Here is a 65621-nt window from a genome sequence, read left to right on the forward strand (position 1 = left end):
GGTCCATGTTATCCCAATCTCCAAGGACTTCCTAATACTAACAGAAGAAAAAAAGGTATATTCGAAAACTATTGACTTCTTTTACGCCTGTGAAGAAGATTAGCCCTGAGCTAACATCCGTTGCCAATCCTCCTCTTTTTGCTGAGGAAGACTGACCCTGGGCTATCCGTGCCCATCTTCCTCTACTTTATATGGGACGCCGCCACAGCATGGCTTGATAAGCGGTGCACAGGTCCGCACCCGGGATCCGAACCTGCGAACCCCGGAGTGCTGAAGCAGAGCACGTGAACTTAACCACTACACCACCAGGCTGGCCCCAGACAACTATTGACTTTTATGCTTTTGTTTATATTTTACTACTTCTCTTAAATAAACCTGGGTATCTAACAAGAGTGTAATCCAAGTGTCATAGGTCTGCAGTCACCTCAAGGTTTGACCAGGAGAGGATCTGTCCCATGTGCTCTCACATGTCTGTTGGAAGAATACAGTTCCTTGTGGACTGTTGGTGAGAGGCCTTCGTCAGTTCTCTGCCACATGGGTCTCTCATAGTGAAACTCACACATGGCAGTTGGCTTCCATCAGAACAAGCAGACAGATGATAGAGAAACAAGAACCAGGAAGATGAAAGTCAGAATCTTTCTGTATCCTAACCTCAAAAGTGACATCTCATCAGTTCTGTCATGTTGTGCTAGCTAGAACCAGTTACTAGGCCCAGGACACACTCAAGGGGATTATGCTAAGTAAAATAAGTCAAATAGAGAAAGATAAATACTGCATGATATCTCTTATATGTGAAAAATAGAAAAGCCAAACTCACAGAAACAGAGAGTAGAATGGTGGTTACCAGAAGGTAGGGAGTGGGGGAGATGGGGAGATGTTGGTCAAAGGGTTCAATCTTCCAGATGTAAGCTGAATATGTTCTGGGAATCTAATATACAGCATGGTGACTGTAGTTAACAATAATGTATTATATACTTGAAAGTTGCTAAGAGAGTATATCTTAAATGTTCTCACCACAAAAAAGAAATGGTAATTATGTGACATGATGGAGGTGTTAGCTAACACTATGGTGGTGATCACTTTGCAATGTATAAGTGTATCAAATCAACACATTGTACATCTTAAACTTACACAGTGTTATATGTCAATAATATCTCAGTAAAGTTTAAAAAAGAAATACATCAACCTTAGGGTAGATGATGATGATAATGATATCTATATTTACTTAGTTCTTACCATGTGCATATTGTTTATTTAATCCCAGAGTTCTTTCGGCTAAAAATCATTAAAACTGAAGTATTAGAATCCATGAGAGGTATAAAAATATATCACAGTGTATGCAAATAATAAGTGAGAGGAGCTGATGTTGCAAATCAAATTTCAGCCTACAAAGCCCATATGTTGAAACTATACACTGGCCTATTAATTCTTGATTATGATAGTTTGACCTTATTGATCCACTACTATATATTAAATACTATTCAGTCCATTTGATTATAGCTTCTCAATCAGCTTCAACTACCATTTGACTGGTCCACGACACAATTATATATAATTATTGCATGGCCTTGGAAGATAAGCACTATTGCTCTTAATTTGCTGTTGAGGATTTTGAGGCTCAGAAAGGAACTTTGAGTTGCCAAAGGTTTCAAATTTTTGAGTCAATATCTGGGCAGTGGAGTGTCTTCATATCCCACATCCTAAACAGGCTGTTACTAGTGAAAGGAAGCAGTTCACCTTTGCTGATGACATGAACCTTTGCTGCATAGCGTAGGGTAAAGGAAGACAAAGTTCAACTTATTTACGATGAAATTTGTGATTTAATAATCCTCTGACACCATTAGAGCCACACGTCAACTAGAAATATGATTCCAGTACTGAAATCTCAGTTGTACACTCTAAACAAAGACATATATTTAAGACCATTTCTTTATGAGCTCACTTTGCAATATTCCAATTGCACACAACTGATATACCTTTTTCCTTATCTTGTGATTTATCATTCAGGCTTCAGTCAATAAAAAAGAAACCAAGCTAATTATTTCAATGAAGAGAAATGAGTACAGGGATTTGGTTAAATAGCTACTGAAAGACAAAGGCAAAAATGGAACAATGTGTTGCCAGATGGAAGCCATAAATATCAAGGGCTTAGGGGTGTAAAGGGAGTAGTGAACTTAACTTTAGAGTGTAGTGAAATTTACTGACCATTACTAAAAGTATGTAACAAGAAAGCCAGATGGAAAATAGAGCAGTGATTTCAAGAGACCCACTCTGGTACCACAAGATAAGTATAGCAGGGTGAGTTTGGAGCAGAGATACAATAGCTTAATAAACAGCACAAACGAAAATTTTATGGCATTGAAGGACAATTTATTTGAAGAAAACCACATTGCCTGGAGCTACGATAAGCCCTTTTGTATATTAAATTTTATGAGCTCGATCTCTTTAGGAGCTCACAACTGAACCATCTCAGATGATTTGAAAAATCCTCATACCTAGACAGAAACCAGTCCAACTAAATCAGACTCTCTGGTGTTGAGACCCAGTCATCAGTATTTATACAACTCCACCAAGGGATGCCAATAAAATCCATGGTTAGAGACCAGTGAACTGCATCCTCAGACATTACCTGAATAAACAGATTTGACAGATGCAAAATTCATATGGAAAATACACAGAAACCATGGCAAACGATGCAAATTTTAAGTATATGACAAGAGAGTGTGCATTTCACCTGGATACCAGAGGCAGTGAGGAGAACCTCTCATGAGTTCATTATGCTGCACAAAGGATTCCAGAATACTCCTTCAGTCCAATTAAAGACAAATCAAAAGAATATTCGTATATGAAATACGGAGGGGAATGAAAACCATGAGACTGAAAAAATAATGTGATCGAGGAAGCAGTATTCGCTGGTCTACATGTTTGGTTTTGCTGATTTTTCCAACACACACTTCGAAAAGGATTGCACACACACTGAGGTTAGATTTGTCTGCTGTGGAGTCTCCATAGGGTGTTCTTAATGTCCCTGTTCCTCAGGCTGTAAATGAAGGGATTCAGCATGGGGGTGACTACGGTGTACACAATCAAGGCCACGACATCTTTCCTGGGGGAAAGTGACAATGCTGATCCAAGGTAAACTCCAATAGCTGTTCCATAAAATAAGCAAACAACAGACAGATGAGAGCAACAGGTGGAGAAGGCTTTGTACTTCCCATCTGATGAGGAGATTCTCACAATGGAGGAAACAATTTTATAGTAAGAGAAAAAGATCCCTGAGATAGGAAGAAAACCAGAGATGGCACCAACCAAATACATGACTATGTTATTGGTGAAAGTGTCAGAACAGGCAAGGGTGAGGAGTTGAGAAGGGTCACAGAAAAAATTAGAAATATCCACATCCTTGAAGCAGGTAACTTGTAGCACAATCAAATTGTGCAGCAGGGAGTCCAAAAGGCTAATTAAAAAAGATGCCAAAACTGAGAAGCCACAGACGCATGGGTTCATGATGACCGGGTAGTGCAGGGGGTGACAGATGGCCACAAACCGGTCATATGCCATCACAGTCAGAAGCATACTATCCATACATCCAAAAATGATCAAAAAAGACATCTGTGTCAGGCATCCCACATAGGAGATGACTCTGCTGTGAGTTTGGATGTCCACAATCATCTTGGGGATGGTGGTGGAGGTGATACCAATGTCAACCAAAGACAGGTTGGAGAGGAAGAAGTACATGGGGGTGTGGAGGTGGGAGTCAGAGCTGACAGCCAGGATGATGAGCAGGTTCCCCAACGTGGTGACCAGGTACATGGACAGGAACAGCCCAAATAGCAAAGCCTGCTGCTCTGGATCATCTGAGAGTCCCATGAGAAAGAATTCTGAAACATGTGTTAGATTCTGTGGTTCTGTGGAGCTTGGACACCTTTTCAACAAGAAAAGAGGGTTGGAAAAAAGGAAACAAGTAAGTGGACACCCAGCACTGTGATCATATTTTGGACACATATTCAAGAATTCACTTGTGACGTCGTACACTCCAGTACCTTTGGTAATATTTCTCAGTGTCTCAAATCCAATTTTCCTAGAACTGTTTTCTCACTGGTTTCTGTGTTATTCATCTCTATACACACTTTAGAGACACTCAACTGAAGAGTATCAGAGGAGCATGAATATTTGAGAGAACAAATCCATGATCACAGTAAAATACAGCCTGCTTCTTTAAGAAAGAATATACTATAAGAAAGGCCCTTGTCCCTTGTAGAAAAAAGATCATTTGAATTTAAAGAAATTCAGAAGTAGTTAAATATACCTTATTTTATTCAAATACAATGCTAGATATTCCCTTCATTTAGAATATTTATAAAAACACTCTATAAAAGGCAATCTGGATTATAAAATAAAGTTGAATACCTATTCAGAAAATATTTTTATTTGACAGTTATCTTCATGAGTTTCATCATTCTTGGTTTTCTGTCCTCCCTCATTCATGGAAATAAGTGATTGCTCAAATATGAGGGTTGTGTTTTAGAAATCCTTCAGTGTATAATTCCTATATTTGACTTTGGGGGACTTCAAATTTTGGCAAATATGGTTCAGTTAAGTGCACATAGTCATACAGCATTGATGACTATGAAGATGTTGGTGTACAGAGCATCCGTCAATGACCAAACATAACGAAATTTGAGAAACACTCTTGGAATTTTTTATTTTATATAGTTTTATTTGTGTCAACCACATACAATCTCAGTAAAAGGTCCTGTGTATAAAACCACTTTTTGCTTTTTTTGGACTCGATTCTGTAGTGGCCTGATAATCCTGTTTCATTGTTTATTTTTTTCCAGCTTTATTGAGGTATGATTGACAAATAAAAATTGTGTATATTTAGGTTGTACAACATAAATGTTTTTTAAGGTATACAATGTGATGATTTAATATACATATTAAATGATTACCACAACCAAGTTAATTAACACATCTGTCACCTCACATACTTACCAGTTTTTGTGTGTGTGGTGAGGACATTTAAGATTTCCTCTTAGTAGATTTCAAGTATTCAATACAGTATAATTAATTATAGTCACTATGCTGTACTTTAGATCCCCAGAACTCATTCGTCTTCTAACTAGAAGTTTGTATCCCTTGACCAATATCTCCCCATTTCCCCCACCATCCAGCCCCTGACAAGCACAGTTCTACTCCTTGGTTCTATGAATTTGATTTTCTTAGATTCCACATATACATGAGATCATACAGTATTTGTCTTTCTATTTGTGGCGTAATTCAATAAGCATAATGTTCTCAGGTCCATCCATCTTATCATAAGTGGCAGGATTTCCTTCTTTTTATGGCAGAATAATATTCCAGTGTGTTTACATGTATGTGAATATATTAGATCACATTTTCTTTATCCATTCCTCTGTCAACTAGACACTTTGATTATTTTTATATCTTGTCTATTGTGAATAATACTGCAATGAACATGGAAGTACAGATATTTCTTTGAGATACTGATTTTATTTCCTTCAGATATATACCCAGAAGTGAGATGTTGTATCATATGATAGTTCCATTTTAATTAGCAGTAGTTTTTAACTTTTTGAGGAACCTCCATATTGTTTTCCGTAATGGCTGTACCAATATTCATTCCCACCTCCAGTGCGCCACTGTTCCCTTTTCTCCACATCCTCACCAACACTTGTCTTCTGTTTTTTTGATCATAGCCATTCTAACAGGGGTGAGGTGATATCTGATCGTGATTTTGGTTTGCATTTCCCTGATGGTTAGTGATGCTGAGCACCTTTTCAGATACTTGTTGGTCTTGTTTTTCTGATAATAAACCCTCTTATTTACAGTTGAGTTCAGCACCAGGGGAGGTCCCACGATCAGGTTTAAGACCCAGTCTTCTTATGTCTAGTTATCAGATTTTCATTTAATCCTTCCTGATGCAGGGATTGCAATTTTCTTACTTCGCTTACCTGTAGGTAGTTATGGTTTATCAATTTGACAGGTCACATTATGATTTAATTCAGAAAAAATGCAAAAATAGAATAATATAAATGCTTCTGGGCAGTTTCCTCATCTGTAAAATTGGGATAATAATTGAACCTACCTTATAGAAATATTGTAAGAAAGTTTTAAAAAAACATTTAAACTGCTTAGACCAGTGGTTCTCAGTTCCAGTTGATCAAATATATTTACCTGTGGTTATTTTAAAATATACAGATACCCTGCCCTTAGCCTAGAACCAATTTACTCAGGATCTCTACACATAAGGTTCTTGGTCATCCTAATGTGCAGCTGGGGGTGAGAAACACTGCCTTAAATTGTTGCCCAATACTTAGAAAATACTTAACAAATTTAAAATGTATATTTATAATCTAGTAAAATATTTATAATTTATTTTATTTATATTAAATAAATATTTAGTGTACATTATATATTTTCTATTATATTATTATTTATATAAATTTCTTCTTACAACAGTCCTATGAAAATTCTTGCCCCTCTCTCCATATCACACAAGTGAGAATTTGTATATAACAGGTGAGTGGGGATTAGTTGTTCAACTTCTTGCATGTTCAATTTTAATAATAATTGCCTACATTTGTTGTTCCATTACAAAAAGCATTTTATATCAGCTACATCCTCTTATTCTTAAGGTGTACATTTGAAAATATCCTTGAAGTCTGACTTGAGATAATCATTCCATGATCCACATTAAATATTCATCTTGTGTAGAAAATATTTTCAATCTTAGATTTCATAACTGACTGTAGACTGCACAACTATTCATAGAAAGCCCTATAATCCACCACATTAATGCCATTATTGCCTCTATAAACCACTGGCTCATTCCTATAATTCATAGCTAGTCTTACTGAACCAAAAGAGGATGAATCATTTCTTCTACCTTCATTTGCTCATCTGGGACTAAAGAAGGTTTACAAAGAACTAGTCATTAGCTACAATAGAGGTGAAGAGAATGGGTGGAGGGAAAATGAAATCAATGTTTGAGTCTTATATCTTTCACGCCCTATATGTAGAGTGTGTGTAAATCTCTCAACCTCTCTGTACTTCTGTTCCTTCTTGGAAATGGAGAGTCTAACTCTCATCTCTGGAAGATGTGTGGCACCTAAGGGAAGTTTGGAACTTAATAAATATTTGGTCAATTTTTTAATAAAAAATTTCAATCATTATTGGAATAGCGTATTTAGTAATGAAATGCAATCCCCAAATTTAATGACATTTTACAGATTATGTGGCAGAGAAGTCAAAGCCTTTCCTGTCTCACTGCACTGGGGCATGGAATGACATGAAATCCTAAACATATCTCAGCCCATTTATTTACTGCCTCCTTCGTTTCGGCCTCTTTTTTTCATATTTATTAAAACCTCTGCATGAGTTTTCCAATAATGGATGCTGTAGATATTATTAAATGGAAAATAATAGGTACCATAGAAAGTCAATGACATAGACACAAACAAGCACTATTTTATCCTGTCTCTAGTCCTATGGGACATTCCTGAAAAGGCATAAACAGTCAAATGTGTGGAAGCCATATTGCCCACATGTTGTGTTTATGAACAATGGAAGGGTCTATTCAATATTTAACCAAGACTTTTTTGTTTTTGATGCCTTCCTCTGTGCAAAAAGGTATAGGCTCTGCACATGAGAAATAAATGAGATTTAGTCATTTCTCTTCATACACTGAGGACGTACTTGTATAAACAAAAATAAAATGTCCTGTCAGGGATATAGGGAAACCATAACTTCAGGTCACCAGATATTTAAGTCAAATGACATGAGAATTAGCTTTATAATTATTAGTAATAAAATATCTAAAATTTACTTTGCCCTTGCTTTATGCATTCATCACATTTACTGCAGAAAGGGCATCCATTATTTGTTTAATTCTTCTTTAGTGGAGTTGTATCAACCAGGAACCAACTCAGATAACAATCTTAAGTCTCAGAGATACTAAGAACTTTCCCCATAACACACCAATAGTAAATAAAGCAGACAGGATAAAAAATTAAATTGTTAGTCTCTGAGTTCCATGCACTGAACTTCATTATTTCCAGTCTTTCTGAAAGTTTGAGCAGAGGTACAGAGGTATTAACCACAGGTACATCTGAGACACATTTTTAACTGTTTTCAGTTTCATGAGTAGGAATGGACCCCAAGACTCCAACTTTATGTCTCCTCCTGTGATTGAGTAGGCTGATTATAAGAATGGAGGAGGGCATAGCAGTTAAGTGCGCGTGCTCCGCTTTGGCTGCCTGGGGTTCACAGGTTCAGATGCCGGGCGCGCACCAATGCACTGCTTGTCAAGCCATGCTGTGGCAGCGTCCTATATTAAATAAAGGAAGATGAGCATGGATGTTAGCTCAGGCCTAAACTTCCTCACACACACAAAAAAAAGAATTGAGGCGGAAGTGGACAGTTGAAGTGAAATCCAGGAGCAGGGGCAAGAGGGAGAGATCTGCCCTGAATTATCATGAGCCAACTCTCTATGATCACTGCCTGTGATCTCAGTCATCCTTTCTATAGTTGATGCAGCAAGTGCTGCCTACTGCTCTCCACTGTGGTCTAATAGAAACCCGTAAAGGGAAGAGCATAGTGAGCAGGGAGTCACTGCTAGGACTGACAGGGAAGTGAAATGACTGTTTGAGTTGGCAGGAGAGAAGACTTGCCAGATGCCTGAGTCTGGAGTCAGGCTGCCCAGATCCCTTCAACTCTTCCTAACTCATGATCTAGTACAAGTTACATAAAATGCTGTGCTCCTTTCCTCTTACTTAAAATAATGATATATGTGTGTTTATAATTTGGAGATATTATGCAGATGAAATCAAACTAGATACATAAAACACATACCTCCAAGCCCAGCAATTAGGAAGCCCTCAATAAACATGATGCTATGGTTAATGTCATCCCCCTCCTCATCATCCTCATCATCACCTTCATGATCATTTTGAAGTGCTTAGGGGAAAGTTTAAAGAGATCCATTTGCTGCTATATTGGGGGAGATGCCAACCAGAGCCAGAACAAGTGAGGCTAGAGACATAACTCTGAATTAGAGTTCTCACACCCCCACCAGAACCAAGAACATAAATTTTTCAGGTCTCAGTTGAAATTTTGTACATTGGTGCCCTCCCATCTGTCTATGGCAATGGTCATGTTTGTCTTCTTGAAGAAGAAATAATGCTCCTGACAGTCTCTCCTCCAATCATGGTCTCCCACAGCACTTACTGGGCTGGGCTGCATCTCTGCTGGAGCATGACCAAGGAGTGTGGATTCACTGACCCTATGCTGCCTGGTGTGTGATGAAGGCTCAGGGTCCCTCCTCAGGACTGGCAGGAAGACAGACTCAGGCTAGGAACTTCTGTTGCAGATGCCCGCAAAGGAAGGAGACACAGGCACAGAGGCATGATACTAGAACTGGCAAAGTAAAGGGTGGGAAGCACTAGCCAATTATTCATAATCGTATAACCTTGGAGGCTCAATGCACAAAGCTCATAATCAGCCAGTTGGTCCATGTCATCCCAATCTCTGAGGACTTGCTAATATTAATTGAAGAGGAAAAGGAGACAAGTGAATGTCCTTAGAAGGGTCTGGATCCTTCCTCTACTCAGGAGGCGGTTCAACCATACTCCTTGCTTCTTACTTCCCAGTTACAGGACCTTAACATAAAATTCAGACTTCTTTTCAATTTAACAACTCGGTGCGTGATTTTGACATCTATAAATCCATTGTATTAATCATGAAGTCTATGCAGAATTAGGTCTTCTATATCAAGTACATGATACTGTTTTCATTTTCTCAGTTAATATTTGTCTCTAAAGTTAAATTATAATTTTCATTTCCTTAGACCTTGGTTGCATTGACATTTTATATGTTGGAGATTTACAGGATTTTTTTTTTTGGCTAATTTGAATGAGTCTTAAGTTCTAAATTTTAAAGCTAATTGAACTACATTTTCATATTACAAAACTATTGATTCTTACATATTTATTTGGTCACTGATACTTGACTTAAATACTTCAGAGGGCCTCTCAGAAAGTTGCAATCATGGTGTCAGCCAGGGCTACAGTCATCTCATGGCTTGACTGGCACAGGCCCACTTCCAGTCTCACTCATAAGATTCATGGTAGGATTCACATATTTGCAGGCTATTGGCCAGAGAATTCCCTCAGTTCCTTGACACAAGGCTCTCTTGATGGGACAGCTCACAACACGGCAGTTGGGTTCCAGCAACATGAGCAACTGAAAGAGAAGAGAGAAGCCACAAGAAGAAAGCCAGTATTTTTTTTCTTTCACTCTATTCCCAGAAGTGACTTCTCAACAGTTTTTCCACATTCTCATTGTCGGAAGTGAGTCACTATATCCGTCTCACATTCACTGAAAGGGAAATACATAAGGGCATGAAAACCAAGAGTTGGAGATCATTGGAAGCATCTTAGATACTGCCCACCACACAGGCTTCATCTTCTATAAGTACTTTGTGCTCCAAGCCTCAGGTCATCTACACACACACACACACACACACACACACACACACACACAGCAATATTATTCAGCCATGAAAAAGGAAGAAATCCTGCTATTTGCTACAACATGGATGGACCTTGAAATCATTATGCTAAGTGAAATAAGTCAGACGGAGAATGACAAATACTGTACAATCTTGCTCATATATGGAATCTAAGAATATTGAACTCATAGACGCAGAGTAGATTGGCAGTTTCCAGGGGCTGAGGGGTGGTGGAAATGGGGAGATGTTGGTCAAAGGGTATAAACTTTCTGTTATAAGAATAAGTTCCAGGGATCTAATGTACATCATGGTGACTATAATTAACAATACTGTGTTGTGTACTTGAAAGTTGCTATGAGAGAAGAGTTAATGTTCTCACCATAACAACAGCAATAAAAAAAATGATAACTATGTGAGGTAAAGCGTGTGTTAACTAACCTTATTTTGGTAAACATTTTGCAATATACATGTGTATCAAAACATCATATTGTACACCTTAAAATACAAAATGTTTATGTCAATTATGTCTCAATAATGCAAAAAAAAAAAAAAAAACCTGAAAGCCTAAAAAAGAACAATGCCCTAGTTTTGTTTGCCAACAAGGTGCGTCTACCTCCAGAATAATGTCTGTTGTCCTGTTTACCAGTATTTCAGAAGTATTAATGGAGTGATATACTAGCCAGAAAAGAGGACATAAAAGATTTGGTCAGAAAAGGCTGCCTTATAAGACAAGTTGAAATGTAAGTCTAACATCCCATTTTTCTAGTCATCTGAGAACATTTAAAATTAAATAATTTTGTCATTGTTTTTATCATATAAATTCAACCCAATCTTGTGATGCAAGTCTATTTACTCCCATTTTACCAATTGTGAACCTAATGGAAAGGTATTGTACGCATGCTGTAGAAAACCTAGGATTAGTACTCATGTGTGTACTTTCTATTTCAATATTTTCAGATTTAAAATTTCTTATGTTCATTTGTCTTTGTGAATTTTAAGGTGATGTAAAATGAAAACAGGATGTAGTAAAGTTATCAGAACATAAACTGGAAATTAAACCACACACACAAAAAAGCAACATTACTTTGACACTTTCCAAGGTTCTTTGGCTATCACTCAGGTTTGCATATGTGAATATGCACATATAATATTTTAGTAATTTTTATTGCATGAAATCTCTTCCCACTAACTGATGTGAATTGAATTTATCCCCTGCAAGTGCATTCCATTCTCTAATATTAAATTTTCTCATCCATATATTGGTAGGTGATTTTCCTTAAAGGCAATGCAAATTAAGCTAGTTATGGATAGCTTTTCAGAGAGCCAAGATAACCACTATAAAAATGATGTGTGATGTCTCCAAGGAGAGATGGATACCAATCTTGTAGAATTCAAAAGAAACCCAAAAACTGAGTTATCATTACAGAAAGTATGATAATAAAGTCAAGTCCTAACCAGGCTGTTACTGGAAAGAGCTCCGCTTTGCTGACAACATGGTCCTTTCAAATCCTAGAGTAAAAGAAAAGAAGATAAATTCCAACAACTGGAAATATGATATCACCACCTATTTTCCAGATGTATACCCATGACCAAGATATAGATAGCGTTTACAGCCACCTTTCTTACCTTAGCACATTTTGCAATCTTCCAATTGCAGACACCTCACAACATACTTTTATACCCCAGGTTACAATATCAGTGATGGTTCAGTCAAGAAAAGAGAAACCACTTAGTCATTTTAATGAAGAGAATTTAATTAGGGAATTGGATATTGAACGACTGAAATGCATAAAAGAACAATGAGATAATATAGCCATCATAAGTGAAGGAAGAAGCTACCACACCAGAGGCTTGAGAGGTGTAAAGGGAAAAGTTGAGCTTTTAGGGCAAGGTGACATTTACTTACTACTATTGAAAGTACTTAAAGTGAACACAAGATGGAAAATAAAGCAGTGATTTCAAGAGCCCCACCTCAGCACCACAAAGCAAAATATCGAAGTGTGAGTTTGGAGCAGAGGGACCATAGTTTCATAACCAGCACATGTGCCCAGCTGTATAGTGTACAGAGAGAAGATATGTGAAGAAACGTGATCAGGAATAATGCGGAAAACACATTGCCTATTGCTACAGTGGGCTTTTTGTATCTTCCCTTTTGGAGCTCTAATCTCTTTAAGATCATTGGCATTTTCCCATTAGCTGTTAGGATCCAAGACACACAGATCATCTTAAATGAAAGATCTCACTTAGATCAGTATTTCTCATTGTTGGTTTCACAATAGAAACAGCTGGGGGCTTTTAAAAATCCTCATGCTCAGGCCACACATTAGTCCAATTAAATCAGAATCTCTGGTGGCGAGACACAGTTTTCAGTATTTTTAAACTTCCCAGATGATTCCAATAAAAGCCAAGGTTGAGAACCAGTGACATGCACCCTCACACATAACCTGCATAAACAGATTTGATAAATGAGAAATTTGTATGGAAAATACACAAGAGCTGTGGGAAAGATGTAACTTTTAAATACACAAAAAGAGAGTTGTTCATCTTTCTGGGATGCCTGGGTCATCAATGATAAACTATAGACGTCTCCATGGATATAATAGAATTTAGTCATGCAGTGATTATGTTATACAAAGGATCCCATACTACGCCCCCAGTCCCACTAAAGACATACCAAAAGAAGCAATATTCAGGTATTACAAAAGGAGAGAAAGCCATAAGAGCTACAAAATGATGTGATGAGAGGGGTAGGATTTACAGGTCTAGATGTTTAGTTTTGCTGCATTTTCCAACCTACACTCCAAATGAATGGCACAGGTACTGATATTAGATTGTTTTGCTGAGGAGCCTCTGCATGGCTCTTTTGATGTCTCTATTCCTCAGACTGTAGATGAAGGGGTTCAGCATAGGGGTGACCACAGTGTACACCACCGAGGCCACCGCATCATTCTTGGGAGACAGTGAGACAGCAGAACTGAGGTAAACCCCAAGGCCTGTTCCATAAAATAAGCAAACAATGGACAGGTGAGAGCCACAGGTGGAGAAGGCTTTATACTTCCCACCTGAGGAGGGGACCCTAAGAATGGAGGAAACAATTTTATAGTAAGAGAAAAGGATCCCTGTGATAGGGAGAAAACCAGAGATGGCACCAACCAAATACATGACTACATTATTAGTGGATGTGTCAGAACAGGCAAGATTGAGGAGTTGAGAAGGGTCACAAAAGAAATGAGAAATTTCCACATCTTTGAAGTAGTTAAGTTGTAAGACAATCGCATTGTGCATCTGGGAGACCAAAAGGCTGATGAAAAGTGACATCAAAACCAACAAGCTACAAAAGCGTGGGTTCATGATGACGGAGTAGTGCAGGGGGTGACAGATGGCCTCAAACCGGTCATAGGCCATCACTGTCAGGAGGAGACTATCCAAACATCCAAAAAGCATAAAAAAAGACATCTGAGTCAGGCATCCCACATAGGAGATGACTCTGCTGTGAGTTTGGATGTCCACAATCATCTTGGGGATGGTGGTGGAGGTGAAACCCATGTCAGCCAAGGACAGGTTAGAGAGGAAGAAGTACATGGGGCTGTGGAGGTGGGAGTCAGAGCTGACTACCAAGATGATGAGCAGGTTCCCCAACATGGTGACCAAGTACATGGACAGGAACAGCCCAAAGAGCACAGGATGTAGTTCTGGATCATCTGAGAGTCCCAGGAGGAAGAATTCTGAGACACGTGTTAGATTTTTTAGTTCTGTGTAGCTTGCACACCTTTTGAAAAAGAGAAGAGGGTCGGAAAAAAGGAAACAGGTAAATGGAAACCCAGCACTATGTCCATATTTTGGATTCAAGCAATTCACTTGTGAGGTTATACACCGCAGTACCTTCAGCAACATTTCTAAGTGTCTCAAATCCAATTTTTTTAGAACTGCTTCCTCACTGGTTTCTGTGTTATTCATCTCTTTCTATACACACTTACTCTAGAGACACTCACCTGAAAAATGTAATAAGAAGATCAGGGACATTTAGAGATAACAAATCCACGAACATCGTAAAATACAGCCCACTCTTTTAAATAAATATATTGAATAAGAAATATCCTTCTTCCTTTAAGTAAAAAAAAAAATTATGCTAATTAAATGACACTTACAAGCAGTCTTATTTTATTCAGATACAATGCAAGAAATTCCCTTTATTTGGAGTATTGATAAACTGTATAATTTCTAGAACTACGTTATTTGGATTCTAAGTGGAAGTCAAATGTTCATAATCAGAAAGACTTTTTTATGTGTCAGTTATCTTCCTGGTTTTTCATCATTCTTTTGTTTTCTGATTTCTCTCCTCCATGGGAATACGTGCTTACTCAAATATGTCGGCAGTCTTGTCTTTCCCAGGGAACCCTTGAGCACTGTTTGTGGGATTGCAAATTGGTACATCCACAATGGAAAACAGTACAAAGGTTACTCAAAAAATTCAACTGATTTTTGTATGTTGATTTTGTATCCTGCAACTTGACCATATTCGCTTATTACTTCTAAAAGTTTTTTGGTGGATTCTTTAGTTTTCTATATACAAAATCATGTCATCTGCAAATAGTGACAGTTTCACTTCTTCCTTTCCAGTTTGGATCACTTTTATTCCTTTTCTTGCCTGATTGCTCTGGCTAGGACTTCCAATACTATATTAAATAGGAGTGGTGAGAGTGGGCATCCTTGTCTGGTTCCTATTCTTAGAGGGATAGCTTTCAGTTTTTCACCATTGAGGACGATATGAGCTGTGGGTTTGTCATCTATGCCCTTTATTATGTTGAGGTACTTTCCTTCTATACACATTTTATTCAGAGTTTTTATCATAAATGGATGCTGTATCTTGTCAAATGCTTTCTCTGCATCTATGAAGATGATCATGTGATTTTTATTCTTCATTTTATTAATGTGATGTATCACATTGATCAATTTGTGAATGTTGAACCATCCCTGCATCCCTGGAATAAATCCCACATGATCATGGTGTATAATCTTTTTAATGTATTGTTGTATGCGATTTGTTAGTATTTTGTTGAGGATTTTTGCATTGATGTTCGTCAGTGATATTGGCCTGCAATTCTATTCTTTTGTGTTGTCCTTGTCTGGTTTTGGTATCCAGGTAATGTTGGCTTCATAGAATGAGTTAGGGAGCTTCCCCTCTCCTCAATTTTTTGGTAGAGTTTGAGAAGAATAAGTATTAATTCTTCTTTGAATGTTTGGCAGAATTCACCAGGGAAGCCGTCTGGTCCTGGACACTTATTTTGCTGGAGGTTTTTTTTTTTGTTTTTTTTTTTTTGTTTTTTTTTTTTAATTTTTTGTTTATTGCAGTAACATTGGTTTATAACATTGTAAAATACCGTATGATTTCCTTCATTAAGTAGTAGATAATAACAACAATAAACAAACACATAGGGACAGAGATTGGAGGTTTTTGATTACTGTTTCGAGTTCCTTACTGGTGATTAGTCTATTCAAATTCTCTATTCATGATCCACTTTTGGAAGGTTGTATGAGTCTAAGAATTTATCCATTTCTTCTAGATTGTCTAATTTGTTGGCATATAGCTTTTCATAGTATTCTCTTATAATTTTGTATTTCTTAGGTGTCTGTTGTAATTTCTGCTCTTACATTTCTGATTTTACTTATTTGAGCCTTCTCTCTTTTGTTCTTGGTGAGTCTAGCTAAAAGTTTGTCAATTTTGTTTATCTTTTCAAAGAAAAAGCTCTTGGTTTTATTAATTTTTTTCTCCTGTTTTTTTTTAGTCTCTATTTCATTTATTTCTGCTCTGATTTTTATCATCTCCCTTCTTCTACTGATTTTGGGCATTGTTTGTTCTTTTTCCAGTCTTACTGTAGTTAATATCCAATACCTATATTAAAAACATAAACATTTAATAATACCTTCTTCAAAACTCATATTTTATAGTTTTGTAATACTACAGATAAAATTTGTGTTTTCTTTAAATTCCTGCATGAATCTATTGCCCTGAACACCTGTCCCCCAAAACAACCATTGTCATTAATTTTGTGGGTATATCTTCTGTCATTGTTTCCATAATGTTAATATTTATTTATGTATTTGTAAAGGGTTTTCTTGAAAATTTATCTGAGTAGTATATTACTACACATATTACATCTAAACGTTCTTATTTACCACAACATTGTGTTTAATACTAGATATAATACTTTTACTGACACACAGTATTACCGAGGAAGGGACTTCATTTTATTTACTGATTCCTTATTCAACAATCCTATGAAAATTCTTTTGCCTTGTCCACGTCATACAAGTGAGAATTTATGTATGGTATGTGCATGGAAGACAGTTGTTTGTGTTGTAAAAATCAATACCAGCTGAATTTTACTATTTATTGCCTACATTCGTTTTCCCAATAGAAAAATCAGTTGCTATCAACTACATGCTATTATTAAGGTATAGAATCAGAAATATTCTCAAGTATCTAATAATAGTCATTCCATGATAGATCCACATGAAAATTCACATCTTATATGGGGAATAAAATTTCCACATTTCAGATTTTCAAACTAGGCTGTAAAGTACATTACTATTAATAGAAAATCCTATGATCCACCATATTAGTGCCATAAGCGCCCCTAAAACCACTGTTTCATTACCCTAATTCACAGAAGTGTGTGTAAATCCCTCAACCTCCCTGTGTTGGTGTTCCTGATCTGGAAATGAAGAGAACAGCCATCTCCAGAGATGTGGCATCTAAAGAAGGGGGAAGTTAGTAAATATTTGGTTATTGTTTTATAACAGGAATTTGAATCATTATTGGAACAGTGGGTTTATTGATGAAATGCAACCCTAAGAAAGCTTTAATAACCTTTTATTTGATTATATGGCAGAGAATCTGAAGGCTCTCTTGTCTCGTGGCACTAGAAATCCTAAAGTGTGTCTCAGCCCACAAAATAAAATTTACCTTCCCTTTATCATTCTGCCTCTTCTTTTTCATATTTATGAAAAACACTGTGATGGTTTTTGAATAATTGAGTGTTGTAAATGTTATGGAAAATAATAGATCTTATTGAATGTCTATGACATACGTACAAACAAGTGCTATTTTATCTTGTCTCTTGTCCTCTGGGACATCCATGAACTGGATGAAGGCACAGGCAAGAAAGCTTCAGTTGCACAAGCTATAATATCTATGCTCTGTTTCTCAAACCAAAAAAGAGTCTATTCAATATCTAACATATTTTGGGGTTTTGTTGTTGTTGTTGTTGCTGCCTACTCTGTGCCAAAGATGATGTAAGATGTGGGGAATCAGAGGTGAATGTGACTCAGTTGTTTCTTTGCAAGTACTCAATATCTATTTGTATAGGGACAAAAATAAAATATTCTGTCAGGTATCCTTTGAAAACCAATCCATCAGATTACTGAATATTTTGGTTGAATGGTATGAATGAAGCTCGGTGTTATCAATATTAATAATAATAATATCTAAATTTTTGCCCTTGTGTGTATCCATCACATATTTAATTGCATAGGTAGTATTCATTGTCTATTTAGTTCTTACTCAATGGAGTGCTATCAACTAGGAATCAACTCAGATGACAATGTTGAGGCTTGGTGATGCTAAGAACTTGCTCCATGTTACTAGATAAAAAGTAGAGCAGATAGAACTTAAAATTATATTATGGATCTCTGAGGCACATGCAGTTAATGTCTTCACTGTTAAAATTCAGAATGTTTAAAGCAGTGATTCACAGGTCTTAACCAACGCCACATATATTGTACATCTTTTAATAGTTTCTTGTTTCCTGAGTATGAGTAGACCTGAGACACTTGATGTTACATCTCCCTTTGAAATGGAGAAGTGCTAAATTACAAGAATGGAAGAGGAAGTGGACAGCTGAGGCAAAATCCAGGAGTAGAGAGGTCTGTCCTAAATTGTCATGAGCCAGCTCTTTCTGTAATCCCTGCCTGTGGTCTCAGCATCCTTCCTACAGTTGATGCAGCGAGTGCTACTCACTGCTCTCCACTGTGGTCTACCAGTAACCTCCAAGGAGAAGAGCACAGGGAACAGAGGGTGTCTGTGTGGAATGACCAGAGAAGGGACATGGCTGTTTGGGTTGGCAGGGGAAGAATTCTGGCCAGGGGCCCTATGTCTGGAGTTAAGACTGTATGATTGAACCCTTTATCCCATTCTATCCCAGATCAAGTTACATTAAAAGTCTATAATCCTTTCCTCATCTGTAAAAGAACAATAACATGTGCACATATATCTCAGGGGTGACTAAGCTAATGAAACAAGCTACATGGAGTGCTTAATTCAGAGCCTAGCATCTGAGAATCTTTAATAAAGGTTCATGATATCATATATAGGGTCACCTGGTATCATCTCCCATTCTTCTTCAACATCACCTTCATGATCATTTAGGGGTGCTTAGGACACAGTTTAGAGGGGTTCATTTCCTGCTTCAGTGAGAGAGATGCCTAAGGGAGCTAGAACCAATGTGGGTGGGAAGCAGAACTCTGAATGCGAGTTCCCGGATCCCCACCAGAACCAAGAACATTAACTTCATAGGCCTCTGTGCTGAAACTGCATATTGGTGCCCTCCCATCTGGCTATGACGACAGCCCTACCTATCCTGCTGATAAAGAAATAGTGCTTCCGCAGTTCCCCCTGTTCCACCCTTCCAAGGGCACTCACTGGACTGTGCTGCCTCTATGCTGGGGCGTGGCAAAGGAATGATGATCCAGCACTCTTCCCATGCCTGGTGAGTGATGAAGGCTCAGGCTCCGTTCTCGGGACTGGCAGGAAGACAGAGGCAAGCATGGACCCCTTAATGAATAACTCTTGGAAAGGAAGACACGTATACAGATCCACCTGTACTAGGACCAGAAAACTGAAAGGTTGCAGGGCACAGGCTGATTATTTACAGCTGTGTGGGCTTGAGAGCTCAATGCACAGAGCTCGTAATTAGCCAAATGGTCCATGTTATCCCAATCTCTGAGGACTTGTTAAGATTAACGGAACAGGATCATAGGAAAAGTAAATGTCCCTTATAGAATCTGAGGCTTTCCATGTCTTAGGAGGAATTTCATCTGTACTCTTCCCTCTGAATTTCAAGTTTAATACATCTTAATAAACAATTCAGACTTAGAGGAAGATGGGCATGGATGTTAGCCCAGGGCCAATCTTCCTCAGCAGAAAAAAAAAAAAAGAGGAGGCTTGGCATTGGATGTTAGCTCAGGGCTGATCTTCCTCACACACAAAAAACAATTCAGACATGTTTTAAATTAACATACCTCAACATATGACCTTATCATCATCAAATGCATTCAAATGACCAAATAATTGAGGCAGAATTAGGTCTTCTATATCAACAATCTGACAATATTTCCATTTGCTCAGTTAATATTTGTGTCTCTAAGGACAACTTTTTAAATATATATTGTGGAAAGATCACTTAACAGGAGATCTACTCTCTCAACAAATTTTGAATTGGTCACATATTATTGTGGACTATAGGTACAATGTTGTACAGCAGAGCTCTAGAGCTTCTTCATCTTGCTTAACTGAAACTTTATGCCCTTTGATTAGTAATTCTCCATTTCTCCCTCCTGTCAGCCCTGGCACATATATCTTGTAAGTGGAATCATGTAATATTTGTGTTTCTGTGATTGGCTTATTTCACTTAGCATAATATCCTTAAGGTTCATCCATGTTGTTGCAAATGGCGGGACTTTTTTCTGTTTTTCTGGGTGAATAGTATTCTATTATATATACAATCTTTTCATACATATATATAATCACAGTCCTTTTATCCATTCATCTCTCAATGGACATTTAGGTTGTTCCCATACCTTGGCTATTGTGAATAGTGCTTCAATGAACATAGGAGTGCTCCTATCTCTTTAAGGTCTTGATTTCAATTCTTTTGGGCAAATACCAAGAAGTGGGATTGTTGGATGATATATCAGTTCTATTTCAATTTTCTGAGGAACCTCCACACGGTTTTCCATAGTGGCTAAGACATTTTCTATTTACACCAACAGTGTGCAAGGTTTCCAGTTTCTCCACATCCTTGCCAACACTTGTCTTTTTCTTTTTTTATAATAGCCACCCCAACAGGTGTGATGAGATCTCAGTGTGGTTTTGATTTGCATTTCCCTGATGAATAGTGATGTTGAGAACCTTAGCCATTTGTATGTCCTCTTTGGAAAAATGTTTATTTGAGTCCTTACCCATTTTTTAATAACCCAGGTTATTAGATTTTTTCATTACTGAATTGTAGGAGCTCCTTATATATTTTGGAGATTAACAAATTATCAGACATATGGTTTGCAAATGTTTTCTCTCATTTCATAGGTTTCATTTTCACTGATGAGGAATCTGAAGTGCACTGATTGCCACAGGCCTCAAATTTTTGCTGAGATCTAGGTGGAGTTGTAAAGTCAAATCCCATACCCTGCTGGTTAGGCACATGTGTGTAGTGATGGATTGTAATTAGTATTTGGGTGGTGAACATGATGTAATCAATGAAGAGATAGGAGTATAATGATGTATGCCTGAAATTTATACAATGTTACAAACCAATGTTACTGCAATAAAAAAATTTAAAAAACTCCCATACCCTCTCTATTATCTGTGATGTCTCTCTCATATCAAGGATAGTAGCACCACTCCTAGATAGTTACTGTGGACCTTTTTGGCAACTTCCATTCAGGCTTTCCCTCCCTGTGTAGTGCTAATCAATTAGCAGCACTCATTCTAAATGTTGAAGTTTAAAGAGGAAGAAGAAAGTATTACCACTGAGGAGAATATAAAATGAGATACAAAAAATCAACATTACTGTATTAGTCAGGGATTTCCAGAGAAAATGAACCAAGAGGATATGGATAAATGCATATATACAGAGAGATTTATTTTAAGAAATTGGCTCACGTGATTGTAGAGGCTTAGTAACTCCAAATTTTGCAGGGGAGGCCAGCAGGCTGAAGATTCAGGGAAGAGTTGTAGTTCAAGTCCAAATGCAGTCTGCTGGCAGGATTTCTTCTTCTACCAGGAGGTCAGTCTTTGTTCTATCAAGGCCTTCGAGTAATTGGAGTAGGCCCACTCACGTTAGAGAGAGTCATTTGCTTTATTCAAAGGCCAACGATCTCAATGTTAATCTCAGCCAAAAAACACTTTCACAGAAACATTCAGAATAATGTTTGATCAAATGTCTGGGCGCCAGGGCCCAGCCACGTTGACGTATAAAATTAACCAACACAATTACCTTGGCAGATTCCAAGGGCTTTTGCCCATTACTTAGGTTTGCAGAAATAGAGACAAAGCCTATTCATTGTTCCAGAGTAGATCAGACCCAAACTGTCTCATATCAGTTCATGAAAACCAAGGAATCAAAACCCTAATTAAGTCATTTTTTAATGGGAAGTATCTCTTCTCACTGGCTGGTAGGGCTTCATCCCCTGTAGAGGATCCCTTTGTCCAGTATCAAGTTCCTGTTCAGTGAAGTTGGTAGATGATTGAGCTTAGTGGCAAAAGGCCAAGTCATTAAACTAGTTAGCAGGCAGGTGTTCAGAGAGCCCCAGATCACTGTCTCAGAAACTATGTGACATCCCTAAAGTGAAGATGGACACTCATATAGTGGACACAGATGAGAGCCGAAAGACAGATTTGTCAGGAAAAGAGACAGGGAAGAATAGTTTCAAAGTGAAGTCCTAAAGATACTGTTACTACCGAATGGAAAGAGCCACCTTTTGTTGAAGTAAATTATAGAAGGGTGAGTTTGGAACAAGGTAACAATACATTATTAACCAGCACAGACGACTAGTTGTAAGGTATGGAAGGACAACGTCTGTAAAGAAATATCAGGGGGGCCGGCCCCGTGGCTTAGCGGTTAAGTGCACGTGCTCCACTACTGGCGGCCTGGGTTCCGATCCTGGGCGCACACGGACCACTGCTTCTCCGGCCATGCTGAGGCCGCATCCCACATAAAGCAACTAGAAATATGTGCAACTATATCATACAACTATCCACTGGGGCTTTGGGGAAAAAAAAAGGAGGAGGATTGGCAATAGATGTTAGCTCAGAGCCGGTCTTCTTCAGCAAAAAGAGGAGGATTAGCACGGATGTTAGCTCAGGGCTGATCTTCCTCAAAAAAAAAAAAAAACAGAAAGAAAGAAAGAAATATCAGGAATGTTGGGAAATATCACAGCGCCTGTTGAGAGGATGAACTTTTTCATATCATCCATCTCATCGCTAGGAGGACATTAAGAACTTCAGCATCTGCTCAGGAGCAGTGAAAGATCCAAACATACTAGTCACCTTTGAATGAAACATGTGATTTGATCAGTAGATCACAACCTTGGTTATACATGAGAACAATCTGGGATGATTTTTAAATCCTCATGCTAAGGCTACACTTCAGGCCAATTCAGTTATAATCTGTGGAGAAGCAGTCATCATTATTTTAAAGATCCCCAGTGACTCCAATATGAAGCCAAAGTTGAGGACCAGTGACATGCATCCTTACACATAACATGCATAACAGATCTGAAAGACACAAAAGTTCTATGGACAACAGACATGAATTTTGGAAAGGGTTGAGGATTACTAAATATTAAAGAAAAGAGCTGTGCATTTCTCCAGGATGCCTGGGTTATAGATGAGAAATAAAGAAGGCTGTATAGCTGTAATGTGATTCAATCATGCAGTGGTTATAATGAGGACAGGATCCTACAACACTCCTTCAATCCCATTTGTACCTAACAAAAATATGAAATATTGAGAAGATTGAAAGGCACAAGAGCTGCAAAAATTATGAAACCAAGTGGGCAGAATCTCGAATTCCAGCTGTTTGGATTTACTGGCTTTTCCAACTCACACACCGAAAAAGATGGTGTAGGTATTGAGATTACACTGTTCTTCTAAGGAGTTTCTGCATGGCCCTCTTGATGTCCCTGTTCCTCAGGCTATGAAGGGGTTCAGCATGGGGGTGACCACGCTGTACATCACTGAGGCCACTGCATCCTTCCTGGGGGAATGTGAGACAGCAGAACTGAGATATACACCAAGTCCTGTTCCATAAAATAAGCAAACAACTGACAGATGAGAGCCACAGGTAGCAAAGGCTTTGTACTTCCCACCTGTTGATGGGACTCTCACAATGGAGGAAACAATTCGAGTATAAGAGAAAAGGATCCCTGTGAGTGGAACACCACCAGGGATAGCAGCAATAAAATACATTAATATGTTATTGATGGGGATTTCAAAACAGGCAAGGTTGAATAGCTGAGAAGGGTCACAAAAGAAATGAGGGATTTCCACATCCATGAAGAAGGTAAGTTGTGACACAATCAAACTGTGCAGAGGGGAGTACAAAAGACTAATGGAAAAAGATATCAAAACCAACAGGCCACAGAGGCGGGAGTTCACGATGACTGGGTAGTGCAAGGGGTGACAGATGGCCACAAACCGATCATATGCCATTGCAGTCAGGAGGAGACTGTCCAAACATCCAAAAAGAGTGAAAAAAGACATCTGAGTCAGGCAGCCCACATAGGAGACGACTCTGCTGCGAGTTTGGATGTCTACAATCATCTTGGGGATTGTGGTGGAGGTGAAACCGATGTCAGCCAAGGACAGGTAGGAGAGGAAGAAGTACATAGGGGTGTGGAGGTGGAAGTCAGAACTGATGCTCATGATGATGAGTAGATTCCCAAGCATAGTGACCAGGTACATGGACAGGAAGAGGCTGAAGAGGAGAGGCTGCAGTTCTGGGTCATCTGAGAGACCCATGAGGAGGAATTCTGAGACACGTGTTACATTCTTTGTTCCCATGTGACTGAGACACCTCCTAGAAATGAAAAGAGACTCAGAATAAATGAAATAAGCCAGTCAGTCAGTGTTGTATCTGTATTTCAGAATCAAGCAAATCAAAGTAAAGCATTCACACTTGAGGACCACATACTCCAGTACCTTCAGCTATATTTCTCAGTGGTGGCAAACTCATTTCCTCTTAGAACTCTTTCCTCATTGATTTCTTGGTTATTTACCTTTTTCTATATATACCCACTTTAGAGACACTGAGCCAAAGTGTGATCAAGGAGCAAGCCAATTTAGAGTTAATAAATTGATGAACACTGTAATATATCAGCCTTCTCCATTGAAGGAAATATATAGAATAAGAAATATGTTTCTCCCTTAGGAAAAAAAAATCACTCCAAATAAAAGGCACCAGGAAGCAGTCAAATATAGTTTAATTTATCCAAACGCAGAGCAAGAAATTCCCTTAACTTGGAATATTTATAAACATCTGAGGGGCCGGCCCCATGGCTTAGCGGGCTAAGTGCGCGCAATCCACTGCTGGCGGCCCGGGTTCGGATCCCGGGTTCTCACCAACGCACTGCTTGTCTGGCCATGCTGAGGCGGCGTCCCACATACAGAAACTAGAAGGATGTGCAACTATGACATACAACTATCTACTGGGGCTTTGGGGAAAAAAAGTAGGAAGATTGGCAATAGATGTTAGCTCAGGGCCAGTCTTCCTCAGCAAAAAAAAAGAGGAAGATTGGCATGGATGTTAGCTCAGGGCTGATCTTCCTCACAAAACAAAGAAAAAGAAAAACACTCTGTAACATTACCTATTTTCTAAATTAAAGTCAAATGTATTTAATCAGTTATAATTTTGATACGAGTTATCTTCATGGATTATCATAATTATTTGGTTTTCTGATATCCACACTCAATGGAAATAAGTGCTCCCTCAAATACGTGGGTTGTCTTTTTAAAGTCTTTTCAAATATTAATCCTAACACTAGGCTTTTTATGCGAAGTTATTTATATCAATGCTACACAACCTCAGGGACAGGTTAGTGTTTGAGACTGCTGTTTGCTTTCCTTGTCTCTATCATGTAGTGGCTTGATAAAAGTGTTTAAACATGCTTCTAACTCCAAAATTTGTGAAACATTGTTTCCTCATCAAATCAACTCTCTTATTTACAGTTAAGGTTTTACAACCAGGGGAAGTCCCAAAGCTGTGTGTGAAAACCAGTCTTCTTAAGCCTCATTAAGAACTTTTCATATCAGTCCGTCTGGATAAGAAGGATTCCAATTCTCCTTAAATAAGCTCCCTGAAGGCAACTTGGGTCATCCTTTCCCCTGGTAGGTAATAGATTTAATTTGAGAAAAATGCAAAGGAGGAAACTACAGAGAATAATATAACAAAAGCTGAATTGTTTTTTCATCTATAAAGTGTGGGTAAAAATAGAACCTCTATTATAGGGTTGTTGTAAGAAATTAAATTAAATAGTAAATATAAAATGCTCAGACCAGTGGTTTTCACTCCTGATTAACTGTTATAGTTACCTCTGGATCTTTTAAAATATACTGATGGCCTGGCTACAGCCTAGAACCAGTTAAATCAGAATCTCTGCATGTGAGTCTGTTGGTGATTCTAATGTACAGCCAGAGTTGAGAACCATTGCCTGTGAATGTTACCAGACACTCGGTAAATGCTCCATTAATGTTATCTATTATTATTATCATTAATACCCACTCACCATATTAAAAATGTGAACATTAGGTAGTATTCGCTGCAGAACTTATATTTTATAGAGATTTGAAATATTACCAATAAAATTTCAGTTTTCTTGCTATCCCTTCATGATCCTGTTCTCCTGCATACCTGTCCCACAAAGTCAACCCCAGTCATGAATTTGGCAGGTATGTTTTCCTGCCAATGTTTCCAGGATGTTAGCATTGGTTTTATATCCATAAACAGCCTTCCTGAAAACTTAGGTGAAAAGTATCATACTATACATATTGTCCCTGAAATATTCACATTAAAACTTTATATTTTAAGTTTTTCTGTGAAGGACATGCATCTAGTTCAAACATTTTAGCTGATTCATAGTATTGCCAGAGGGAGAGACTTCATTTTATTCGTCAGTTCCTTATTATGACAATCCTGTGCAAATTCTTTTACCTCTCCATATCACGCAAGTGAGAATATCTATAAGATATGTATATGAAGTACAGTTGTTTTCATGGCAAAAATCAGTACACATTGAATTTTACTATTAGTTGCCTATGTTTTTTCCTGATTAAAAAAAAATCAGATACAATCAGCTGTCTGCTCTTACTGCTGAGAGATAGCATTAGGAATATTCCTGAGGTCAGTGTAGTGATTCGATGATAGCTCACATGAAATTCTCAACTTGTAGAGGAAATAATATTTGCATATTTCAGATTTCTGAAATGAGATGGAAAAACCATTACTATTTGTAGAAAACATTAAGAACCACAATATTCACGCCAGAAAGACTCCTATGAACCACTTGGCCCATTCTCCTATTTCACAGATGAACTCACTGAGTCTCAAGAGGAGAAATCAATGGTCCTGTACGCTCATCCAGGACAAAGCAGGCTTGAAAACAAGTTCATTCAGCTCCAGTGGAAGTGACAGAGCCCTAGGGCAGGAGTCAGAAGATGAAAGCCTGAGTCCCACATCTTTCATACACTAAATTTGGAGTGTGTATCAGTATCTCAACCTCTTTCTGATGGCATTCCTTACCTAGAAATGGGGAGAATAATATCCTCAGAAATTTAATATTCAGTTATGGTATTTTAATCAGAATTAAATTATTGTTGCAGTAGCAGGTTATTAATAAATTTAATCTCAAGAAATATTCAATGGCTTTTATTTAATTCCATGGCAGAGAGGTCAAAGCCTTTCTTGTCCCAGGGAAGTTGAGCATGGAATAATTTGACATCCTAAACGCAAAATCCTAAAAATGTCTCAGTCCATGAAGTAAGATTTATCCTCCCCTTCTCTTTCTTCCTTCTTTAAAATTTTCATTACTTAATATTGCCACAATTTTTTGATAACTGAATGATGTACATCTTATAAAAGGGAAATAATGGGTTTATAGGAAGTCCATGACATAGAAATACACAGCTCTATTGTACTCATCTCTAGTCCTATGGGATATTGCTGGAAGAGATGAAAGAACAGACAGGAGAGCACCCAGTGCGTGGAAGCCTTACTGCCTGCTCCGAGTTCACGTGAACTAAGGGCTATTTAATATTTAATAGAGATTTTTTGTTTTTGTTGCTTATTCTGTGCCAAAGACAGTATAGGCTCTGAGGAATCAGAAATAAATGAGACTCAATTGTTTCTCTCCAAACACTCAGTATCCACTTGTACAAGGACAAAATAAAATGTCCTATCAGGGATCCAGGGAAACCATACCTTCAGATCACAGCATACTTTAGTCAAGTAGTAGGAAGCTAGGCTGTTAATCTTAATAATAATAATACCTGAAATTTAATTTGCCTTTTCTATATACATTCCTTACATATGTAATCACATTCCATACTGTTTAATCCTTGCAACCATGCAGTTGTATCAACTACAGATTAACCCAGATGGCAGTGCTGAGGTTCAGAGGTACTAACAACCTGCTCCACTTAGTGCAAGATAATAGAGCAGACAAAATTAAATTGTCAGTCTCTCATGCCCATCCAATAAACTTCACTCTGTTTCCCTACACTTCAGAAAGTTTACCATAGAACTCCAGCGGTCTTAACCAAAAGTACAGCTAAGATAATCTTTTAACTAATTTCAGTTTCCTAACTAAGAATGGAAACCAACACCCTGACTTTACGTTCCCTTTAGAGATTGAGAAGCGCTCAAGTGCAAGAGTGAAGGAGGATGTGGACAGGGACAAGAGAGACATCTGTCCTATTAGAACCTGCTGGTCCTTCTGTGAACTCTGCCTTGATCTCAGCTATGACTTCCTATAGTCAATGCAGCTAGAGGCACCCATTACTCTCTGCTGAAGTCTACCGGGAACCCCCAAAGGAAAACACAGTGAACATGAGGTCTCTGCCTGGAGTGACCTGGAAAGTGAAATGACGGGTTGGTTGGGCAGGACAGAATACCAGCTAAGTGTCCTGTGTCTGGAGTCTGGATGCCAGGATGCAAACTGGAATTCACTTCTATTTTACCCCATAATCGAATGCAAGGTATATTTAAATGCTATGCTCCCTTATTTGTCTGTAAAATGATAATATGCATTCCTCTTTCTTGGGGGATGATTATGCAGATGAAATGAAACAAGCTACTTAGAGCACTTAGCTGAGAGCCTGGCACTTAGGAAGTCCTCAAGGAAGGTTCATGATATCATGCTTACTGTCTTTACTCTCACTTCATGATTTTGGAGTACGTAAGGGACTGTTTCTTGCTAACGTCGGGATAATGCCTACGGGAGCTAGAACCAGGGTGGGAGAAGAGCAGAATTCTGAATGAGAGTTCTTGGATCCCCCACCAGAACCAAGAACATAAACTTCATAGTGCTCGAAGCTGAAACTTTGCATTTTGGTGCCCCATCTGCTGTCTATCCCAACCATCCTGCTTGTCCCGACAATGAGGAAACAATTCTCCCACAGTCCTTCCTCCATCCACTGTCTTCCATGGTACTCACTGGGCTGTGCTGCGACTCTGGTGGTGCATGACCAAGGAGGGCCAATCTGCTGCCCCTCTCCTGCCTGGTGAGCAATAATGGCTGAGGGTCTGTCCTCAGGACTGGCCAAAAGACAGACTCAGGCTGGGGCCTCCTGATGGAGATTAGTACTCTAGGAGGGGGAGACATAGGTGTGAAGCCCGCTAGACATGAGCTGGCCACCTGAAGGGCTGGAGACACAGGCTGATTATTTACAGTTGTGTGGCTTTGAGAGCTCAATGCACAGAGCTCATAATTAGCCAAATTGGTCCATGAACTGAAGAATTCACAATCTTGGGGGAACAACGGGAGGAGAAAAGCCAGTGTCCCTGGTCCAGCTTAATTACTTCTGAGCCCTAACCCTTCCCAGGGGGAAGTTTACTTGGCCTCCTCTAGCCTGCAAAGACTAGACTTATTATTTCCAGCTAAAAATTCAATTGTAATTTTGACTTACTAAAATGACATTAATGATGACATAATATCAGGAATATTGGTATCTTTATTGTTAACATTTCCCATGCTAGAACCTGAAAATATTTCCATATTTGAACACTTTTATGTCTACAAGGACAGCTTCATACTTTTCTTAATACAAGTCCTTCTCGTTCCTTTTATTCCTTAGTAATTTCTTGTTGCTAATTTGAATGACATCGTTGGATTCATTTATTGCTAATTGATTTATATTGACATACTATAAAACAGTTAAATTCTATATTTCCATTATCCAGCACTCTTCTTTATTCTAAGAGTGTTTCTAGTTGTTTTTCTTCAGTAGAATTATATTATCTGAAATCATTCATCGGTTTTTTTCCTTGTTTTGTTTCTGTCAAAATGCACAGGCTACCTCTTCTTGAAACAATGTAACGGTGATAGAATGGACTTGTATCATTGCTCACTATAGTGAAAATGATTCTAGGGTTCTAACATTAAACCCAGTATTCGCTGTTGGTGAGTATACATCTTGTGTTCTTTATATTCCTGTTCTAAAGATTTCCAATCTGGAATAGGTTATAACTTATCAAATGGCATAATAACATCTCTAGAAATTTGTATGTTTTTTCCTTTGTTCTATTCATATGATGACCACGACTTCCACTCGTTGATGTTTTCCTATGTGCCAAACACTGTCCCAAGCACTTTACATATATTTAGTTTCCTCGTCACAGTAACCCCACAAAATATTATATCTTTACAATTAGATAATACAATTATTATCTCAATAATATCGAGAAAGGGTCAGCAAAATTTTCTTGTAAAGAGCCAGATAGCAAATAAGTTAGGCTTTGTAGGCCATATGGTCTTTGTTATAACTACTCAACTCTGTCATTTTAACACAAAAGTAGCCATCAACAACATGTATAAGAATGAGCAAGGCTGTGTTCCAATAAAATTTTATTTATGGAAACAGGTGGCAGCCTGGATTTGGGCTACAGATCATAGTCTGCAATAAAGTTAGAAGTTAGGTGAAGTGCCCAGGATCACAGCTTGAACTTGTCCAGGATCATAAAGATAGCAATATCAAATTAGTTTTGAATTCCTGGAATTCTTATTTTAAATGGAAATATATAGATGTTATAATAATGGCTACTACATTTAATATTAACTTATCCTATGACTTATAGGGTTTATCACATGTCTAATCTTCATAATGACCTTGAAAATATGAGTTGCTGGATAAAATAGAGGATGCTGATTTAAAACTGAATTTCAGATGAACAATGAAGAATGTTTAGTATAAGTATGTCCCAAATATATGCATTGTTTGAAATTCCAATTTAACCAGGCACCTCTTTTTTCCTGCTAAATATGGCAGGCCTGTTTGAAAGAAAAGTGCAAATAGTCTCAATTTGTTGTTAGGAATCTGAGGCTCAGAGAAGATAAGAGATATTTGCAACTCATGTTTTTGCGGCATTTTCACAATAGCCAAGAGGCGGAAGCAACCTAAATATCCATCCACAGATGAATGGATAAAGAAAATGTGGTGTATACATGCAACAGAATACTATTCAGCCTTAAGAAAGGAAATTCTGACACATGCTACAACATGGATGAAGCTTGAGGACATTAGGCTAAGTAAAATAAGCCAGTCACAAAAAGACAAATACTGCATGATTCCACTTATATGAAGTATCTAAAGTAGTCAAACTCATAGAAACAGAAAGTAGAATGATGGTTGCTAGAGGCCGAGGGAAGTGGGTAGAGGGGAGTTGTTCGGTGGGTGTAAAGTTCCAGTCATGCAGAATGGGGGGGTTCTGGGGATTTGCTGCACAACAATGTGCTTGTAATTGACTTTATTCTACTGTACACTTGGAAATTTTGAGGAGGTTGAATTTTATGTTATGTGGGGTTTTTGACACAATCAAAAATGAGAGGCTCACTATAGGCAGACATTCATCTTGAAATTGGAAGCAATCAATTCATAAAATTAAAATTTGCAATTGATTTTTTAAAGTTTAAGTTCTGTATACAGAAAATAGATGATTCATGAGTGTGTAGCACATGGTAAATGTTTAAATGTTGGCTATTACAAATTACTATTCAGAAGTGTACTCTGAGTTAGAAAATAGAGCTAAAGAATTTCGGCATTTGCTGCTGTGCAACAGATAAGATACTATTTCCACAAATTACTCTTTTGAGTAATAACATGTGGTGGTTAAGTGTGAATTCTGAAGCCGGGCTGATTTAGCTACTTATTAACTGTGTGACCTTGGGCGAGCTCCTTAGTTTCTCTGCCTCATTTTCCCCATCTCTAAGATGTGGATCATGACAGCACCTATCTCGAAGATAGGTGGAGAGTAAATGCATTATAGTTATAAAGTGCCTCACAGAGTAATAGCTCAATAAACCTTAGCTATTTTGATTGAATCACACTATTAATATTTATATAATGCTAACAATGTGTCATATGTTTTCACTCAGATATAGTGATCTTGGTCTCTCATACTTTATTGACTGGATTCTCACCCTCCCTTGTAACCATACTCCTTCCATAATATAGGGAGCCCCTATGATGTGGATGCTTGAAAAGACACCTGGTGCTTGCCTAAAAGATGCCAAGTGAAGGTTACACCAGAATGCTGCTCTCAGCCCCAGCTGACTCTAGTAGTTCCCTGTCCAGCCACACCCCAGCCTGCCTACCCTAACTGGCTCTTCAGAATTCTTTGGTCTCTGGAGGCAGCACAGTGTAGTCATAAAAAGCATGGGTTCTGGATTCAGACATAGTTCCACTATATACTAAATATGTAACCCTGGACAATTTGAGCTCATTGGTGCTTCCATTTCACCATGTGTGTTATGTTGACAGTGTCTGCCTTGTAGGTTTTTGTGATGATCAAATAAGTTTATAGAAGTTAATACTTAAGATAGTGAATGACACAGAGTAAAATTCATTAAATGCCAAATATTTTCTTTTACCTTTTGTCTTATCATAAAACCAAGCAAGCCCCTTTTCTTCAAAGCCGTCTCTGAAACAAATCTTCTAAACACTTCTACAGTCTAAAAGCTTGGGACAGTGAAGGAAGTGTTTCTGATTCCCCAGAAAGGATGTGGTCTCTCCCCAGCTACACCAGCAGCACTTCCTATGTGCATCTCTGATGGTACTGAATGGCTTTGAACTAATTTATGGCCAATGTTAATAATATATCTGGCCTAAACACAAAAACTCTTTTCCTTGTCTATTTTTAACACCAAAAGATTTTTTATATATTAGCCTTAAAATATATTTTGTAATTGAAGGTTAAGAGAAAAGCAATTAATTTAGAAGCTTCTCTGGATAATCTGGCCTCACAGAGGGAAGTGCTCACTTTAGAAGTTTTATCATATTTCACAAGACTTAGCTAGTGTGTATGATGAATTGCAAGATAGATCTGATCAGAACATTGTGTCCCATATATCGTAGCAGCAGAAAGTACAGGTAAATGTATTCATTCATTTAACAAATGTTTGACTCATTATGAAGTGTCAGTCACTTAAAAGGAAGGAATCCAAGACAAGTCATAAATTTGACTTTTAACTACTGAGAAGATAAGGGTGTCATTTATAAGAGTGGAAGAGGTTTGATAAGGTGGCTTGCTAAAGAAGAGTTCTATTTTGGATATGTTCTTTTAAAGATGTCTATTAGACATCCAAATTATGTTTGGAGCTCAGAGGAGAGGTCTGAACCAGAGATTTAAATGTGAGAATTGATAGCTATATGTGTATCAATTAGCTATTTTGTGTATCAATTATATGTGTGTATCGATTAACTATTGCTACAATATGTGTGTATCGATTAGCTATTGCTACAATATGCTACGCAACAAATGACTACAAAAATCCCAGAAGCAAAACATCAAGTATTTGTTGAGCTCACAAACCTGTGGGTTGGCTGATCCGCATTGGGCTCAACTGGACTATTTGGCTGCTCATGGACGGTTCATACATGGGTCTGTCGTAATGCCAGAGGTGCTAAAGCTAGCAAGCCTGGCTACACCAGCATGCTTTAAGCCTCTATTCACATTTTGCTAGCTAACATTCCATTGGCCAAAAGAAGTCACATGACAAAGGACACGCATACACACAGAGTGAAGAAATGGGGCCATTAATCTTCTACAATGTGGTAGGAAAGCCATGGTACTTACACCATGAGAGGAAACCACTGAAAGAGCAAGAGAAAGGATCTATTAACAGGTCACATTTGAGCATTCAAAAATTGGAGGCTAATATATAGATCCTTTTAATCATTGGACCCATAGGACTCATGCTGTCCCCTGGGTGATGAAAATTAAGACATTTCAGCAAATTATGGCGCACGGTTTCACCTGGAACCACTCAGATACCAAACCTCAGTAGAGATGGAAGCTGCCATGGAGACAGACTAGCTGTACACGAGGCTTTCTCAACCTGAGCACTGCTGATATTTTGGGCCAGATAGTTCTTGGTTGTGGGGGCTATCCTGTGCATTGCAGTATTCCTAGTCTCTACCCACTAGATGCCAGCAGCCCCAGCCCCCCACCAATTGTGACATCCAAAAATGTCTCCAGACATTGCCAAACATCACCTAGAGAGTAAAATTGCCCCTGGTTGAAAACCACTGCTGTATACAACGGCTGAATAAGAGTCCTTTATTTTGTCCAGAGGCAGCAAACATGTATCGCGAGACTCTCACCTCCACATTCAGTTTCTCAACTTGGATTCCAGGTAGGGAATTACAGGAGATTTGAGAACCTTCACAAAATATAGTCACAATTATGTGTGCCTGCATTATGCATTATGGACCTTCTGGTCCATATACTTCATCAGATTCTCAAATTATTAGTGAATCAGAACCACCGCTATTGAGTTTTACTCAGGTTAACGCATACGAAATTTTGAGGAACAGATTATCTGAAGGTTCGGGCAGTGTCACAGGTGGCCTTTGGTTCTTAAACTTTTGTATCCATAATATTCACAAAATACTCCAATGTCACAACTCTTGGAGCACACCGGAGACATCTTGCCTTGAGCCACTTGCCCCTGCTGTTTGCCCTACAGATACCTGTACCTGTATTCCACAATACCCACCTGATTCCCTTTCTCACATCCATCAGAATTTAGTTCAAATCTCCCTTTCTCAATTTCTGAATCACTCAATTTAAAATTGTAGCCTCTCATGTCCTCTACCCCACTCCTTAGTATATTTTTCTTTAAAGCTCGTTTTATTTATTCATTGACTACTGCTTTCACTAGAATGTAAATTCCATGTGTGCAGTGATTTTTGTTTGACTTGTTCACTCTTGTATCCTCAGCACTTAGTAGGGCAGCGGGATGTAAAAGGCCCTCGTTTTTTTTTTTTTTTTTTCTGCTTGACACATAATATTTCTAAGAATTTGTGTCTTCAATAACAGAATTCTCGGACATTACTCTTGAAATAATGTTTCTATGCTATTCTCATCCTTCTTTCTTTTGGGAAGTCTATTAGATGCACCTCTTGACCTAGCCTGCAGGTCTCGTAACTGCTCTATCATGCTTTATATCTTTGTATATCTGTCTTCAAATTAATAATTTTCCCTTCAACCTCATAACTCTAGAGTTTAAAAAGGAAAAAAACTAGTATTTTTTATTTTAATAACCATTTTTAATTTTCAAAATTCCTAATGTATTCTGTTTATATCCTCCTATTCTTGCTTCATTTCTATGTTTCTTTTTTTTTCTTTTTTAAAAAAATGAGTTGGAATTGGAATCACAAAGAATATGCTTTCTGTCCACAATGGAATCTAACTAGAAATCAATAACAGACAACAGGACAATTTCCAAACATTCTAAATAATACATGAGTCAAAAAGGAAGTCTGAAAGGAAATTTTAGGGGCCGGCCCGGTGACATAGTGGTTAAGTTCACGCGCTCCAGCGGCCCAGGGGTTCACAGGTTCAGATCCTGGGTACAGACAGATGCACTGCTTGTCAAGCCATGCTATGGCGGCGTCCCATATAAAGTAGAGGAAGATGGGCACAGTTGTTAGCCCAGGGCCAATCTGCCTCAGCAAAAAGAGGAGGATTGGCATCAGATGTTAGCTCTTGACTAATTCTCCTCACCAAAAAAAAAAAAAAAAAAAAAAAGTCTGAAAGGAAATTTTAAAAATATAAAGAATTAAATGAAAATAAAATTATAACATATCACAATATGTGGGATGCAACCAAAGCAGTGCTGACATGGATATTACAGCGCTAAATGTTTTCATTAGAAAAGAGGAGAGATCTCAAAACAATCTTCTAAGTTCCTATCTTAAAAAAAATTAGAAAAAGAAGAGTAAAAATGCCAAAGCTAGCAGACAGAAGGAAATAACAAATATAAGAGTAGAAATCTATAAAATTGAAAATAGGGAAACTCAATGGAAAAGAAAGCTGGCTCTTTGAAAAGCTCAACAATAAATCAATTGACAAAGCTCTACCAAGACTGACAAAGGAAGGAGAACACAAAATCCCAATATCAGGAATGAAACAATTGGTAGATACCACTACTGAGCTTGCAGCCATTAAATGGTTAATAAGAGAGTACCAGGAATAACATCATACTCACAAATTTGACAACTTAAAAGGAATGGACCAGGGCTGGCCCAGTGGCTCAGCAGTTAAGTGTGCGCACTCCCCTTCAGCAGCCCAGGGTTCACAGCTTTGGATCCCGGGCACGCACCGACGCACCACTTGTCAAGCCAAGCTGTGGCGGCATCCCATATAAAGTAGAGAGAGATGGGCATAGATGTTAGCCCAGGGCCAGTCTCCCTCAGCAGAAAAGAGGAGGATTGGCATCGGATGTTAGCTCAGTGCTGAGCTTCCTCACAAAAAAAAAAAAAAAAAAGGAATGCACCAATTGCTCAAAACCCACAAACTACCAAAACTCAGCAAAGATGAAATAGATAACCTAAATAGTCCTGTAACCATTAAAGACATTGAATTGGTAATTTTCAAATTTACCCCAAAGAAATCTCCAGCCCTAGACGGTTTCACTGGAAAATTTTACCAAATATTTTAAAAAGAATTAGCATCATTTTCACACAATCTCTTCCAAAAATAGGACAGGGAACACTTTCCAAACTGCCTTTGCAAAGGCAGTATTATCTTGATTTCAAAACCAGCCAAAATGTACAAAAAAGAAAATAACAGACCCATATCTCTCCTGAACTTAGAGATCCTCAACAAAATATTAGTAAATTGAATCCAGTAATGTATAAAAGGAATTACACACAACTGGAGATGTATTCTGGATGTGCAAGGCTGGTTCATTATTTGAAAATCAATGTGGGCCGGCCCCGTGGCTTAGCGGTTAAGTGCGCGCACTCCGCTGCTGGTGGCCCAGGTTTGGATGCCGGGCGCACACCGACACACCACTTCTCCAGCCATGCTGAGGCCACGTCCCACATACAGCAACTAGAAGGATGTGCAGCTATGACATACAACTATCTACTGGGGCTTTGGGGGGGAAAAATAAATACACAAAATCTTTAAAAAAAGAAAAAAAGAAAATCAACGTAATCACCACATCAAAAGGCTATGATCTATCAATCAATGCAGAAAAGGCATTGGACAATATTCAAAACCTATTCATGATTTTTTAGAAATCTCTGCCAACTAGGAAGACGGGAACTTAATTTGATGAAGAGCCTTTCCAAAAACACCTATTGCTAACATCTTGGCAATAACAAAGAACACAGCTACACACAATAATTTGGATGGATCTCAAAAGAATTACGCTGAGTGAAAAAAAAATCTATCTCAGGTTACAAACTGTATGATTCTACTTATATAACATTCTTGAAATAATAATTATAGAGGATAGAGAACAGATTAGTGGTTGTTGGGGCTAGTGATGAGAGGTTTGATGTGAATACAAAGAAGTAGCCTAAGAGAATTCTTTTCTGGTGATGGAACAGTTCTGTATCTTGATTGCAGTAGTGGTTCCATTAATCTACACATGCTAAAACTGCAAAGAAAAACACACATACACATTTAAAATTGGTGAAATCTGAATAAGCTCTGTGGATTTCCACTGGGGGAAACTGGGTGATGGATACACGTGACTTTCTTGTACATGTTTTTCCACAGCCTACTGTGAATCTATTATTATTTCATAATAAAATTTAAACACACACACACACACACACACACACACACCAAACAAAGGACCAGAAAGCTTAAATGACTTTTCTAAGGTCACAGAGGCAACGAGTTGAAAAATAAAGACTAGAAATCTGGTGTCTGTTTTCTTTCCATTCCACCAAGGAAACCCTGTGACCTGAAGATAACAGGTACATAAAAGGTGCTTTTCTGCATATATCTCAAATGCATTGCTACTGAAAATGTTAAAAGCAGAAAGTTCTGATTGGATGGGTTATAAACAGACTAGACATAGCAGAAGACAGGCAGTAAGATAAGCGTCTATCTCAGACAGCTAGAAAAATAAAAGAATATTAAACCTAAATATAATAGAAGGGGGTAAGACTGGAAATTAAAGAATTAAGAAGCAGAATAAAATACACTGAAAGTTGGTTCTTCAAAAAAATTAATGTATCTAAATTCCTACCAAGATGAAGAAAAAGAGAACACATAAATTACCAATATCAGGAATGGAAAAGGGGATATAATTACAACTTTCAGATATTAAAAATAAATTAGAGGATACTATGAACAGCTTCATGCCAACAAATTTGAAAAGTTATGGAATGGACAGATACAATTTAGCAAAACTAACAGAAGAACAAATAGAAAATCTCAATAGTCTTTTGTCTATTTACATGTTTGGTCAAATCCACCAGTGAAACTATCTTACAAAAGCATCCTGTGAAGAAAACCCAAAGACAGATTCACTGGTGAATTATTCCAAACATATAAGGAATAGATAGTTCAAACTTTATACAGTCTTTCACAAGAGTTTCCAACTCCCTTTATGAGGCAGCACAAACCTGATACAAAATATAGACAAGTATATTAAGTTAAAAAAAATTACAAGACAAACCTCTCACTAAGACACAGAAATAACTTTATTAAAGTAGCATACTGAATCTACCAAACTAAAAGGCTAATACGCTAATACATACCATGTCCAAGTGTGGTATATTCCAGGAATACATGTTGTTTTGCCATTTAAAAATCAAGGAATGTAGTAAGTCACCATATTAACAGACTAAGGGATTTTTTAAAGAACCTTATACATGCAGAAAAGGCACTGGATAGAATTCAATATCTATTCCTGATTTAAAAAAATCTTGCCAATCTGGGAATAGAACGGAATTCCCTTCATTTGGTAAAGGTTATCTATAAAAAACTTACAGCTATTATTACACTTAATGGTGAAATATGGAACATTTTCCCATAAGATAGGAAGAAGGCAAAAATGTTCATTTTCAACATTTCTATTCATCAACGTAAAGCAATGAGGTAAGAAAAACAAAAGATAAAGTTCAGAAATCAAGTAAGACTTTTTTTTATTGGTATTGACAGGACTGTATACATAGAAAGTCCAAAATTATCCATAAACTATTTGAATAAATAATTGGATTTATAAATGTCACTGGATAAAAGATCAATGTACAAAAAGAAATTGCAATTCTATGTGCTAGCCCAAAGAATCGAAAAAGGAAACAAAATATTTATAAAGCAAAACATACCACATACATAGAAATAAATTAAACAAAAAAATTAAATTCAAGACCTCTACAATTAAAACAACAACACATTGTTAAGAGAAATTAAAGATGACCTAGTTAAATGGACAATTATATTACATTCATCATTTGGAAGATAATATTGTAAAGATGTTAAATTTTACTCGTTATTTTATGAAGTCAATGAGATTCCAAGCATAGTCCCAGTAGATGTATTTGTGAAAATTGATAAGGAGATTCTAAAATTAATATAGAAACAAATAGGGAATAGAGAAGGCAAGACAATCTTGAAGACTGAAATAGTTGGAAGACTCTCACAACTAGATTTCCAAAAATACTACAAGGCAACATGAAGCTTGAAAGGCCATCTGTAACAATCTAGAGACATGCTAACAGAGGACATCTAACTTTTCTGAAAGGATTTATAGAACTCCTTAGCTCTGGCTGAGTTCCCAGAATTCATAGTTCCCTGCCATTGCTAAGCCCAGAATGATCACAATGTGCTAGCTCACAGTATTACTACCTCTATTTCTAGATCTCCCTTACCCACTGCTGCCTCCTCCCCACCTCTCCACATACATCATAATTGTCAGAACTCTATGATGCAATTGGTGTAGACTCTACTCTGGTTTCTGGATGAGCATGGGCGCCAATCCTAAATAAAGCAGAGGATTACATTCTTCTGGCCACAGTGATGGGATAATGGTTGGCAAGTGAGCCAATCAAATTCAATTCTAACAATCATATTGGAATTGTTCAAAAAGACAATCACTCTTCTCTCTGAGACATCAACCTGGAAAGAAAGCAGCCTGGATCTTCTGGGGCCCACTATGAAGAGAGATAGCCTACCAGGAAGAATAGCTAATGCAGGAAGATGCACAACCAACACACAGAGACAGAATTCATCCAGATAACATCTTTTTAGCCTCAGGATCCAGCCATGCCTGAAGCTAGTTATACTCAAGAACTTTTCAGAAATCAAACCAACAAATTCCCTTTATAGCTTACAAAAACAAAAAGAATGAAAAGACAAGCTAGAGATTGGGAAAAGTTATCTGCAATATATGTATATATAATATACATATTATAATTTATGTATATATAATATATAACACATGGTTTATATATGCGTATGTGTATGTAACTAGATATATAGAGAGATACACATACATACAATAAAGGACAAGTAACCAGAAGGAAATCCTTCAAATAAAAAAGGAATGAAAAATGGGTGAAATGCTTCAACAGGTGCCCTCATTAAAGAAGATACCCAAATAGCCAACAAGCATATAGAGACGTATTCACCATCATTACGTATCAGGAAAATGCAAATTAAAACCAAAAACAAGATATTACCCCATCCTCTGCTGAATTAGAAAGTGCTGGCCAGGTGTGTGGAACAATTGGGACTTTCATGTATTGCTTTTAGGATTATAGGTCCAATCAACCTTTCTGAAAAATCAGAATACCTATCAAAACTAAGTATAAAGTCTACCCTATGGCTCAGTAATCTCATTCCTATATACAAAGCATACACTAAGAGTAAGTGTGTAAGTCTGCCAAAAGTCACTAAAAGGCAAACTAGACATGATGTTGAGAAAAGAAGCCAAATACATAACTGTACATATTGTATTTTAATATTTATATGAATATAGTGAACAAGCAAACCTAATAAATTGTAATAAAAGCCAAAATTGTAGTTGCCTCTATGGAGAAATTATTGAGAAGGCAGATGAATGAACTTTCTGGAGTCCTGGAAATGTTCTATGCTTATCAGGGTGTACACATATGGCAAATTTCACCAAGCTGCACACAAGATTAGCACACTTCATGCATATTAGTGTATGCATGCCTTAACAAACAGTAAAAGGTGATTAAGGGGAAGTGGTAAGGTATATTTTTAGAGGTAAAGGCAAAACATAATGGAAGGAAAAAGTATAGCTAGATGTACCTGAAGCAGCACAAACCAAATAGCTTTCATCTTATTGAGTAAAAAAGCAGTAAAATCTTCTGTTTGAAAGTGTCAAATATAAATCTTGCTCCACTAAAATGGGATGACACCCTGTCTGATGCTTACCTCAGTTATACCTAATTCTCCTCACTCTCCACAGCTCTTCTCCCTGCTTTTTTGAGTTCACAGTGGGCTTGCATAGATATGTCTTTCCCTATGAGCAAAGTGACATGATGGGATTGTACTATGTAGATGCCAAGAATACTGCTCTAAACTGGGGCCAACTCTAGAGTCAGCTGATGTGCCAGAGGGACTGTAATACCAGCCAAACAATAATGCTAGAACTTGACAGAAAATCCAAGAAGCTGTGTATGGCCATGATGGAGTAATTTATGGAGATGTCTATGGAGCTGCTGCCTCTGAGGTAAGTGAAGTCAAGCACTTAATCTTCTGAGCCAGTATTGATCAATGGGGTCCAATAATCAGGAAAATGAGCTGGAAACTCGAGCCCACCAGGCCCCCTATGCATCTGTCTCCCTGTCCCCACTAAACTAACAAAAACGGCTTCTTCCCTCTGCCTTCCAATTATCTAACTTGGGACTAGATAAGGAAGTGATTCTGGGAAATGGAGTCCCAGCCATGCCCAAATTAACACAACACAAGCCAGCCCAACCAACTTTACTTCTAGCTTTCTTGTCCTGAGGTCTTTTTTTTAACTCAAAACACTGGGTCCAATTCCCAGCCATGAGCAAGGACAAAGAACATAATACAAAAACAGCTTATTGGATGACACTCTTCTTTCAAGACTTTTGCACTTATTAATTTCTGCTGAAATTACTCATTAGATAGGATAAGCTTTTAATTAGCAAAAGATTATAACCTCAAAAACTTTAAGTTCTTACTACAAAGGGGAAAAAAATACTGGGTAGGCAATTTCCAGTATCTGCCACACTAGATCAAAAAGAAATTACCAATTGCAAAAGAAATTACAAATACCAAAGTGCTATATCATAATGACTGCACACAATAGGAGTTAATTAGAACCTAAATTTTAAAAAGGACCACTCCTGCCTGCATATGAAAAAATACACTTCAAATCCCCCATGAGCCCAAAAGACTTTGTAATGGAAATAACATTTACATGTGAACCAAAATAAAGGCACTCTATAATAAAATATATGTGGCTGGGGCTGAAAAGGTATTAGAGGGAAATTTATCACCTTAAATATTCATATCAGAAAATAAAAACTGAAAATCAATGAGCCAGCAATCTAAGGATGAGGCACTGGTCTTTGCTTCTAGTATGAATTTTCTTACACACAATAAGTGATGTTCATGAAGGCATTACCACATGGTTTACATACACAGGGTTTCTCTCAGTTGTGAGTTCTCAAAAGTCTTCAAAAACATGAGCGACAATTTCCCACTCTCTTACATTCATAGGGTGTAGGGTGTCTCCACAGTGTGAGATCTCACATATTGCCTAAGATTTGAAAAAGTCTTGCAGACATTCCCATATTCCTTATGTGTTTTCTCTAGAGTGAGTTTTCACATGTCTTCGAAAGTAGGCAGGACAAACAAAGGCCTTTCCACATTCCTTACATTCATATGGTTTCTCTCCAGTGTGGCTTCTGACATGTCTTCGAAAAGATGAGGGACAACTGAAGGCTTTCCCACATTCCAGACATTCAAAGGGTTTCTCTCCGGTGTGCATTCTTGCATGTACAGTAAGGTATGAAGAATGGCGAAAGGCTTTCCCACATTCCTTACATTCATAGGGTTTCTCCCCAGTGTGCGTTCTCATGTGGATCCTAAGGGCTGAGGGATAAATAAAGGCTTTTCCACATTTCTTACATTCATAAGGTTTCTCTCCAGTGTGAGTTCTTATATGTACTGTAAGGTGGGAGGAACTAATAAAGGCTTTCCCACATTCTTTACATTCATAAGGCTTCTCTCCACTGTGAGTTCTTAAGTGTTCAGTGAGGGATGAGGAACGACTAAAGGCCTTCCCACATTCCTTACATTCATATTGTATCTTTCCAGTGTGATCTCTCACGTGTGCTCTAAAGGACGAGGGACAACTAAAGGCTTTTCCACATTCCTTACATTCATAGGGTCTCTCTCTACTTTGATTTTTCACATGCGTATTAAGGGAAGTAGGAAGATAGAAGGCTTTTCCACATTCCAGACATTCGTAGGGTTTCTCTCCAGTGTGTTTTCTCATATGGATACTTAAGGAGGAGGGACAATTGTAGGCTTTCCCACATTCCTTACATTTATAGGGTTTCTCTCCTGTATGTGTTCGGACATGTACAGTGAGTTTTGAGGACTCACTGAAGGCCTTCCCACACTCTTTACATTCATAAGGCTTCTCTCCAGTATGAATTCTTATATGTATTATAAGATGAGAGGAAGAACTAAAGGCCTTCCCACATTCCTTACATTCATATGGCTTATCTCCACTATGAATTCTCTTGTGTTTGGAGAGTGAGGAGGAACAACTAAAGGCCTTCCCACATTCCTTACATTCATAAGGCTTATCTCCACTATGAATTCTTTTGTGTTCTGTGAGGGATGAAGAACAGCTAAAGGTTTTCCCACATTCTTTACATTCATAGTTTGTCCTTCCGGTGTGAATCTTCATATGTGCCCTAAAGAATGAAGAACAATTGAAGGCTTTGGTACATTCTTTACATTCATAGGGTTTCTCTTCAGCGGGAGTTTTCACATGTTTCTTAAAACAAGCGAGAAAATGGAAAGCTTTCCCACATTCCTTACACTGATAGGGTTTGCTTCCAGTGTGAGACTTGATGTGATTCTTAAGGGATGAATGATCTGTGAAGGCCTTTTTACATTCACGGCATTCATAGGATTTTACTTCAGTAGTTCTCTTGGGTATATTAAGATTTGGAATTTGGCTGAAGGTTTTTTGTCCAGACTGATTCTCTTCATTACATTCATAGATGTTCTCCACCACATGACTTCTTTTAAAAATAAAAAGCACATTATTAGTAATACATTTTTACCATTTTCAGTGACTATGTAAGTTTTATGCCCTGTCAAGTCATAAGCTGAAAGTTCTCACAAGGGCTCTACAACAGCCAATATTATTACTGAGTTTTTGACTTATGGGATTTTTCTGATAATTGCTTACAACTGAATTACGTGTCAAACATTGAAGATATCAGTCTCATGGGTGGAAAAAAATATCTTGTGACAATTCTTAATGAATCACAATTTCTGACTCAGTTTTATACACGTTTTTTAAATTTCATGACATTTTAAGATTCTCTCCTGAGGCACTACTTTCTCTTGTATGAGTGGCACTCACCTCAAATGTCTCTCATGATTTTTGTTCTGATAATCAATACCATGGTATTCCCACTTATTGTGTAAAATGGACGACCAGGAATCATTCCTTTTGAATCTTATTGTTTTCTGTTCACTGGATGTTTTTTCTCCACAAATATCTTGTGGAGTGACTGATTCATTAGTTTTATGTTGGGTCTCAAAACCTAAAGCAAAAAAGGAAAGACATTTATGAGCAAAGGATTTTTGGCAGTGTGCTGTTTCAGGACTTTGGTAATAAGCACGAGGGTCAAAATGGTAAGCAACTGACGAAGAATTAATTCCATGGTGATTGAGATTGATGGTGACGTAAACAGGATATTATCAGGCGAGCAAAACAGAAAGGATTTGGATAAAATGCACATGACCAAATACTAACTTACAAACAAAGAGGACATATGGAAGGTCTTTCCCAAGGACAAGGAAAGTGTGAGAGGAGTGATAAAAAGTCAAAATAGTAGTCTAAAGTATCTGTGGAAGATTGGCCTCCTCAGAGAAAAAAAAGTTTTGTTCTGCTTTTATTTTATTTTTCCAAATGTAATAGTCCCCAACCAGGAGAGTTTCTCCCAAGGATTCCTACCTTCGTGGTACTCCCCCTGGAGTACCCCCCCCCTCTTCGCTGTCTCCAGGTCCTCCTCTTGTTTCCACTGGGAAATCAAACAGGGTGTGTGTAGTGGATACCCTGTCAATGCAGAAAGGCATGTCATGAGGGAAAAAGCAAGGAACCACAAACATTTCCATGAGACAGGGCCAAAACTTTGGTCTTCTGATCCTCTAAAGATGGGCAAATGTGAATTTAATTGCAACAAAATGCTAATTTTTTTTTTTTTTAAGTAGAAGGAGGTGTATGGGAAGGACACAGCCTCTGATGTCTAGAACTGATCTGACATTCACATCTAAACCTCAATATTATTAGAAGCAAGTCTGATACTTAACAGCTAGGACATTTTGTTCTCCTGTTGAACATAAATAATCTCACAGAATACTAGTTCTTAGACAAAATTACTCTGAGACTATGATAAAATGATACAAAACAAGGTCACTTCATAATTCACTCTAAGGAAAAGCAAAAATAAAGTTACTGTGCCACTCACAGAATACTCAATAATAGAATTTCTCCCACTTTCTGTCAGCATCCAATCTAAACTGACCTTCTGTGGATTGGGTTGAACAGTGTCCCTCAAAAATTCAGGTCCATATAGACCAATGGAACAAAATAGAGAGTCCAGAAGTAGACCCACATAAATACAGTCAACTGATCTTTGACAAAGGAAATACATGGAGAAAAGATAGTCTTTTCAACAAAGACTGGAACTAGACATCGACATGCAAAAAAAATAAATCTAGACACTGACCTTACATTCTTCACAAAAATTAACTCAAAACGGATCACAGACCCAAAAGTAAAACGCAAAACTATGAAACTTCTAAAAGATAACATAGGAAAAAATCTAGGTGACCTAGGGTTTGGTGATGACCAAAGGCAGAATCCATGAAAGAAAGAATTGATAAGCTGGACTTCCCTAAAATTAAAAATTTTTGCTCTGTGAAAGATACTGTCAAGAGAATGAAAAGACAAGCCCCAGATTGGGAGAAAATATCTGCAAAAGACACATCTGATAAAGAACTGTTATCCAAAATATACAAAGAACTCTTAAAACTCAACAATAAGAAAACAAACAACCTGACTAAAAAATGGGCCAAAGACTTGGACAGACTCTTCACCAAAGAAGATACACAAATGGCAAATAAGTGTATGAAAAGATGCTCCACATCATATATCATCAGGAAAATATAAATTAAAACAATAAGATACACTACACACCTGTGAGAACAGCCAAAATCCAGAATACTGACATCACCAAATGCTGGCAAGATGTAGAAACACCGGAACTCACATTTATTGATGGTGAGAATGCAAAATGATACAGCCATTTTGAAAGACAATTTGGCAGTTTCTTACAAAACTAATCTTACCATACAATCAGGCAATCGCACTCCTTGGAATTTACCCAAAGGAGTTAAAAACGTCCACACAAAAACCTGCACATCCATGTTTATAGCAGCTTTATTCATAATTGCCCAAACTTGGATGGAATCAAGATGTCCTTCAATGAGTGAATGGATAAACTGTGGTACATCCAGACAATGAAATATTATTCAGCGCTAAAAAGAAATGAGATATCAAGCCATGAAAAGACATGGAAGAACCTTAAATGCATATTACTAAGTGAAAGAAGCCAATCTGAAGTTTACATACTGTATGATTCCAGCTACCTGACATTCTGGAAAAGGCAAAACTATGGAGACAGCAAAAAGATAAGTGGTTGCCACCAGTAAGGAGGGAAGGAGGGATGAACTGGCACGTCACAGAGGATTCCTAGGGCAGTGACACTACTCTATATAATACTATAATGGTGCATATATGTCATTCCATATTTGTTCAAACCATAGAAGATACGACACCAAGACTGAACCTTAATGCAAACTATGGACTCTGGGTGATGAAGATGTGTCAATTCAGATTTACCAACTATAACAAATGTACCACTCTGGTAGGGGATGTTGATAGTGGAAGAGGCTATGAGCGTATGGGGGCAGGGGATATATGGGAAATCTCTGTTACCTGCCACTCAATTTTGCTGTGAACCTAAAACAGCTCTAAAAAAAATTAAGTGTATTAAAAAAAAATTTCACGTCCACCTGGAACCTCAAAATGTTACTTTATTTGGAAATAGGGTCTTTGCAGATATAATCAAGTTAAGATGAAATTATACTGGATGGGCCTTAAATCCAATGACTGGTGTCCTTATAAGGAGAGAGAGACTTAGAGACAGAGGAAAGGTGGCCATGTGAAAATGGAGGCAGAGATTAAAATGGTGTAGCTGCAAGCTAAGGAACATCCAGGATTGCTGGCAACACCAGAAGCTAGGAAGAGACAAGAAGAAATTTTTTCCATAGAGCCGTCAGAAGGAGCATGGCCCTGCTGACACCTTGATTATGTATTTCAAGCCTCCAGAAATGTGAAAGAATAAGTTTCTGTTGTTTTTAGCCACCCAGTTCGTGGTACTTTGTGACGGAAAGCCTAGGAAACTAAGATAGCCTGCTTCCATAGACCCATACCCAAATCACCCAACCAAAGTACAAATCCTATAATACGTATTTTCTTACTCCCTCTTACTGAGACACCCCACGGCTCCCCATGGCATGTGTTCTCCCTCACTGCACTGAGTAATAAACTCCACTTGTTTAACTATAGTATGTTCCTGGTGATCTTTGAATAAAGGGCATTGATATCAGTAAAATTCTCAAAACATCCCAAACTACAAACCTCCCTGTGCCCCAAAGTGACCCCTGAAGTCTATGCCCACACTTTCAACACTTAATATAAGCCTCGAGGCTTTTAACCACAAGGAAAAGGAAAAGTGAGTTCAATACACAGATGTTTATTTCATGGTGAAGCCACTAGGCTTTAAGCTCCTAGGGGTCAGTGATCATGTCTGTCTTATTTACCAACATATTCCAATTCCTTAGCCCAAATCCTAAAACAAGGTCGATTAGTAAAATTGTGTTCTAAACAACTAAATAAAGGAATGTTGTCATTCTCACCTAGTGAGGCCAGGTTCTGGAAGTTTTCCAGCATCACATCTCTGTAGAGGTTCCTCTGAGCAAGATCCAGCAAAGCCCACTCCTCCTGGGTAAAGTCCACAGCCACATCCTCAAAGACCACTGAGTCCTAAAATATTCCACATATTCTTTTCAGACAGGGACCAACTCCCCCAGCATGTGCAGGAGGATGGATGAGGCTGATAACACTGGGGAACTGAGGATCAATTCATAGAAGTTCTGAAAATTTTATGGTCTCCCAACATCTACCCGAGGATTTAGTCATCAGATCTCTTTCTCTTTCTACCCACACATCCTTCCTGACTGATCAAATCCTGTCTTACAGATTTAACAATACTTCTAAAACACTAAATTTATCTCTCCACAGTTGTATGGTGACTAATTCCTGTCTTCTAATGATCCAGAACAGTCCAGAGCATACAGCAGAAATGAAAGAAATGCTCTAGAAACGAAATAATTTCCATGTTGACACCAGCAATCCTTGTTACAGAAACAATTTCACCTGCTTACTTCTCTCCCACCATATCAATCAACACAATGAAACACTGGGTCAAACCTGGATGAGGTTTTAATGAATACAAACACCCTGAGGGACAGGGAGCCTTTCTGTTTTTTTCCCACAAACCTGAGGCCCAGGAGCCTACAGAAGCACAACTTTCAACCCAGGCCCACAGCTGGCCATATTTTCTTGTACTCCAGGTCAGGGGTCTGCAAACTACAGCACATGGGCTAAATCCAGCCTACCACCTACCTGTGTAAGTAAAGTTTTACCGGAACACAATAACACATTTGCTTATATACTGTCTATGTCTATGCATTCCCACTAAAATGGCAGAGTTGAGTTACAATAGAAGCTCTGGTCTTCAAAGCCTAACCTACTTATTCTGTGGCCCAATATAGAAATAGGCTGCTCACCCTGCTCTAAACAATTAGGAGATTGTTAACCTGGCAGAATGGAAATATTCTTTTGGAGAATTATTAGCTCTTACCTACCTGTGTCATATTTTTCTGTAATTCAGCAGCTGTTCTTTCTTCCTCCATGTTCCCTTCATGAAGAAAGGCAGGGAATTGAGAAGTTAGAGCTGAGGCAGAAAGAAGACATGAGAAGCCACTTCTCCCCACAATTCCCACACTCATGAGCCTGGATGCTGCAGCACATCTGTTATGAGTGACCACTCCCCTCAAAACACACACACAGACACCCACACATATAACCCAAAAACAGGCAAGCAAACACACTGATCTTGTGGGAAGGTGGAACAATCTTATCTCCTCTAGAGCTAGAAAACAGTGTTCTGGTCCTTACTGATCATTAAAAATTTGTAAATAAGTTAACTGAAGTCTAAAAAAGTCTAGCTGTCAATTTGCCTACGATAAGGAAAAGCATAAAAAGTATCAAACAGCGCTTTCTACCGTAAGAGTATAAATTGTGTCTCAAACCCAAGAAAGCACTGACGTATACATCGGCCTTGTGGGGGCTCCACTCCCAATATTTCTTACTTGTGCACCCCTTGTCAGGCTAACAGGCATTACTGCTCAGCCACTGACCACTGGACCCTCCCCTCTGTGGGCTGCAGGGTCCTTGAACCTGGTTTTTGAGAAAGAGCATCAACTGACTGAATTCCAAATGCAGGAGGCAGAGATAACTGCCATGCTGTAATTCTTATGTTAAATTTTGCCTGTACAGTACAGCAGCAGCAGAACAAGAATACTTGAAATGAAGTTAGCAAGTGTGTCATCTCTGAGAGTGACAGCTGCCTGTTGTTGCACAAATTTCAAATTAGGATAATGCAACAGTTTCTTCCACTGCTGTGGATCAAGTAGTGTATTTTAAAGCCAATAAAAATTGTAACATTCTTTACTATATTAATAACAACATGTGCCACTTGAGCAACCATGATGTAAGAACGACTTTGCAAAGAGAGGTCCAGACTTTTGCAAAGAGATTATTTATTTGCTAGAAATTCTGCAAATCAGATATCATTATAACCAGTTTATAATTGAGAAATCTTAGAAAGAGCCAATTAACCACACGCTCCCAATTAGAAGGCTGCTGAGATGTATGTAACACAGGATGTATTACATATACAGATGTGTGAATGCAAGTCTATTTGTCTTCAAAGCCTAAAAGCCCAGTGAGAATATTTCTGAATATAAACCTTACAATTTAGTTGTTAATGAGGCCCTTATTCCCTAACATTACCATAGTCTGGCCTAGAACTCTGTCCGGCACCATAGAGAGTAAACAAATGAAGTATTCAAGCATGTGGATGATATACTGTTTTGAGGGAGCACAGTAAATAAACAAAATATATCAGGTAGTGGTATACGCTATATAAAAATGCAGCATATTACAGGGATACGGAGGCACACATATATTTATCTTTAGCAAGTCAGGACTAGTTATGTGGCGGGGTAGAAGCAGAAAATTAAAAGAACTGCTTCAGATAACACTGGAAATCCACAGCTGGTGTGGTATATACATTTATATATTTATAAATACCATCAACTCCCAGAGAAGAAAAAATCAGTATCAATAGGCTAACCATTGACTTAAAGGTTGGAAAAAGAATAGATACAGTTTAGAAAAATGAAAATAGGACAAAATTAATGATATTTAAAAAAATTAATAAACAGAATCAGAATAATTAACAATGTGTCCTTCGAAAACTACTGAAATTGACAAATTCTAAGCAATTTTCTTTAAGAACAACAGAGCATAGACAAAAAGAGTTATGAATAAGAAAGAGTCATAATTACAGATGTTACAGGGAGGATATAACAAAAAAATTAAGAGAATAGTTATGAAGATGCACAATAAATGAATTTCTAGAGAGAAGTACAACTTTCCTGCAATGATCTAAAATAAATACAAAACCTGATTACATCCAGTCATGAGAGAAAAATCAGTAGTTTAAAACATGCCGACAAAAGAAGCAGAAGTTACAAACTGTTTTACAGGCAAGTTCACTAAATATGTAAGGGATTCATAATTCCACGGAGAGTGGGGGCATTGTTTTCCTGAGTGTTTCCAGGACCAGGAAAGTACAACTCAAAGAAAATATGAAAAATCTCATTCATACACATAAGTGCAAAATATTAGTACAGTCAACAAATGAATAACGAGGATAGTAATCACAAACTAAGTTCATTTCCTCCTAGGAATGAACGGGAGTCAAAAATGGAATCATAGATTAATATAATTCACCACATTAACAGGAAAAGATCATATGACTCATCCCCTTAGATACAAAATAGTGACATCTCTACCGATATCCATTGTGATAATAATTTAATCCACTAGGACTAGAAGGGAATAGACTTTAATTACAAAAAAGTATAGGGCCGGCCCTGTGGCTTAGCGGTTAAGTGCCGGGGCTCCGCTACTGGCAGCCCGGGTTCGGATCCCAAGCGCGCACTGACGCACCGCTTCTCCGGCCATGCTGAGGCCGTGTCCCACATACAGCAACTAGAAGGATGTGCAACTATGACATACAACTATCTACTGGGGCTTTGGGGGGGGAAAAAAAGGAGGAGGATTGGCAATAGATGTTAGCACAGAGCCCGTCTTCCTCAGCAAAAAGAGGAGGATTAGCACGGATGTTAGCTCAGGGCTGATCTTCCTCAGACACACAAAAAATAATAAATAAAAAATACATTAAAAAAAAGAAAAAATATATATCATCTACAAATACCTAGAGCACACATCCTATTTAATGGTGAAATGGTAGAATAATTCCCTCTAGGATTAGGAACAAAGCAAGGATGCAAATTATATGCTATTCTACATTGAACTGGAGCTCCTGGCAAGTGCAACAAAGAAATAAAAAGAAATGCAGGGTACAAAAAATAAAAAAAGAAAACGCTGAACCTGGCAGATGATCACACTTTCGGTGTGAAATTCAAAGAAAATCTACAGATAAGTGATTAAAATTATAGCTGCATTCGACAAGGAGGAGAGTTACAAAGATATTAAATAATCAGTTCACTTTTATGCACCTGAATACAATGTAGCAAACTGATGCCCACAGGCAGGGTTAAATAATATTTCCTGCACCAGGAGGGGCGAGGAGAGGACGGAGTTGAGGCAAATGTCACCTCGCGCTCACCGAACACGCCGAAATCCACAGAGCAGCGTGGAGACAACCAGGTCGAGCTCTCTTCCCGTGACCCGAATGGCAAGGATGCTTTTCTTTTCTGGAAAGAGAGCAAAGGATGCATTTGGAGGCCGATTAACTACGCGGGTGGTTCTGCAACTGGAGCCTGCAGCAGACTCACCCAACTGCTGGATCCAGCCCCGAGTTGCTGATTCGGGGAGCGAGCGGGCCGGGGCTCTCCGAGGAAACGCCGCGGCGGCGGGAAGCTCCGGCGGCGGCCGCCCTTTGACCGCCGAGCCCCGAGGCCGAGCTCTCCGTCCCCCGTGCACCGGACCTGGGGCCCGCCCAGCCGAGGCGCGTTGGCAGCGGACAGAGGCGAAAATTAACCTCAGACCCGAGCGCGGGAGCTGGGAGACATGGCCGCCGCCTCGCGCACGCGCAGAAGCGCACTTGCTTCCGGTTTCAGCGCCGCGCACAGCGTGGCGGGCGGGGCCTCGGGAACTGGGACACAGGGATCAGGTAAGGAGGAGGGGAGCGGGGCGGCGGCTGCTTCCAGCCACCAGCGGAGGAGAAGTGCTCGTTTCCTCCCGCGGAAACATGCAGTGGATCCCTGGCGCAAGAATTGGGGTTGGACGGAGCGGACGCTGACCAGGCTAGTGACTGGGCTCGGTGGACTAGGCCTGAGGGATGGGGCTGGAGCGGGGGCTTAGTTGAATATTCTGATGCGCGAGGCTTAGGGTGGGACCATGTCAAGGGAGGGGACTTGATTGCAAATTCTTTTGGGAGCTAAGGTTGATAAGGGTCTAGGGGCGGGACTGAGGTGACTAAGACGAGGAGCGGGGTTAGGGCTAGGGCCTCCCATCCAGGCACTCAGGAGCCAGAGAACAGGATGCCCATAAATTGCGTTTATACTTACCCTTCCTCCCGTTGCTATACACGAGACACAATATTACCTATAACTCTAAGCCTATACCGGTCTATGAGATCTCCTTTCCATTCATTCAGTGCTTTCATTAGGCTTTTAGTTTTCCCTTTCATTGTGTTATTGAATGCTGCTCATGTAGAGGAAGGCTATTGATAATTATTTATGTGGGTCCAGTTACCTGGAAACCTCCAATAGTTGTTAGTTCATTATTTTGGAATTTCAATATAAATAAAATTTTCTGTGCATATTTTTTTCTTGTTCTAATAGTAACTCATTTCTTTTTCTTGTTTGTTCAGGGCCTCTCAAACTATGTTATTAGAAAGAAATCAAGCATTCTTGTCTTGGTCAGTAATGATTATCAAGGTTCCTCGGTAAGCTATTGGCTATAAGTTGTGGCCCTTATCAAGTTAATAAAGTCCCTTTTTAAATCTGATTATGAAGACATTTTATCAATTTTTGATTAATGTTATCAAATGTTTATGCATCTATTGAATTGATAACATAATTTTGCTCCTTTAACTTACTTTATGATATCATATCTATATAAAATATTCAACTTTATATAGCCCAATAAGTCTATACTTTTTAAGAAATGGTTTCTGGGTTTCCTAGCTTTCTTTTAAAAGTCTTCCCAAACTCTAGAGTATAAGAATATTTTCCTGATTTTCTTCCAAATTTTATTATTTTTAAACCTTTCGATCTTTACTCCCCCAGGAATGTATTTTGGCATGTAGTGTAAGGTAGAGGTCTTTTATGTTATTAAACCACAGATGGGCTCTGTGTATTGGCCCCTAGGTTGTTTATTTCTTCACTGCAGGCTGAGACTCATTAACTCAAAAGCCTGCTGGCGCCAAACTCAGATTTTCACACATCCAATTATTTTTAAAATAGCCCAAACAAGTATTTTTTAGCCATTTAAGGCCTGCTTGCATTGCATGCCCTGTGAAACATCATCCAGCATCTGCTGAATATTGATAACATAGAGCCTTGTGGTTCTAAGACCCCAAGCTGCTATGAGCTGTCAGAGCTCTCTGACCCAGGGACTCTGATCCATGCTGCTGAGTGACATCAACTAGACATGTAAGCCTTCTCCCAGATTCCCCTCTCCCCCAGGGGTTCCCTTGCCCTCCCCCCTTTCTGGATGGTGGCCCCTGTGCCATAAGCCTCTGGATGGTCTCATGCTGTGAGGGACTTCCCCTCTCATGCAACCCTGTCCAAATGCCACCCTGTCAAAGAGAAAACGGTGGTGGACCATAGTTAAAGCAGTAAAACAGATTTTATTCAGGACTGTTGCAATAGGGAAAAAGAGACTACAATAGAGAACCAGGTTCAAGTCCAAATATAGCATGGGCAAATAAGAACTTATAGCCAAGGAGCAAGGTTGGAGTCAGTGGATAGAAAATTACTGAGGAAACATCATGGGGAAGGGGGATTCTGACTAAACCAACCTAACAGGATTCTTGCTGAAGGCAGGCCAGGGTGATCAGACATCACCTGGAGGGTGGTGGAGGATGAGGAACCTCATTAGATATTGAGAGTGATCAGATATAGAAGATGGGGGATTCTGACTAAGCTGACTTAGCAGAATTCTCGCTAAAATTGGACAATGCAAAGAAGAGCACGGAAGTCCAAAAGTTGAGACCTAGTTGCAAAGGATTTCGGGGAACCTGAGCAGAGTTTGGTGGAGGAGAGAATCTTTGTCAACCCAATAAAGCTTGTTGCATGCCTCTTGTGGTCCTATCTTTTTCCTTGATCAGCCCCCAAATCCCACAAGTTCCTACTGTGGTAACAAGGATGAGATTTTGGTGATCAGGATATAGATATGGGGACCACCCAGTCAATAGGACAATCAATTGGCAAACTATACTGGACAGTCTTAGGTGGTCGGGACTCAAAGTTTAAAATGCCTCCGCATCAGTTTCGTGTGGCGTTGCTCTGTGCTATTTTACTCTTTATGTTTTTCATGATCTCCCCCTATGTCTCATTAGCCTCAACAAGAGGTAACACCAGTGTTTGAGTGAACTCACGCCACTGGAACTGACTTTTGGGGTCAGAGGCGCTGAGCTGCCTGGAGAAGGAGGTCAGCCCACCTGCCTGGGTCCCCCACTAGGCAGGTGCTGGACCTTGTAAGACTTATGGGCCTAAATAGGAGAAGGGGAGGAGTGCACGCCTCTGGACCAAGTGTGGGCTGCCCCTGACTCCATCACGGGCTGTAGCAAGAGGAGGTCTTCATGGCTAGGCTGCTGATTTGGGGTGCTCTGAGACAAGAGGATGTCCTCATCCCTCGGGACTTCTATGGCAGGTTAACAAGCCCATAAGGCAGAGACGGCAAGCCAAGGCTGGTCTCCTAAGCACGGTTAGGGGAGGCGCCTTTGTCCACAGCTAGCATGCTTCTGCTGTATGTAGTCTCACTCAGATCCACTCTCAAGGACAGCATCATTCTAGCCCTTCCCTAGAGGGATATTGAGACCCCCCAACTCCTGGGCTGAGCCAGCTAAAACATTACTTAAAGTAACTAAAGTCAAGGAAGTTTATGTCCCTGCCCTTCCCAGGAGTCCCCAGGATGTGGCTATCCTACTGAAGGAATGCTCCAAATCACGGGATGGCTGTTGGGTCTTGTTTAAGGCACTTTCTCACCAGGATGCTACCCAGAGAAGAGGTAGGAGCCTAAACTCCTGGAGGAGATGAGACATGACAGAGAGGAGGATCCTGGAAAAAAGGACTGGTGTCCACTAAGGGGTGTGAGGGGGGCACAAAAAAAAAAAACAAAAACATGGTGTTACCAAAATAGGAACTGAGATATTTTATCCTCCACTTTGCCACTGACCATCCAAAAATAAAAGACAAAAAAAGCAGAAGAAAAAGGGCTGATTCTCTCTTGGAGGAGGAAATATACATCATCTCTCTGACCCTGAGGCCCAGCCCTTCCTTAAGGACCTAACCCAAGAAGCACTCCCCCTCCAGACCCCAGGAAGTGAATGACTTGGGAGGAGGATTAATTAAAAGGACAATTACCTGCTTAACTATTAAAATTGGCCCACTTTTGCTAAAGGATGTTTCTGTCCTTGTTCCTCCCAGACAATCCATTTTTCCCATTGTTGGAATGGGCCTCAGTCTACCTCATGAAAAGCCTAAAGCTTTTGCTAGTGGTAGGTGCCACCTGGTGGGAAGCAGTTAACAATTCCCTGTGGTCAATATGTGGGTGGTCAATATGCCACAGTAGCAGCTAAGGAAAGACAGTGAAGGATTAAGGCCTATCCTAGCTGACACTGAAAGAAGCAGGACTGATTCCTACCATCTCACCTTTCAGTTCCCTAGTATGGCCTGTACTTAAAGCCACTACGCATACTGGGGGCTGATTGTAGAATATAGAGAGTTCAACAAGACTATTACTCCCTTTATTAGAGCATCCCTACCAAATATCATCGCCTTAAAGGATGACGTGCAAAATAACATGGGGTAAACAGTTCGAAGTTATAGATTTAGCTAACCTGTTCTAGCCAGTAAAAATTTCGCAGGAGAGAGAGGCATCTTCACCTACTGCCCACGGACTTTGCTCCACTAAAGACGCTGTAAAACAAATTTGGACCTGCTCCCACTACCCAGGAAGTGGAACTAATCACCTCTGACTAGAAACACCATTTGGGTGGTACCCTGGGGACAATCAGATCCTCTACTGCCATTCACAAATGACCACAACTTCAACCCCTACTGTGTGACTGTGCCTCTTGGCCATAGCTGAAAAACCAAACTGAGATTGTAGCTAAGCAGTTTTATTTATTTATTTTTTTAATTTTTTGTTTATCGCAGTAACATTGGTTTATAACATTGTATAAATTTCAGGTGTACATCATTATACCTCTATTTCTGCATGGATTATATCATGTTCTCATGTTCACCACCCAAATACTAATTACAATCCATCACCACACACATGTGCCTAATTATCCCTTTTGCCCTCCTCCCCCCTCCTTCCCCTCTGGTAACCACCAATCCAATCTCTGTCTCTATGTGTTTGTTTGTTGTTGTTATTATCTACTACTTAATGAATGAGATCATACAGTATTTCACCTTCTCCCTCTGACTTATTTCACTTAGAATAATACCCTCAGTGTCCATCCATGTTGTCACAAATGGCTGGATTTCATCATTTCTTATGGCTGAGTAGTATTCCATTGTGTATATATACCACATCTTCTTTATCCATTCGTCCCTTGATGGGCGCTTAGGTTGCTTCCAAGTCTTGGCTCTTGTGAATAACGCTGCAATGAACACAGGGGTGCATGTATCTTTACGCATTGGTGTTTTCAAATTCTTTGGATAAATACCCAGCTGTGGAATAGCTGGATCGTATGGTAGTTCTATCTTTAATTTTTTGAGGGATCTCCATACTGTTTTCCATAGTGGCTGCACCGGTTTGCACTCCCACCAGCAGTGTATGCGAGTTCCCTTCTCTCCACATCCTCTCCAACACTTGTTGTTTCCTGTCTGGTTAATTATAGCCATTCTGACAGGCGTGAGGTGATATCTCATTGTAGTTTTGATTTGCATTTCCCTGATAGTTAATGATGTTGAACATCTTTTCATGTGCCTGTTGGCCATCTGTGTATCTTCTTTGGAGAAATGTCTGTTCAGGTCTTTTGCCCATTTTTTAATTGGGTTGTTAGTTTTTTTGTTGTTGAGATGCATGACTTCTTTATATATTTTGGAGATTAACCCCTTATCGGATGTATGGTTTGCAAGTATCTTCTTCCAATTTTTAGGTTGTCTTTTCATTTTGTTGATGGTTTCCTTTGCTGTGCAGAAGCTTTTTAGTTTGATGTAGTCCCATTTGTTTATTTTTTCTATTGTTTCTCTTGCCCGGTCGGACATGGTGCTTGAAAATATGTTGCTAAGACTGATATCGAAGAGTGTACTGTAGCTAAGCAGTTTTAAATTCTGCAGTTCTGTTCTGAAGGGGGCAGGGCAAAAAGCCCCCCTTTGTTTTTGGTAAGGGAGATTGGCCATAAGCCTACATCCATTGCCAATCTTCCTCTTTTTTTTTTTTTTTGCTGAGGAAGATTGGCCCTGAGCTAACATCTGTACCCATCTTCCTCTATTTTGTATATGGGACACCGCCACAGCATGGCTTGATTAGCAGTGCATAGGTCCACGCCCAGGATTTGAACCTGTGAACCCTGGGCCACCGAAGGGGAGCACATGAACTTAACCACTACGCTATGCCACTGGGCGGGCACCCAGAAAGCCCCTTATCTCCTCAGAATCGAGGAGGCAATGAGAAACTGTCTCATGACAGCCTCCCAGGGGAGGCAAGTGGGAGATGGCCTCACAGCAGCTCCTTACAGGTCTCCCATCCTCTCATGTTCTGGGAGGATCACAGGGTGTTCTGCCAACACAAATCAAGCCTTTGCCTGCATGGTCCATGTGGATAGATGCAAAGTCTTGAGGCGCCATGGCAAAGCCGTTTCCCTACAACTCTAGGCCCCAACCTTTCTTGTATCCAGCTAAGATACTTTTCAGATACTTTTTGTGGTAGGCAGAATAGATGTCCATGTCCTAATCCCCAGAACCTGTGAATGTGTTACTTGATACGCCAAAAGGGACTTTGCAGGTGTGACTAAATTAAGGCTCTTCAGATGGGGAGAACCCTGGATTATCCAGGTGGGTTTAATGCAATCAAGGGATGCTGCTTATAAGTGAAAGAAAGAGGCAGGAGGGTCAGAGTGAGGATGGAAGCTGAAGTCAGAGTGATGTGGGGCTATGAGCTGAAGAATGGAGGCAGCTTCTAGAAGCTGGAAACGAATTCTCCCTTGCAGCTTGCAGGAGGAACACAGCCCTGTGGACACACTGAATTTGGCCTAATGAGATCCATTTCAGACACCTGACCTCCACAGCTGTAAGATAATAAATTTGTGTTCTTTTAAGCTACTAAGTTTCTGATAAGTGGTTGCAGCAGCAATAGGAGACTAATACAGATACCCTAATTAATTGTACTGATAGGGGCTTGTACCAAATTGGTTCTGTTCCTTTTTAGGGATCATCAGGAAAGAGTGACCATGACTCCCAGTAGGGTGATAAGGGGTACATGGAGCATATACCACAGCCACGCTCTCCATCCAGAGCCAAGCCACTTAAGTATGTCATAGAGCCAGGTGCACTGAGCTAGGCAGCTGAATATACCCTGCTTCAACTGTCCAGCAGGAAGTCTGGGGTAATATGATTGTTCATTACATGAACATGCTAGAGTGTTTAGAATAATGTCATCATCCGTGGGAAATGTACAAAATAGGCCGATAATAATAGGATGATGCCAAAGGGAATCGTATCAGTGTCCATAAAGTTAATTTTGTTCTGTTATTTCAAGTTCAATCTCAAGGGAGGCTGCTCCTCCCTGAAGGCTCTTTGAAGTGTGTAACGTAGGCATTCATGAATAAATGAAAGGCAATAGGATATTTCAGAGTATATGAGGAAGCCATTTGGTTTAAAACGAATTCGGCCTGACCTTGTTTTTCCAGAAAGGCCTGGCATGGCCTGTTGAGCATGCTTTGTACATCTGCTTTAAACGTTTACAATGTCCCAAAGCCAAGAATGATGCCCTTAAAGATAGGGCTGTTCCCTCCTCCATATCAGCATTTCTTTAAGGATAAGCACTTCTTCCCAGAAACTATGGATTAATGACTGACCTGCTTTAACTCGTCTTGTGACCACTGACCTGGTGACCACTGACTTGCTGTGCTCACCTTGTGACCACTGATCTGCTATGCTAGCTCAGCATCTTGTGACAGTAGTAAAAGAGATATTCCTGTCATATGTGATGTATGCTCTCTGTTCTAAGATGGTGTATAACCACGCTGTACACCCCACTTTGGAGAGCTTCCTTCCTTGGTGGAGAAGTTCTCTTGGGCTGTAGTCCTCAAAATTGGCTCATAATAAACTCACTCAATTTTGATTTATGGATTGATTATGGATTATTTGTGTCGACAGCATCCTCTTCAGAGGTGACCTTGGAGCACAGAGAGAAAGGCTGTGGATTGAGACAGGCTTGTTGGAGTTTTACTGTGTTGATTACAGATTTGACATTTTCATTTTGTTGCAACTTAACTCACTTTCCCATGTCCAGAGACCCTGGAAACCAAAGCATGACCCAATCTCATAAAAATATTTGTTTCTCTACAGAGTTTCTGTTTGGGGTGATGAAAATGTTTTGGAGATGGATAGTGAGGGTAGCTGCACAACATTGTGAATGTATTTAATGCCACTGAGTTGTACACTTAAAAATGGTTAAAATGATCAATTTTATGTTATGTCTATTTTATTGCAATTTTTAAAAATGCTTGTTGTGCTTCACTGTCTTATCTCATTGTGGGCTTTTGTCCCCGACCAGCACGTCAGCTACACACACTCTTTCCAATCTCTCAGGAGGAGCGAAGGAAGGAGCTGGGGAAAGTGGACAAAGGATTTATCCCAGGCCACTGTGCAGGGGAGCCCGAGAGACTGAGAGACAGAGGCCCTATCCTTCCCGATGATCACATTTCGAAGGAATGGCTCACAGGCCCTTGAGAGAAACATTTCAGAGCTCCAAGAGATACATATTCAAGGTTGTAAGCCCTTTTTAGTAAATGCTCTAAGAATAAAAGGTCAGGGGCCTATCATCAGGTGTTGGCTGAAACAAACAGTAAATTTTCCTGGCAGTGTTGAGCTTTCTCAGACAGGCATTTTATTGTGGGGCTGGGGTCATCCTAGGGACACAGCCTTGTGCTGCCGGAAGCCATGCTTGAGTTTGGTCAGGTTTCTTAGTGCAGGAGTTTGGAGGAAGTTGTTATGTGCCAAGATTTCTGCAGTCCTTGCTACCTTCTACCTACTTCCGCTACCCATTTCATATTTCCTTTGACCTAAGCTGACCATGTTCTTTGCTTTGTAGGGTGAGCCAGACCTTCGTGCCTGAAGGGTCTGAGCCCTTAGAAGTCCTGCTTGAATTGGGTTGTTGAGGTTTCCGTTGACTTTACTCACAGGAGAAGGGAGTACTAAGAGATACCCCAGGAGATCTCCTACGTTCCAGATGTAGCACTCCTTACTCCCACTGTGTAGTGGACTTACAATTTCTCCTTGGTAATCAGGATCAATCACCCCAACTAGTACAGTAACTACGCCTCATTTCATTGTTGATTCAGAGGCATCATGATCCCAAAGTAGTCAGGTAGCTATCTCAACTTCTAGTTCAATAGAATCATTATTGTATCCCCTAGTGGAAGCATTCCCCTCTTTGGAGCTAAGACCTCTAGATTGGCACAACCTGTCATGGGGATGGAAGCAAAATTTTGCTAGTGGATCATGAGGGATAATAGTGAGTGGAGCCATTCCCATTTCCAGCCCTTGACCCCTAGACCCATGAATACTGTCTGTGGGAGAAACAACATCATACATTGGATGCTGTTTAAAATCATATACCACGTCTTAGAGGACATTGCCCCGGACCTGTAAGCTATTGCTACCTAGCTGGTGCCACAACCGAATCTTCAAAAAGCCATTCTAGAACAGTTACATGAATCTCTGAATGTGTTAAAATTCCATGAGCATGGGCCTATTGCCATACTTCACTCGCTATTAAATGAGTTCCTTGGTTAGAAGTGATACTGTGTAGAATGCCATGATGGTTCATAGATATCCTGTAAGTCCACAGATGGTAGTTTTGGCAGAAGCACTGCAGACACAGAAGGCAAATTCATATCCAGACTGTGGAAATTAATAAAAGAAACCTTAACTAAATTGGAATCAGGAAGGCCTGTCAGGGAGCTCTCATGCCCTATCACACATTGTCAATTACACCAAACAGGAAGAGACCCGGGCTTGCACCTTGGACAGGAAGTAAAACTACTTTACTACTAAAGAAAGATTTCTGTCCCCAAGTGACAACAGCCCAGCCAATGAGAAACACTGCAGCTCAGCCATTGAGAAGCTGTTGCCACCCTGAACTGCTACTTTCCTCTAATGGACTTTGATTTAGAAAGTCCATCTTTTTATAGCCCCTCCCTGCTTCCCCTTTTTCTCTACAAAGGCAGCTCCCCTCTTTTGTTTTCTAGATTTGCCTATGGGTTTGCCATAGCATACACATCCCGAATTGCAATTCTTTTGGCTATTCTTGAATAAATTCATTTTGAGATAAAGTAACAGGCAAATTTGCTTTCTAAATTGACAAGAGTTAAGTGTCTACTCCACTAAGAAACAATCACTTTGCTTTCCGTGATGGATGTGGTCCAATGTAATCAACCTGCCACCTGGTAACTGGCTGATTCCCTCCCACACCAAGGAGTGGTGCCATATCAGTGGCTTAGTATTAGTCTTGCTGTTGGCATATTGGGCACTCAGCAGGGGCTTTAGGAGATCATCCCTGGTGAGTGGTAGTCCATGTTACTGAGCCCATGCATAACTTCCATCCCTGCCACCGTGGCCACTTTCTTCATGAGCCCATTGGGGTGATAAGAGCAGCCAGGGAAGGAAGCTGACTGATATCCACAGAACCAGTTGTCCTATTGTCATGGTCACCCTGCAGACACAGAATGGACTCACACACATCCAAAATTTGGTTTGGATGTCAAGACTGATGATGCCACACACATACGCCAAGAGGGTATGGAAAAGGTTATTACTTTACTTACATTACAAATTACCCTTAGATCAGCAAGGGGAAGTAAATGAGTAATGAGTAAATGGCCATCAAACCTCAGTTATTGAAAACACTAGGGACGCACTCTCCACCATTAATTTCTCTCCGTGTTCCATGAACACAATAAAAAATTCTCAGTGATAGGACTTACTAATCAAATACATTAACATGCTCTCTCCCTCTCTGTGATGAGAAAACAGCTATTTTGAGTTGCTGCCTGAGTATTTTACAGTATGACAATCCTGCTCACACCCAGAATCTGGACATTTAGATAAGGACCTGAGCCTAGGATTCCCACCACGCTTTTCTTAGGACACCTTTTAAAATAACCACTTAGAGTTGAGCCCAAGAAAAGTTACTGACCTCTGCCCAAACCACCTTATAAGTAACAGATGCTTGCTACCCAGCTCTCTATCAACTGCTTGCTTGTGACTTGCAATGGACACAAGGCTCTGGCTTCCCCCAGTTCATTGTGCTCCCTGTTTATGGGATTTGTAAGTAAATATTGTGACTTTACTTCCTTTGTGTGGGTGTGTTGAAACTACGCCTTCAATCAAAATGACCCTGGGGTTTTCACTTCCCTGAAGTGGGAGCTTGGATGCTGAGGGAGTTACTTGCTGATCCCATATGGATGACTTGTACCTCCCCATTTAGCAGGTCATAATCTGCACATTATTAGCTTAATACACCAGGTATGGGTGGTGGTGGGGAGCAACACACACTCTCTCTCTCTTTTCTTTCCCCACCTTGCCTGTCTCTTTGGGACCCTTAACTTCTCAACATGTCTTTCTCCTCAGTCCTTCCACCCCCACTAACCTATTTGGGTAGTACTTTTTGGCTCAATGGGGAGCCACTATTAGGTGCACACCTGAAGGATTTTTTTTTTTTATCTCCCGGTCTCTGATGTCCTAATATACTAATTTTGGTGGCTTTCTTGAGGACCCTCCACTCTTGGGTCCCCAACTCAATTCCCCCTTATAATTACTTCAGTTTTCTGATTTACTTTCCTCAGTACCTGGTGTCTCATCTATAGAGGCAACCTCATCTACAGATATGGGAAAAAGAAAGATTATAGAAGCCATATGAATCAATATAAAGCTCACAATGCCTCTGCAAATTGTGCCAGTACAAAAATTCAAAGCTCTAGAGGCACTATAACCTATTGTTGCAGATTTCATAGCTGAAAGCTTACTCATTCCTTGTACCAGACTCTGCAACACTCCAACCTCCTTAAAAAAAAAAAAAGTTATTGGATGTGGGTACTGCTTTGTAAAAAACATAGAGGATATAAATGATATTGTGTGTCCATGTTTCCTGTGGCCCCAACCCAAATACTGTTCTGGCTTCTTTACCTCTAAAATCAACATACTTCACAGTAGTAGGTCTCTGTTAAGCCTTCTCTAGTATTCCTCTACATCCTGACTCCCAATACGTTTTCACTTTCATGTGGCAAAACAACACACCCAGACTGTGATGCCACAAGCCTTCACTAAAGCCCCCTCATACTTCTTTCAGGTTCTCAGCCATAATCTCCAAGACTTACAACCTCCCTATTCTACCTTGATTGGAGATGTAGATGACTTGCTTATATGTTCCACTGATCTAACCTCTTCTCGAGAGGAATCTTTTTATCTCCGGAAAACTTTGGCTGTATGAAGACATGGTTTCTTAGGATACATTACAATTCGATCAGACCCAGCAGGTTCTGTTACCAAACCAGATTCGTTTTGCCTATGGCACGATAAAGCCAATCACTGAGATGATGAGTTTGCAGCAGAGAAAGTGTTTATTCACAAGGCAGCCAAGTGAGGAGACAGGAGAGCAAATCTCAAAGCTACCTCCCCAAAAATAGGGACTAGGGATATTTATGGGGGAGGGGGGCAAGGTGGTCTAAAGTGTGGGAATAGATGACTGCACGCAAGGAGAAGTGAAGTAATTGATGATCTGTGCAAGCATAGTCAAACTTCATGCCTCTTCATAGGATGCATGTTCACAAAAGGGTGGTGTTGGCATGATCTGATGGTGGAGTTTTCAGCTCCCTGACATCAGGATGTCACCTATCAGTGATCTATGCAGGCCCAGTTGATGAATTGGTGGTCTCCACTGGCCTGAACCAGATAGGGATCCATTCTTATTTCCTGAAAAAGAACTCAAGCATCCATTACCATGGTGACCCAGGCACCAGGGAGATGTTATCTATAGCAACTAGTGGGAATCGGATAATTGCCTAAGCAGCACAGCTAATAATGGGCAGGCGAACAACTAAAAGCTACAATTAATAATTGCCAAAAAGAACTTTAGTTACTAGCTACTTAATCATTAATGGCTGACTGTTCACCAGTTTCAGTTCTCTATCTAGTCCATGACATATCCCTGGAAAGCAAGTCCCTCACACCAGAAAGAATTACAGCCATTCAAAATTCCCTCCCCTTTTATCAAAAGACAACTTAGAAGATTCTTAATACTTCTTGTATGTAGACTGTGCATTGTCAACTTTATTATCTGCCTCCTTGCATGACATGACTAATGACACCCCTGAATCTCTGCCGTGAGAGGTCACTGGAGAGTTGACCAACTGGAGAGTTGACCAACTGAAGGCTAATATCAAGAACTCTCCCACTCTGAATCTCCCAAATTATAATAAGCTGTTAGGCTGTTTTCTTTTTCTGTTTGTACATGAAAGGGATGGTCAAGATCTTGGACTTTTAACTCAGAAACATAATGGAACTCAGAGACCCATGCATTACAGTCACTCTTGAAACCCAGTAGTTAAAGAATCTCCTCTTTGCTTCAGGACAGCAGCCCCAGCCACACAGTTAGCAGAAGCCGTCTCAGATTTAAATTTAGGGTCGCCTCG

The 65621-nt window shown here is 39.3% G+C and overlaps 4 protein-coding genes across 8 annotated transcripts; all 4 read right to left on the reverse strand.

The window, feature by feature from the left end:
* Positions 1-2982: 2982 nt before the first annotated feature.
* LOC101393565 (olfactory receptor 7E178-like) lies at positions 2983-3956 on the reverse strand. The gene has a single exon (XM_004434183.3). The coding sequence runs from the start codon at positions 3868-3870 to the stop codon at positions 2983-2985; it is 888 nt and encodes a 295-aa protein (XP_004434240.2). The 5' UTR covers positions 3871-3956.
* Positions 3957-13357: 9401 nt separating this feature from the next.
* LOC101393320 (olfactory receptor 7E178) lies at positions 13358-14232 on the reverse strand. Its single transcript, XM_004434182.2, has one exon. The coding sequence runs from the start codon at positions 14186-14188 to the stop codon at positions 13358-13360; it is 831 nt and encodes a 276-aa protein (XP_004434239.1). The 5' UTR covers positions 14189-14232.
* A 9213-nt stretch (positions 14233-23445) lies between these two features.
* Positions 23446-24395, reverse strand: LOC101393067 (olfactory receptor 7E178-like). Its single transcript, XM_004434181.2, is given in 2 exon segments — positions 23446-23507; positions 23510-24395. Coding segments are annotated over 2 exon segments (924 nt in total). The 5' UTR covers positions 24372-24395.
* A 16376-nt stretch (positions 24396-40771) lies between these two features.
* Positions 40772-52843, reverse strand: ZNF699 (zinc finger protein 699). 5 transcript variants are annotated; one of them, XM_087425540.1, is made up of 7 exons: positions 52357-52843; positions 52188-52275; positions 49072-49124; positions 48061-48187; positions 45032-45133; positions 44435-44618; positions 40772-44087 (listed from the first exon to the last, which is right to left on the reverse strand). In XM_087425540.1, the coding sequence occupies exons 3-7, from the start codon at positions 49117-49119 to the stop codon at positions 42626-42628; spliced, it is 1923 nt and encodes a 640-aa protein (XP_087281666.1). In that variant the 5' UTR covers positions 49120-49124; positions 52188-52275; positions 52357-52843; the 3' UTR covers positions 40772-42625. The 5 variants fall into 5 exon arrangements, with proteins under 5 accessions (XP_087281666.1, XP_087281664.1, XP_087281663.1 ...); XM_087425538.1 differs by lacking the exon at positions 52357-52843 and having other exon boundaries at positions 40772-44084; positions 52188-52340; XM_087425537.1 differs by lacking the exon at positions 52357-52843 and having other exon boundaries at positions 52188-52339.
* Between the last annotated feature and the right edge of the window lie 12778 nt (positions 52844-65621).

This window comes from Ceratotherium simum, chromosome 39, assembly GCF_057802395.1.
Source record: "Ceratotherium simum simum isolate JZ-2026a chromosome 39, ASM5780239v1, whole genome shotgun sequence".
Lineage (NCBI taxonomy): Eukaryota > Metazoa > Chordata > Mammalia > Perissodactyla > Rhinocerotidae > Ceratotherium > Ceratotherium simum.

Coding starts and splice junctions, on each gene's coding strand:
- ZNF699 (XM_087425537.1), bottom strand. CDS start 52,299: ATGCATCCTTTGCTCTCTTTCCAGAAAAGAAAAGCATCCTTGCCATTC. Junction 45,134..48,060: donor CCAGAACCTGGCCTCACTAG/GTGAGAATGACA, acceptor CTGCATTGACAG/GGTATCCACTACACACACCC. Junction 44,088..44,434: donor AATCATGAGAGACATTTGAG/GTGAGTGCCACT, acceptor TATTTTTAAAAG/AAGTCATGTGGTGGAGAACA.
- LOC101393565 (XM_004434183.3), bottom strand. CDS start 3,870: ATGGGACTCTCAGATGATCCAGAGCAGCAGGCTTTGCTATTTGGGCTG.
- LOC101393320 (XM_004434182.2), bottom strand. CDS start 14,188: ATGTACTTGGTCACCATGTTGGGGAACCTGCTCATCATCTTGGTAGTC.